Raw genomic sequence first — 72089 nt, 5'->3', positions numbered from 1 at the left:
CTTCTGCTCCCAAATATTGAACGAAGGGCCAAATAGGCCTCTGGTCACCCGAAACCGCGCGAGACTAATGTTTTGGTGGTAGGAAATTACTGTCCTGACTCTGGCCCATGTAGCCTATCGGCCCGATGTCCAAAGGTCTAAACCGGGGTAGGTTTGTAACTTCACTAAGACGCTAGAGAAGCATTCATACGCCGTGGGCGCCTACCCATGCGCTCGGCCGAAATCTATCCCGCCCACATTTGGGACACCTGACATGACTGTCCTACCCCCAACCCGCAATATGTCCGAAATTTTAGATGGGGGGAAAGTTTGTAACTTTCCCCAAAATTCAAACAAGCGCGTCTCAAACCGAAACATTGTTCCCCCTTAGTTCCCCGCCTCCCTCCGTTTCCTCATTCATACTCCGTGGGCGCGAAAACACCCTCTCCACCAGCCGCGAAACCCCAGTCTCCTCCGTCCTCCACCCCATAGCGGCCAATCCACCGCCGCTCTCCTCCATCACGTCGGAGCCGGTACCCTGACGTCGTCGTCCAACGCAACCGCAACCGCAACGCCCTCAAGGACTTAGCAGCTGAAGCCGAGGCAGAGCTGCCTCCACGACGCCGACGCCGACATGCGCCGTACCAGAACCACTCCAACCACGCCGTCCTGTGCCTCACTGCTGCGGCTCCACTGTCGCAACCGTCCACCGCGCCGGAGCTGTTCCCGCTACACTGTCGTTCGCCGCCTCGGATCTGCTTCCCCGCTGCCGACAGACGGCCACTGCACCACACTCAACAACTTGGCCATGGGTTCGTCCAAGGCTGCACCGTCCTCCACAACTTCTAGTTTCCGGTGAACAATAAGAAGATCGTCGGAAAACATAAGGAGGACACAGCACTACTAGCAAAAAGAGGTACTCCTCTTCCCATATTCGTGCAAATCTTACGTCTCTGCTCACACCGTATTCATCCCACGAAAGAAACTAGTTGAGTGCTTCTTACTGCATCTTCTTCGTGATACTAAATGCACAAGGTTTCCTCCCTTTTACTATTTCACCTTTGCTAGAGGTCAGTAGCCCGCCTGGATTTCAATTCAGGGTCAGTCGAACCGCAATTAAAAGAAGCAGCACCCACTTAGGCGCGCGGAGCACCTAGTCCACCTGCTCCCCGAGGAAGCGGGGTGTGGGGCGCAGGAGCTGCTTGCGCCCGATCTGGAGGTCGGCGGGGCTTGAATGGATGGCCGGGGGGCGGTTCCAAGCACGGCGGTGCGGTGAGGTCGAGGGGAGGGCGCAGGCAGGGGAGGAATACTGGGTCGGTGGTCGCTAGCGTTTCGAGGAAGATCGTCAACACTGACTGGCTGGAGGTAGATGAAGGTGATCTGCCTGTTCTTTGTACATCGGACGGTGCAGAAAAAATGGACTGGCCTATTTGCTTTTAGTCGACTGTTATTTTCATAGAATCATGTAGTAATTTAGTGTGCCATGCATGTTGTAGAGCTATCATATGTCTCCCGTCATTTATTTCTCACCGACCTGCTATCTGATACCTTTACACTATACTAATTGTGCACACACTTCACCCATACTCACACTATTGTTTTTTATGCATTGGTATTTCAGACTCCGACGCAGTGTTGATGAATGCAGAAAAGAAAAGACAGAAGTTGCTCCAGTGTAATTCGAAGATAAGCACTAAGCGTTCCAGCGCTCTAACGGGTGCAGTGTCAGCAGTTGGAGACAGTAAACATAGCTCTGCAGTTGATGATCTTAATTGCCACACACAACCATCCCAAGTGCTTGCTTTAACTTCGCGCTGTCAAATGTGGTTGCATGTTGCATATGGTGTCTAGCTTGTATTGCTTCCAATTTGGTTAAATTGCATCTGCTTACTTTACACATTATACCTTTGATAATGACATGCCTTCCTGTTTGTGATACATACTACATATGTCTATTAACCATGTTCGTACATCAAGCTAATGCTCTTTTGTATCCCTCGTCAATCACATATGATGAGACAGTCACTCGGGTGGGTTACTGTGAGACCCCATACTCGTTTAAAGAGTGCAGTGTCATCCTCACCACATGATTCTCAAGAAACAGCAAGGCTAAATGAAGATAGTCAACGTAGCTCTCTAGTTGATCACCGCAATTCCCCCACACCACCATCACAGGTGCTTGCTCTTACTTGGCAGTGTGATATGTGGTTGCATGTTGCATATGGTGTCTAGCTTGTAATGCTTCTAAATAGGGTAAATTGCATCTGCTTAGTTTACACACTATACCTGTGAATATGACATGCCTTCCTATTTTCAGTACACACTACATCTATGTGTTAACCTTGTTCTTACATGAAACTACCTCTCTTCTGTATCCTGCATCAATCACTTACGATGAGTCACCTTTATTCGTTGCATATTGCATATTATTTCTAGCTTGTTGCCATGTATTGCTTCTAATTTGGTCAAATACATTTGTTAGGGCACCCTTTTAATTTGGCAGAGTGATATTGGTTTCATCTTTCATATGGTTTCTAGCTTGCATCGATTCTAACAAGTTCAAGCACCTTGTGCTTAGTTTACACTTTATACATCATACATGTCAATATGTCACGTCGTCCTATTTTTCATACATATTCCATCCTCCTATCATGCGGCTGCCTTACATGAAAGTAGTGTTCGTCAGTATCGTGCATCAATGAGTTCTCAAGAGCAAATTTTATTCCTTTTTCTTGTGGGTTTGACTTGACAATGCAAAATCAAGAAAGAGGAAGGAAAAGAGTAAGGAAGGCGATGATGGTGGTCTTTTGCAGCAACATAAACGGAGCATCTGTACCAATTCTCCTTGTAATGATAGTGCATTACAAGGTCCAAGTCTCTGCTCCCCCACTCCACCATCCAAGGTGCTTGCTCTAACTTGGCAGCGTGATATCTGGTTGCATGTTGCATATGGTGTCTAGCTCGTATTGCTCCTAATTAGTGTAAACTACATCTGCTTAGCTTACACATGATACATGTGAATATGACACGCTTTCCTGTTTTTGGTACATACTATATCTTATGATAAGGCACCTTTAAGTCGCCACTGTGATATTGGTTGTGTCTTGCATATGATTTCTAGCATGTACTGCTTCTAATTTGTTGAAACGCCATATAGTTTGAACTTGGCAGAGTGATATTGGTTGCATCTTTCATATGGTGTCTAGCTTGCAGTGCTTCTAATTTGTTGAAATGCCTTCTTCTTAGTTACCACATCATAGGTGTGAATATGTCACAACATCCTGTTTTTCATACATATTCCATCCTCGTATCATGTGTTTGCCTTTCATCCAAGTAGTGTTCATCAGTATCATGCATGAATGAGTTCTGAAGAGCGGATTTTATTCCTTTTTATTATCGGTTTGACTTCACAATGCAAAATCATTACAACTGAAGGAAATTAGTCTAGCAGTGGATGATGGTGGTCCTTCGGAGCAACTCAAACTGGGGGTCTCTACAGATTCTACTCTGCCATCCTCCCAACAAGATTCGCAAGACAACACAAGGCTGGACAGTCAACGTAGCTGTGTAGATGATGAGCACATCTCCCCTACTCCACCATCACATGTGCTTTCTCTAACTTGACACTATTATATGTGGTTGCATGTTGCGTATGATGTCTAGCTTGTATTGCTTCTAACTTGAATTGCATCTGCTTACTTTACACATAATGCCTGTGAATATGACACGTGTTCCTGTTTCTAGAACATACGTGTACATGATGAGCACATCTCCCCTACTCCACCATCATAGGTGCTTGCTCTTACTTGGAACTGTTATACGTGGTTGTGTTTTCCGTATGATGTCTAGTTTGTATTGCTTCTGATTATGTTGAATTGCATCTGCGTAGCTTACAACTTATACCTGCAACGATCACTTACCCATAAGACACATTTAACTTGGGACTGTGATGTAGGTTGCTTCTTGCATTGTCTTCTAGCTTGTACTGCTTCTAATTTCTTGAAATGGCACTTACGACGAGACACTTTTTACCTGATAGAGTGATATTGGTTGCATGTTCATATGGTTCCTAGCTTTCATTTCTTCTAACTTTGTTGAAATGCCTTCCGCTTACTGTTTTTTCATACATATTCCATCCTCCTATCGTACGTGTGAATATGAAACGCTGTCTTTTTTTGTATATATTCCATCCTCCTATCCTGCGCGTGCCTTACATCAAAGTAGTGTTCGTTTGTATCATGCATCAACCAGTTATGCAGAGCTAATTTTATTCATCTTGTGGTTTTGACTTCATAAGGCAATATCAGAAAATAGGAAGGAAAAGAGTAAGTTAGGGGATGTTGGTGGTCCTCCGCACCGACGCAAACAAAGACTCTCTAGATTTGCCACTGCTACTGCTAATGAAGTTGAAGTCCCAAGTCTACATGATGAGTTCATCTCCCGTACTCCACCAACGCAGGTGCTTGCTCTAAGTTGACAGTGTGATAATTGGTTTCATGTTGCATATGTTGTCTAGCCTGTATTTCTTCTATTTTGATTAAATTGCACCTGCTGAGTTTATACGTTATACATGTGCATATGACATGGCTTTCTGTGTCTAGAATACACTGCATCTATCTATCATACCATGTTCTTACATCAAAGTATTGTTGTTGTGTATCCCGCATCAGTCACTCATGATTGGACGCTTTTAACATGGCAGTTTGATAGTGGTTGCATCTTGCATTGATTTCTACGTTGTACTGCTTCTGATTTTTTGAATTGCCACTTATGACAAGACACTTTTAACTTGGCAGAGTAATATTGGTTGCATCTTTCATATGGTGTCTAGCTTGCATTACTTCTATTTTCTTGAAAATCCTTCTGCTTAGTTTGCACATCGTAGCTGTGAATATGTCATGATGTCCTGTTTTTCTTACATATTCCATCCTCATACGGTTGTCTTACATCAAAGTATTGCTTGTTTGTATCATGCATCAATGAGTTCTGAAGAGTGGTTTTATTCTTTTGTGTTGTGGGTATAGCTTGACATGGCAAAGTCAAAAAAGAGCAAGGAAAATAATATAGTAGGGAGTGCTGTTACTCGTCGGGTGAAACGGAAAAGGTTCTGCCGTCGAGATTCTGCTGGTACTTATAGTGCAGTAGAAGGTCCAAGTCCACCAGCTAAATCTACAAACACAGTATCACCTGCTCCACCAGCTGCAGCATCCGCTTCAACTGTACCAGTGTCTCAACCAGTAACTCGTTTGTTTGCTCTGGAACTGGCCAGTTCCCAAGCTACCTTCACACCTAACACTACTTCCGAAGCACTGCTGACACAACAGGACTTGGCAAGATCAGATGAACCTCATGAGCATCAACACCAAGACGGTACCTGACCGAGTCAAGTTGCAGTTGCATGCTCCTTTATATGTACTCTCATAGTTTGATGTACACTAACACTTTCCATATTTGTTGTTGAACTAGCACCACGGCGCAAGCGAAAACAGACATCAGGGATAATGCTTGACAGATTAACAAAATCTAAAGGAGGAAGAATGGAGATCCATTTTGAGGCAGGTTTAAAAAGGCCACATGATGCTACAGAGTCTGCCAAGTTAGTATCAGAGGCAGCCGTTGCCGTTAGGTGTCATGCACGTATCCTCCCAACGTGGATCCAGTACAGGAATGAGAAAGACAATACCTAGTTTAACACCTTCCTTAACCATTTGTCCGTAAGTAATGTTATTCATCACAATTAGTAATATTGTCTTGCTCTGTCCCATACTTTCTAGCTTCCTCCTAATAAGACTCACATTCTTTTTTCAACAGATGAGGTTCAAGTTGGATCCGAAAGATGATGCAACTAGACAAGCATGCACTCATGTTTTTCAGTCTGCTCTGCGACAGTATCGGTACCACCTTAGAAAATCTCACTTTGAAGGCAAGGCTAACAATGAAATCGCCCAAACATCTCCAGTGGAATATATTACAGATGAAGACTAGACAGCCCTCGTTAAACACTGGTCTGATCCAAAGTATCAGGTAGGCTATATGTATTTGATCAGACCACATATTGAACTTGTGTTTATGTATGTGCCTTACAAGTGTATCTTCTTCGAGGCTAATTGTTTGAAGAACAAAACCAACCGTTCTAAAGTAAAATTCCAACAAACCACAGGATCTCGTAGCTATATTGCACACTACGAGGCTCTTGTAAATAGCTGCTACTTCCTTCTTTTTTTGTGCCATATTATCGTATCTATATTGACTTGTTCCAAATACAGAGGAAATCCCGTGCAGACGAAAAAGAACCTGAACCGAATGCAGTGCAAATCTTCAGGGATTGCCACACCAGCAAGATGAAGGGCATGAGCACACCAGTTCAAGCCGCTGTTGTAAGTCCTTACTCCTCCTGCCTTGAACTGATTGGTACTGTGATGTGTTCATTTAACTACTTGGTTTGCAGCCAATGTCAGTTACTCTGTTCACTTTTATTCACAGTTGTCTTAACGTATCATTTCACCTTACATGGTTTAAAAGAGATGAAGGATATTCTTTTGGTCTTGATCTGTAATCTAGTTGTTATGTTCACGTGCGCACACAATGATAAAATAGCTTGTTTGTTTTATATGTGTTTGCCCATGATATGAATGATGTCATACTATGTTCATCCTACTTTAAACCATGTCTCTTTATCCTTAGATGTCAATGAATGTGAGGAAATAGACAATACAGTAGGCATGCTACATGGACATATGTTCCGAAAGTGATTTTATTATGTAGTTGACACTACAATACATGCTAATGTATTACAGTAGTTCACCAAAATAAGTTATGTATAAACGTTTAACCTACTTTGTTTGTTTTTGTCTCATTAGTAACTTATCTGGTACACTAATTGACAAGTTCAAACTTTCAGGAAGCTATGTAACAAATGATTGAACAGCCACAACCACCTGAAGGTGACGAGGCTACTACAGGCACAATGTCACCTCTTGCTGTAGTGCGTCAGTATCTCTCCACTAACAATGCAAAAAGCACATTCCTGCGTAATTCTGGGTTGGTTGTCAAGGTAACCTCGTCCAAATCGCCTACTGAACAAAATCTTCCTGCTAGACAGAGTGATATATCTGTGCTCCAGACACAAGTCCAATCCCTAATGGACGTTGTTTCGGAAACAAGAATAGTGGTTGAGAAATGTCGTCAAGATATGAATGGTTTTGAAACCAGACTATCAGACATTCGCTTCGTTGTTCAAGAGCAATGGCGGAAAAAAGGTGGAGATCGTGCTACTCCATTAGATTCTACAGCCTGAAACATTAGCACTCAGGTCAACTTATATGTGCTTCTATACATCTGATGGTGCTTTTATCTGGAAGGACTGTAAAGTTTATGCCAATAGGCCTTTTGTTGTATGGTTGGAATTTATTTTGTTGTGATACAACAATTATGATGCTGCCTCAGGCTGCAGTAATTACGATGCTATTTTTGTATAGTGTAGGTTTATCTTAGTAATGTATTCGGCCGAAACCTTCATAGGAGCCCAACATGCCAACATGGGCCCATTCCAATTGGGCTAAAAACGATTACGGGCCGAAATTGGCATGTAGCCCACTAAAAATATCTGGGCCTAAATCAGCATAAGCTTTCATATTTTTCAGGTAGGCCTGTGCCCATAGTGGGCCTTTCACAGGCCTAAACATAATTTGGGCCCTCAGTAAAAATAGGCCATTTACAGGTGTAAATATCTCGAGCCCATAAAATACATGGGCCTTTAATAGACCGAAAGTGAGATTGGGCCCTGATTGTGCCAAATAACCCACTGGACTTTAATAGGCCGAAATTCGGACGGGCCGTAAATGCGCCGACCTAATACACGGGCCTTTAATAGGCCGGAACTTCGGTCGGGCTAGATTATTGTCATTTTTATATGGGCCGTTAATGGGCCCGATATGACGTTGGGCCACATACGGCCCATGGTTTACGTCCGGCGTTAACAGGCCGAAAATGACAACAGGCCGAAAATGACAATGGGCCGAAAGTGGCCCAAAGCTATAGTGGGCCTCTAACATGCCGAATGTCAGACATGGCCCAATATGACCCAAATCCTTCACGGTCGTTTATGGGCCGAAATTTTTTATGGCCTGTAAATGGGCCCAAATGAAGCCGGACCTTTAATAGGCCGAAAATACACCGGGTCGTAATTTGGCCCAATTACTTAGCGGACTGTTAACGGGCCAAAAGTGACCATGGGCCGCGTTGATGACAAGTTTAGGACAGGCCGTTGATGGGCCAATTTGACAGAGAATGTTGGGCCTTTAGCTAGGCCGACCCATTATGGTCGGCAGAATCTAGTGGGCCTTTAGCTGGGCCGACCCATTGTGGTCCGCAAAATCTTGTGGGCCTTTAGCTGGGCCAGCCCATTATGGTCTGCAAAATCATGTGGGCCTTTAGCTGGGCCAGCCCATTATGGTCCACTAAATTTTGTGGGCCTTTAGCTGGGCCGGCCCATTATGGTCCGCTAAATCTTATGGGCCTTCGGTTGGGCCGGTGCATTTAATCTTTGTGGGCCACTTTTGGGCCGGTCCACGTGTCAACATATCATAGGCCCATCTCGACCGTTGGATGAGTGACACCTGTGCCAACGCGGAGCTGACGCGTGGATCCGTCAGCCAATGAGAATTTTACACGTGGAAAATCGGCATTGGTCGTGGCTGTTAACGGGTTATCAGATCCAAAATCCGACCCGATAGCTTAACGGCGTTCCATTACGGTGGATGCCATGTGTCGGTCACCCTTGACGAAAGCACTTCTGTGACGCGCGATTTATCGTCATGGAAGTGGACACTTCCGTGATGATAATTTTGGCAATGTCATGGAACACTTCTACGACAGCACAGGTATGACTATCTTGATTCTGTCATAAATTTGTCATGGATGTACATGCATGACATAAAACGCGACCTACTGTGACAAACACGTATCATCACGGAAGTGTATTTTTTGTAGTGTATGTATATCTGGCAGCGTCAGCACTGGGGCTATAGTCAAACGTTTCTTCAACTCCTGAAAACTTGCCTCGCAATCTTCTGTCCATTTAAACTTGGTATCCTTCTTCAATAACTCCGTCATTGGCTTCGCAATTTTGGAAAAATTCTCAATGAATCTTTGATAGTATCCGGCGAGTCCAAGAAAACTGCGGATCTCGCTAACTAAAGTGGGTGCCAACCATTCAGTGACTGACTGAACCTTGCTAGGATCTACTTCTATACCTTCTCCTGATATAACATGTCCAAGGAATCCGACTTCCTTCAACCAAAACTCGCATTTGCTGAACTTGGCATACAACTGATGTTCCCTGAGTTTCTCGAGAACTAAACGCAAATGCTCCTTGTGCTCCTCTTCATTCTTTGAGTATACCATAATATCATCAATGAACACCACAACAAACTTGTCCAAATATTCCATGAACACCTTGCTCATCATGCTCATGAAATAGGCAGGGGCGTTGGTCAGTCCAAACGACATGACCGTATACTCGTATAATCCGTACCGCGTGGTGAACGTTGTCTTTGGTATATCCTTCTCTCGAATCTTCAACTGATAGTATCCCGATCGCAAATAGACATTTGAAAACACTTTAGCTCCTTGCAGCTGATCAAACAGATCATTGATCATCGGCAGTGGGTACTTGTTCTTGATCGTCACTTCATTCAAGGCCCGATAATCAACAACCATTCTTAGGGATTTATCCTTCTTCTCAACCAAAAGCACTGGGGCTCCCCAAGGTGATGAAATCCTTCAAATGTATCCTTTCTCCAACAACTCCTTGATCTGTTTCTTAATTTCCTCCAGATCATTCGCGGGCATCCGATAGGGTCTCTTGGATATTGGCCCTGTACCTGGCAATAGTTCTATCAAAAACTCAATGTCTCGATCCGGTGGCATGCCTGGTAACTCCTCTGGAAAAAAATCCGGGTAATCCTTCACTACAGGCACTTCCTCCTGAACAACTCCCGTGAGGGTATTCACTTGGCTCCTCCTAGGCACATGCCTAGATACATGCTTAATCCTTTTTCCCTCCGGGGTGGTGAGATAAATCGACTTACTAGCACAGTCAATACTTCCCCCATATTTTGACATCCAGTCCATGCCTAATATCACATCCAATCCTTGTGACTCCAAGATAATTAGGTCGGACGGAAAAACATGGGTGCCAATGGTTAGGGGTATCTGGTCGCACCATCGACTAGCCATATACTCTGCTCCAGGTGAACTTACTAAGAGAGGGGTCCTAAGGGTTTGGGTTGGTAGTTTAAACTTATCCACAAATCCCCTTGATATGTATGAATGCGATGCACCAGTATCAAATAGAACGAGAGCGGTAAATGCCTTAACCAAAAACTTACCTATTACCGCGTCCGGCTGCTCTTCAACCTCCTCCACGTTAACGTGGTTCACTTGTCCTTTGTTGAATGGATTGGGCTTCTTCCCAGCGCTCCCATTTCCGTTTCCGTTCTTTCCTTCAGGGCACTCCGTGGCATAGTGTCCAATCTTCCCGCACTTGAAACAAGTAATGTGACTTAGATCTCTTTTGGCGGGTGTGGCTGGATTGGGGCGGTTCTGATTGTTATTGACTCCGTTCCCATTCCCATTCTTAGTACCATTGTGATTATGCGATCCTCCTCCGGTGTGGTTATGACCTCCATGGTTATGAACAAGTCCTCCCGAGTTCGGGGTTAGGCGAGGCTTCTGCTGAGATCCTGAGTTATACCTCCCTTGTCCATACTTCCTCTTACGGCTCTCAATCTGCTGCTGCTTTCCTTCAATCATAAGAGCCTTATCTACCAACTCCTGGTAGTTGGTGAATGTTGCCACCATCAACTGCATACTCATCTCATCATTCAGCCCTTCCATAAAATTCTCCTACTTCGCGGCATCTGTGGCCACATCGTCAGGGGCATAGCGGGATAGCTTGCTAAACTCATCCAGGTACTGAGCCACAGTACGGTTCCCCTGGCGTAAGTTGCGAAACTCACGCTTCTTCATACTCATAGCTCCAGTGGAGACACGGGCTGTGCGGAAAGCTTGCTGAAACTGGTCCCATGTCACTTTGGCTATAGGGTAGGTGACAGTGTAATTCTCCCACCATGATGCTGCTGGTCCATCCAACTAATGTGCGGCAAAACGCACCTTCTCAGCATCGGTGCATCCTGCAGTGGTTAACTCCCTTCCAATCCTGCGGAGCCAATCATCTGTAACTATAGGCTCGGTGCTACTGGAAAACTCCGGCGGCTGCAACCTCAAAAATCGGGCTAAGTTGTCAACTGGTGGTGGTGGTGGATTGTTGTTGTTGTTGCCCTGGTTCTGAACTAACAATTGCATCAAGGTGTTCTGTTGCTGGATCAACTGAGTGAGCTCCGGCGGGAAGGCAAATCCGGGGTCACGTCTCGGAGGCATCTGATGGGTTTAGATGGAAGAGATTAGAATAGAATGAGGTCTAATGAGAAGGCACTACCCATATGCACATGAGACAAACACAATCATTTCACTCAATCAATCAAGCAAGGCATACAATCGATCTAACTATCGCAAAAGTGCTCGGACTACTCTATTTATATGGTGGAATACTACTAATCATTGGGTGGTCATCTAGAAATTTTGATCGGTGGACGACTCCATGATATCTGCTCCAGCTTCGTCTTCATAGTCATCATCACTCGTGTCGGAGCCGGTGTCGTAGATGATGATGTAGTCCTCCGGGCAAATCTCCCTGGGTTCTTCATCTTGTTCTACTAGAGTGGGGTCTCCCATAAATATCCCGATCTTCTTAATCAGGTCATCATTCTTCTCCAGTAGTGTTGTAATTTCCTCCTCATATCCATCGAGTGTAGACTTAAGTTCTTCTTCTAGCTCGATGATCCTTGTCTTCGCCTTCTTCAAATCTATCATGTCTGCGCACATCTGATTCTCCTGGCGTCGAATGTGTTGGTTTAGCTCCTGGATGAAAGCTGCAATTGATCTATCCTTCCTGGTGTTGATCATCTGATAGATAGTGTCCTTAAGATCCTTGTGATATACTTCTCCAATGCGTCCCATGGTGATGTGAGCTGCCATACTCTTTCCTAAACTCCAGGTTGGTGCGTCGAAGGAAAACTCTATAGGTTTAGTGACTGGAGTGAAGGTCCTTCCTGGAACTTGAACTTGAATCATCCATCGCTCCTCTTCTGGTAAAGTGGCGTTGTATGTCCCGGTGAAGCTTGGTATTCCTATATTCAAGTACCTAGTGACTTCCTTCAAGTGTCGTCCAAAAGGTGCTTCTTCATCCGGTTGCGCAAACTTGTTCTTCATCTCCGCCATCCTAAAGAGTAGAAAATGGAGAGGAGTCAGAAATGAGAAGAGAATAGTGATCTAGGGCTTTAGCTTAGTGGACGTGCCCGACACTCAGCGTGTGCTCTGATACCATCTTTGTAGCGACCCGACCTCAAACGGTCAAGTCTCTATGCTTCAGGGTCATCCCTAGATCGGTAATGCTGACACACACAGTACTCGAAGGATTTATAACAGAGTAGCAATCACACACTTATTACATCGGATGTCTCAAAAGAGAACTTATTACAATAAATATGGCTTAAGGCCATCTAATACGATAACAGGGGAAGGCTTGGAAGATAAAGTGAGTCCATCAACTCCAACGGCATAGCTGAGCTGCACGGCAATGACCTAACGAACCTTACTCCTCATCTGAAAAGTCTGCAACATAATACGTTGCAGCCAGAAAATGGGTCAGCACGTGGAATATGCTGGCAAAGTAACACAGTAGAGCAAGAACAGAATAATGCTATCACTACATGCATATTTGGCTGGTGGAAAGCTCTATGGTTACAGTTTTGCGAAAAGCCAATTTTTTCCTACAACAAAGGAATATATTTTAAATTTACTATCATGGTAGTTGAAACATCATTGAGAAGGTTCCTCCAACTCAATCCCAATTAAAGTGATTAACAACCCATCAATATTAATTAAGAGTGATGAGATACTTAAGATACTTCAAGTACTAGATACTCAAGATTGTCCATAACCGGGGACACGGCTAACCATGATTAGTTTATACACTCTACAGAGGTTTGCGCACTTTTCCCCACAAGACTCGATCGCCTCCGTTAGTTTTCTCGCACTGCATGATGTTTGAGAAACGGATGACCGAGACACAGTCTTTCAGAAACATTAACTCTCTACTTCGGGTAGACCATACCAAACCTACAAACCCACTACCTGCTGATCTACCTCTTCAAGAGCTTCACATAACTTACTCAACTATGCTAGAGCCCATAATAGCTTGTGGCTGCACACAAAAGTTTCGAGCATGAATAATCTCAGCTCCCTTTGAGCCTGGGTGGCGGTCCATAGGAAGATCACACAGGTACTCCAGGATTTCCAAAAATACAGGCAACACTGGGTACTCCAGGTTCCTCAATCCACCCAGATGTAAATTTAAGTTGCCACCTTAAGTTGAACCATTAATTAACAATCTCACATCTGTCATGGATTTCACTCACCCAAACCACGTCTACGAGCATAGCATAGCAATATAAGCAAAGCGTAGAAGTAACTCCTAGGGGTTGAATGTAACAGGGTAATAGGTTCTACCTCATCAACTACTTCCCAACCCACAAGTTAATGTCATACTAATCATGCAATGTTTGAGGATTGTAACTAATGCATAAAAACTGGGTGATAAAAGGGTATGATCAAACCGCGTAACCTAGAGACTCTAAATAACACGCTTCACACTCCGGGAATTCTATTGCAAACAAACAATAGCATACATAAGCAACTAACAAAGATGCACAGGTAAAACTCAAATAAGAATATCTAACCGGAAAGTTCAACTTAAGAACTCCGGTTTGCAAAAAGAATCAAATCGAATGGAGCAATGAAACTCAGACGGCGAAAGAAACAAGATCCGTTTACTAATCTGGACCTTGGTCAAATTTTACAGTAGCAAAAACTTGTGCAAGTTGGTTAAGCGGAAAGAGGGTCTCGAGACGAAGATCTAGGCGCTTGAATCGCCTGATTCCGACTAACGAGCGAAAAGAAAACTAAAACGAAAATAGGATCAGAAATCGCGATCAGAAATAATCGTGGATTAATCCGATAAAAGAAAACTGACGAACGGGCTAACGAACGAGTGTTCGTTATCTGTAACTAACGGGCAAAAAATGTTCATTAAAACAAACGTCCGCTAAAAAGAAAAACCGGAAAGAAAAACCGGCGAACCGAAAAAAAACGACTAGGGTTTTCTAACGAAAACCGAACTGGTTTTCTAAAAAAATCGAATGGCGCTAACCTCCGGCGAGGTCCGGCACGGCGGGGCTCCAGCGAGGGGCGGCGTGGCGCAGGGCGGCGGCGGCTCGCGGCGAGGGCGGCACGGCAAGGCGGTGGCGGCGCGGGGGCTCGGCGGCTTTGGCAGCGGGGCGGCTCGCGGCGGGGTGGGGCTCCAGGGCGGCGGGGTGGCAGGGTGGCTGCGGCTTTAAAGGGGGGCGGGGTGGTGCCTTGGGGGAGGGGGCACAGCAGGGATGAGGAGTCCGAGCCGGACTCCTATCGACGGCGGCGCGGGGCGAGGTGGGACGGCGGCTGGGCTTCGGCCCAGTCGGCCTAGGCACGCTCTTTTTTTAAAAACAATTCCGCCAAAACTCAAAAAATCCTAGGAAATAAAATAAAATTCTAAAAATGCCAAAACAAATTTTCACCGTTTAAATAAAATACTTAGAACAAGATGAACATTTTCTTGGCCCTAAAATGCAATTTTGAAAAACGTGCAATTTTTCTAATTGCAAATAAAATCCGAATAAAATCAAATAAATGTTTTTAATATTTTTCCTCGAATATTTCAGTTATTTTGGAGAATTCATATTATCTCCTCTCGTATATTTTAATCATGAAATATTTTCAGAGAGAAAAATAATTAAAACCAAAATCCTCATTTCATTATTTGATAAAAATCAAATAAGGAAACCGGGAAATCCCCAACTCTCTCCGTGGGTCCTTGAGTTGCTTAGGATTTTCGAGGATTGCGGAACAAAAATGCAATAAAATATGATATGCTCGAATGACCTATGTATAACATTCCAAATTGAAAATTTGGGATGTTACGAGAAGGTTGCGACGGTGGAATTAGGTTTTCGTGGTACTCCTGGATGTTTGGGGGTACGTGGATATATATAGGAGGAAGAAGTAGGTCGGTGGATGCTACCTCTTGAGCACTGCGTTGGATTTCCCCGAAGAGGAAGGGATGATGCAGCAAAGTAGCGTAAGTATTTCCCTCAGTTTTTGAGAACCAAGGTATCAATCCAGTAGGAGGCTATGCTCGAGTCCCTCGTACCTACACAAAAACAATAGCTCAACGCAACCAACGCGCTTAGGGTTTGTCAATCCCTTCACGGTCACTTACGAAAGTGAGATCTGATAGAGATGATAAATAATATTTTTGGTATTTTTGGTATAGAGATGCAAAGTAAATGAAGTAAAAGCAAAGTAAAAGCAAAGCAATAATAAAGTGATGGAGATTGATATGATGAGAAAGAGACCTGGGGCCCATAGGTTTCACTAGTGGCTTCTCTCAAGAGCATAAGTATTCTATGGTGGGTGAACAAATTACTGTTGAGCAATTGACAGAATTGAGCATAGTTATGAGAATATCTAGGTATGATCATGTATATAGGCATCACGTCCGAGACAAGTAGACCGAAACAATTTTGCATCTACTACTATTACTCCACTCATCGACCGCTATCCAGCATACATCTAGAGTATTAAGTTAAAAACAGAATAACGCCTTAAGCAAGATGACATGATGTAGAGGGATAGTTTCATGCAATATGATAAAAAAACATCTTGTTATCCTAGATGGCAACAATACAATACGTGCCTTGCTGCCCCTTCTGTCACTGGGAAAGGACACCGCAAGATTGAACCCAAAGCTAAGCACTTCTCCCATGGCAAGAACAACCAATCTAGTAGGGCAAACCAAACTGATAATTCGAAGAGACTTGCAAAGATAACCAATCATACATAAAAGAATTCAGAGAAGATTCAAATATTATTCATAGATAGACTGGATCATAAACCCACAATTCATGGGTCTCAACAAACACACCGCAAAAAGAAGATTACATCGAATAGATCTCCACAAGAGAGGGGGAGAACATTGTATTGAGATCCAAAAAGAGAGAAGAAGCCATCTAGCTACTAGCTATGGACCCGTAGGTCTGAAGTAAACTACTCACACTTCATCGGAGGGGCTTGGATGATGATGTAGAAGCCCTCCATGATCGATGCCCCCTCCGGCGGAGCTCCGGAACAAGCCCCAAGATGGGATCTCATGGATACAGAAAGTTGCGGCGGTGGAATTAGGTTTTTGGCTCCGTCCCGATCGTTTGGGGGTACGTTGATATATATATGAGGAAGAAGTACGTTGGTGGAGCTTCGAGGGGCCCACGAGGCAGGGGGCGCGCCCCCTACCCTCGTGACCACCTCGTGGCTTTCTTGATGAAGGGTCCAAGTCTCCTGGATCTTATCTGATGAGAAAATCACGTTTCCGAAGGTTTCATTCCGTTTGGACTCCGTTTGATATTCCTTTTCTTCGAAACCCTAAAACAGGCAAAAAATAGCAATTCCGGGCTGGGCCTCTGGTTAATAGGTTAGTCCTAAAAATAATATAAAAGTGGAAAATAAATCCCAATAATGTCTAAAATAGTAGATAATATAGCATGGAGCAATCAAAAATTATAGATACGTTGGAGACGTATCAGTGGAGCAACGAGGGGCCCACGAGGGTGGAGGGCGCGCCGAGGGGGCACGCCCCCTGCCTCGTGGCCGCCTCGTTGATTTCTTGACGTCCACTCCAAGTCTCCTAGATCATGTTCGTTGAGAAAATCATGTTCCCGAAGGTTTCATTCCATTTGGACTCCGTTTGATATTCCTTTTCGGCGAAACACTGAAATCGGCAAAAAACTGCAATTTGGCCTGGGCCTCCGATTAATAGGTTAGTCCCAAAAATAATATAAAAGTGTAAAAATAAGCCCATTAACATCCAAAATAGATAATATAATAGCATGGAGCAATCAAAAACTATAGATACGTTGGAGACGTATCAATGCATCATTCCTTCCTCTTTGGGGAAATACCAACGTAGCTTCAAGCGACATCAAAAGGAATTTCTGGCGCCGTTGCCGGGGAGGATCAAGTCAAGACAGTCTCCCGGCCACGCACCAATTTCTAGCGCCGTTGCTGGGGAGGATCTTCAACATATACCAGGTTCCTACTCACAAATCTCATCTCTTTGCAATTTACATTATTTGCCATTTGCCTCTCATTTTCCTCTCCCCCACTTCACAAAAATTTGTCGTTTTATTCGCCCCTCTTTTTCCGTTCGCCGTTTTCTTGTTGGATCTGTTTTTGTATGCAATTTTGTTTGCCATTATATTATTATGGATTGTTCTTCCTCTATTGCTTGCACTCCCGAGAACGAGGTCCTCAACTTTAAACAAAGGGGAGGAGAAAATTTAAAAGATGCTTGGTATAGGATTTGCAATGCTCATAATAGATCTACGCGTAAGCAATCCACCATTGTTCTTCGTCGTTGTTTTTATGTGGGCACCACCATTTGGTATAGATTCGTCCTTGATACGATTACCGGTGGAAATTTCTTGATGTGTCCTTCTCTTGATGCTTTTAATGCTATGGGAAATTTAGTGGGCTCACCACCTCTCATGATTAATGAAACAACTTTGACTCTTGAGCATGTTATGCAAAGGCTAGATGCTATTGAAAAGAAAATGCTCATCGAAGATCATATGGAAATTATAGATAAAAAGATGCATAATTTTGCCACCAATATTGGGTCAAAAGCGGGAGATACTTTTAAGTTGTTAAAAGAAAGGGGTACCGTAATCCATGAAAGAATAGAAGAAAGCCCGTCTCAGATCAATAAATTAGAAGAAATTTTTCGTAATCTAAGCATGGCTTTTGCTTCCGCTAAAACTATCGAAAAACTCCTATAAAGATTGGCAAAGCTACCAAGAACAAGGGTGCCACTTCTAGTAATAGTAATAAATAAGATCTTAAGATGATTGGTATTCACCTGGATTTTGTTGAAGTGATAAGAGATCCCTTTTGCAAGAATGAAATCTTTGAATTTATTCCTAGGAGTGTTGTTATTGAAGATCTTTATGTTAAATCTTTGAAGGATTCTAAGTGTTTGATTGAAGAGTTGGACGAAGATGACAAAACTTAGATCCTTGCTTTATGCCTAGCTAAGGGCATAAAACTATAGCACTTGTTGGGAGGCAACCCAATGAATAAAATTTATTTTTGCTAATTTTTTCCAGTTTTTGAGTGTTAGCACAATTATTCTACTGTTATGATTGTGTTTTTTATGTTTTAATATTAGTGTTTGTGCCAAGTAAAGCCTTTAGGATCTTCTTGGGTGATAGTTGTTTGATCTTGTTGAAGAAAAACAGAAACTTTTGTGCTCACGAAAATAATTCTCATTTTTACCACAGAGCGATAATATACCCATACCACTCGCAGTAGATCAATATACAAATTGCTCAGGCCGTCCTAAATTTTCAGAATTGTTGAAGTTACAGAAGTACTCGAAATAGTCAGATTGCTACATATTGTTCTATTTTGACAGATTCTGTTTTCTTTGTACTGTGTGCTTATTTTGATGGCTCTATAGTTTTCTTTGATGAGTTTTTGCCATAGAAAAGTTGGAATACAGTAGATATAATTCAAGAAAAAAATATGAATTGGTTTGATACAACACTTATAGTAGTGATTTATTATTCTCTTATACTAACGGATCTCACGAAGGTTTTGTTGAGTTGTGTGTGATTGAAGTTTTCAAGTTTTGGGTTATCTTACGATGGATGAAGGAATAAGGAGTAGAAGAGCCTAAGCTTGGGGATGCCCCGGCATCCCAAGCTATTATCCAAAACTGAGCAACCAACTAGGCTTGGGGACGCCCCCAAGTGGCATCCCCTCTTTCTTCTAACGACCATCGGTATTTTACTAGAAGCTATATTTTTATTCGTCACATTCTATGTGTTTTGCTTGGAGTGTCTTGTATGATATGAGTCTTTGCTTGTTTTATTTTGTGTTTTAAGTCTTGATACCTTGATGGACACCTATTTGAGAGAGCCAAAATTATGTCATGACTTGTTAGAATTGCTCTCTTTGCTTCACCTAAATCTTTTATGAGCTATGGACTTGCTCTAGTGCTTCACTTATATCTTTTTGAGCACGGTGTGCATTAGTATTTTTGAAGAAATGCTCTCTTGCTTCACTTAGATTTATTTGAGGGTTAGTAATTTTTTTAAGAAATTCTCTCTTGCTTCACTTAAATTAATTTGAGAGAAAGAAATATTATGCTCATGATCCTCACTTATATTTGTTTGAGCTTATGAAAAGCAACACATGAAAATTAGTCCCAAAGTGATAGATATCCAAGAAGGATATAATAAAAACTTTCATGAAGATCATTGGACAAAATAAACTTGATTCTCAGTAATAGTTCTTAGATATGATGATGTGATATATGAGTCATCTTGATGAGTAATTATGCTTTACTAAGAATATTGGTGTTAAGGTTTGTGATTCCCTATGCAAGCACGAAAGTCAATAGTCATGCAATGAAATTATATCCTACTTGTGGTGCATTATTTGGTGTTAGTTATACTTAATGCTTGCTTATGCCATTATTCATTTCTTGGTTGGTCGCTTCTCAATCTTTTGCTAGCCTTCATTTTGCACTAAGTATGATCACTACTTGTGCATCGAAAAACCTTTAACCCCGTTTTGCCACATGAGTCCACTATATCTACCTATATGCAGTATTCTTTTGCCGTTCTAAGCAAATTTGCATGTGCCATCTCTATTTTTCGAAAATAAACTTCTTTTGTGTGTTCGTTTCGCTCGTGGAGCGGTGAGGGGTGGCTAATATTTTCCATGCTAGATGTGTTATTCTCACGATGAGTGTTTATTCACTTGTCATTGCACGAGAGTAAGGCAAATATATTAGGGATGCCCAGTCCCAAAATGAAAAATGAATTTACTTTATGTTGTCAAATAATAAATTCCTTGGAAAGTGTTGGTATGGAGGGCACCCGTGGATATGGTTAGCCATGGAAAGTGAAAGTATGGTGGAAAAAGGAATAACCTTTATTTTCTGTTTGGGAACCGCCTATGATATATCTAGCATGGAAAGTGTTGGGAACTCTAAGTCGTTTTTGTTGGTGGGATGGATACACCTCCCAAAATGTTTTTATCTCTAAGTTTTTCGCTTTGAGCTCTGGCACCTCTACAAATCCCAACTTCCCTCTGCGAAGGGCCTTTCTTTTACTTTATGCAATTTTTATTTTTGAATTTGAGTCTCCATCTCTCTTATAAAAGCACCAACTAGTAGGCAATATGATTGCACTTGAGTATTGGGTGTAGCTAATATGCGAGTGTGTTTCATGAATGGATCAATGGTTGAGCATGATGGGCTAGGGATAGCTTATTTTAGCATTGATATTTTGAAAGACATGGTTACTTGTTGATATGCTTGAGTATTTAAATTGTCATGTCAAAACTAGACTATTGCTTTGAACAACATAAAAGTCCAAATGTCCATGCTATAAAGAAAAGAATATGATATGACATGTTAGGCAGCATTCCACATCAAAAATTCTGTTTTTATCACTTCCCTACTCGAGGACGAGTAGGAGTTAAGCTTGGGGATGCTGATACATCTCCAACATATCTATATTTTTTGATTGTTCCATGCTGTTATATTATCAATCTTGGATGTTTTATAATCATTTTATAGTCATTTCATATCATTTTTTGGTATAACCTATTGACATAGTGCCAAGTGCTAGTTGTTGTGTTTTCCATGCTTTTTACATCGCCGAAAGTCAATATCAAACGGAGTCCAAATGCCACAAAACTTTACGGAGATTTTTTATGGGCCAGGAGGAACACAAGGGCCCTGGCTACGCCTGGGGGGTGCCCCGAGGGGAGCACAACCCACTAGGGCGCGCCTGGGTCTCCAGGCGCGCCCTAGTGGGTTGTGCCCACCTCGGGTTCCCCCGGGACCGCCTCTTTGCTCTATAAATACCCCAATATCCCGAAAACCCTAGGGGAGTCGACAAATATTGATCTAGCCGCCACAGTCCAGAACCACCAGATCCAATCTAGACACCATCTCGGATGGGGTTCACCACCTCCATTGGTGCCTCTCTAATGATGCGTGAGTAGTTATTTGTAGACCTTCGGGTTCGTAGTTAGTAGCCAGATGGCTTCCTCTCTCTTGTTTGATTCTCAATAAAGTGTTCTCTTGGAGATCCATATGATGTAACTCTTTTTGCGGTGTGTTTGTTGGGATCGGATGAACTTTGAATTTATGATCAGATCTATCTTTTTATATCCATGAAAGTTATTTGAGTTTCTTTGATCTCTTATATGCATGATTGCTTATAGCCTCATATTTCTTCTCTGATATTTGAGTTTTGTTTGGCCAACTTGATCTATTTATCTTGCAATGGGAAGAGGTGCTTTGTAGTGGGTTCAATCTTACGGTGCTTGATCCCAGTGATAGAAGGGGAACCGACACGTATGTATTGTTGCTACTAAGGATAAAACGATGGGGGTCTATCTCTACATAGATAGATCTTGTCTACATCATGTCATCGTTCTTATTGCATTACTCCATTTCTCCATGAACTTAATACACTTGATGCATGCTCGATAGCGGTCGAAGTGTGGAGTAATAGTAGTAGATGCAGGCAGGAGTCGGTTTGCTAATCTTGGACGTGATGCCTATGTAATGATCATTGCATGGATATCGTCATGAGTATTTGAAGTTCTATCAATTGCCCAGCAGTAATTTGTTCACCCAGCATTTGCTATTTTTCTTGAGAGAAGCCACCAGTGAAACCTACGGCCCCCGGGTCTCTTTCTCATATTATTTGCCTTTGCGATATATTTTCCTTTGCATTTATTTTCAGATCTATTGAACCAAAAATACAAAAATACCTTGCTGCAATTCATTCTTATTTATTTTATTTAGCATTCAATCTATCAATCTACTACAAATTTACCTCACGTCCGTTTTCCTATATTGAGGCGCCGTACCCCGGAAGGGATTGACAACCCCTTTAACACGTCGGGTTGTGAGAAGTTGTTATTTGTGTGCAGGTGTTGTTTACGTTGTGTTGCTTGGTTCTCCTACTTGTTCAATAACCTTGGTTTCACATCTGAGGGAAATACCTACCTCCGTTGTGCTGCATCACCCCTTCCTCTTTGGGGAAATACCGATGTAGCTTCAAGCGACATCAACGATCACCGCCCACAACTCTTTTTGTTCTACTCGTGCTTATCATCTACGCATAGACCTGGCTCGGATGCCACTGTTGGGTAACGTAGCATGCAATTTCAAAAAACTTCCTACGCTCACGCAAGATCTATCTAGTTGATGCATAGCAACAAGATGGGGAGAGTGTGTCCACGTACCCTAGTAGACCGAAAATGGAAGCGCTTGACAACGCGGTTGATGTAATCGAACTTCTTCTCGCTTCGATCGATCAAGCACCGAACGTACGACACCTTCGAGTTCTACACACGTTCAACTCGATGACATCCCTTGAACTCTTGATCTAGCAAAGTGTCGAGGGAGAGTTCCGTCAGCACAATGGCGTGGTGACAGTGATGGTGAATTGATCCGCGCAGGGCTTCGCCTAAGCACTACGACAATATGACCGGAGGCGTAAACTGTGGAGGGGGCGCCGCACACGGCTAACAGTTGTTGATGTGTCTTCTAGGCGCCCTCTCCCCACATATATATAGGTGGGAGGGGAGGGGAGCTGCCTTGGGCGCCCCGAGTAGGAGGAATCCTACTTGGGGGCCCTATTCCAATTTGCCCCCCCCCCTTCCTTTTTATCGGAAGGGGGAAAAGGGAAGAGAGGGAGGAGGAAGGAAGGGGGGCGAACCCCCTCCTCCTTCTCCTATTCTCCTTCCTTAGGGGGTGATGCCACCCCTTGTGGGATGTTGTGCTCCCCTCCTATGGCCCATAAGGCCCATTAATCCCCGGGGGGTTCCGGTAACCCCCTGGTACACTCCGAATCACATCCGGTGCCCGAATACTATCGTCCTATATATCAATCTTTAACTATCGACCATTTCGAGACTCCTCGTCATGTTTGTGATCTCATATGGAACTCCGAACAACATTCAGTCACCAAATCACATAACTCATATAATACAAAATCGTCATTGAACGTTCAACGTGCGGACCCTACGGGTTCGAGAACTATGTAGACATGACCGAGACACCTCTCTGGTCAATAACCAACAACAGAACTTGTATGCTCATATTGGTTCCCACATATTCTACGAAGATCTTTATCGGTCGTACCATAATGACAACATACGTTTTTCCCTTTGTCATTGGTATGTTACTTGCCCGAGATTCGATCGTCGGTATCTTCATACTCGTTACCGGCAAGTCTCTTTACTCGTTCCATAATACATCATCCCGCAACTAACTCATTAGTCATATTGCTTGCAAGGCTTATTATGATGTGCATTACCGAGAGGGCGCAGAGATACCTCTCTGATACTCGGATTGACAAATCCTAATCTCGATCTATGCCAACCCAACAAACACCTTCGGAGATACCTGTAGAGCATCTTTATAACCACACAGTTACATTGTGACGTTTGATAGCACACAAGGTATTCCTCCGGTATCCGGAAGTTGCATAATCTCATAGTCAAGGGAATATGTATATGACATGAAGAAAGCAATAGCAATAAAACTGAATGATCATAATGCTAAGCTAATGGATGGGTCTTGTCCATCACATCATTCTCCTGATGATGTGATCCCGTTCATCAAATGACAACACATGTCTATGGTTAGGAAACTTAACCATCTTTGATTAACGAGCTAGTCTAGTAGAGGCTTACTAGGGACACGGTGTTTTGTCCATGTATCGACACATGTATCAAGTTTCCGGTTAATACAATTCCAGCATGAATAATAAACATTTATCATGATATAAGGAAATATAAAATAACAACTTTATTATTTCCTCTAGGGCGTATTTCCTTCAACGCGTGCCTTCGTCTACGACGTGTCCCCGAGTTTGGCAAACCCGGCATGACACCACGTCCACACCATCTCCTTCCGGCGCACCACTACCTCGACACCACTGCGCCCATGACTAACTCGGTGCCTCCTTGCGCACACGGCTACACGGCGCCTCCTTGCGTACATGGCTACACGACGCCTCCCTCGACACCGGCTACCCTGAATCGACATCGACCACGACATTCTTCGCATGACTACCTCAACCATAGCTGCACCACCCTACGCTCTCGGCTACCTTGACATCTGCAGAAAGGGCCATCATCCACTTGAGCAACTCGTTGGCTTCCTCTACAGTCAACGCGTCTAGGATGCGACACCATCCACGATGTTGTTGGGGAACGTAGTAATTGCAAAAAAATTCCTACGCACACACAGGATCATGGTGATGTATAGCAACGACAGGGGCGAGTGTGTCTACGTACCCTCATAGACTGAATGCGGAAGCGTTAGAACAACGCGGTTGATGTAGTCGTACGTCTTCACGATCAGACCGATCCAAGTACCGAACGCACAGCACCTCCGAGTTCTGCACACGTTCAACTCGATGACGTCCTGCGAGCTCCGATCTAGCAAAGCTTCACAGGAGAGTTTCGTCAGCATGATGGCGTGGTGACAGTGATGATGATGCTACCGACGCAGGGCTTCGCCTAAGCACCGCTACGATATGATCGAGGTGGATTATGGTGGAGGGGGCGCCGCACATGGCTAAGAGATCAATGATCAATTGTTGTCTCTATGGGGTGCCCCTGCCCCCGTATATAAAGGAGCAAGGGTAGGAGGCGGACGGCCAGGGAGAGGCGCGCCAAGAGGGGGAGTCCTACTCCCACTAGGAGTAGGACTCCTCCTTTTCCTAGTAGGAGTAGGAGGGGGGAAGGAAAGGGAGAGGAGGAGAAGGAAAGAGGGGGCCGGCCCCCCTTGCCCTAAACCAATTTGGTTTGGGCCTTGGAAGGGCGCCCCACACTCCCATTGCTGCCCTCTATTTCCACTAAGGCCCATGTAGGCCCCTTAAGTCCCCCGGGGGGTTCCGGTAACCCCCGGTACTCCGGCATATGTCCGAAACCTTCCGGAACCTTTCTGGTGTCCGAACATAGTCGTCTAATATATCGATCTTTACGTCTCAACCATTTCGAGACTCCTCATCATGTCCGTGATCATATCCGGGACTCCAAACTACCTTTGGTACATCAAAACACAAAAAATCATAATACCGATCGTCACCGAACTTAAGCGTGCGGACCCTACGGGTTCGAGAACTATGTAGACATGACCGAGGCACATCTTCGGTCAATAACCAATAGCGGAACCTGGATGCTCATATTGGCTCCCACATATTCTACGAAGATCTTTATCGGTGAAATCGCATAACAACATACGTTGTTCCCTTTGTCATCGGTATGTTACTTGCCCGAGATTCGATCGTCGGTATCTCAATACCTAGTTCAATCTCGTTACTGGCAAGTCTCTTTACTCGTTCCGTAATACATCATCCCGCAACTAACTCATTAGTTACAATGCTTGCAAGGCTTATAGTGATGTGCATTACCGAGTGGGCCCAGAGATACCTCTCCGACAATCGGAGTGACAAATCCTAATCTTGAAATATGCCAACTCAACAAGTACCTTTGGAGACACCTATAGAGAACCTTTATAATCACCCAGTTACGTTGTGACGTTTGGTAGCACACAAAGTGTTCCTCCGGTAAACGGGAGTTGCATAATCTCATAGTCATAGGAACATGTATAAGTCATGAAGAAAGCAATAGCAACATACTAAACGATCAAGTGCTAAGCTAACGGAATGGTCAAGTCAATCACATCATTCTCCTAATGATGTGATCCCGTTAATCAAATGACAACTCATGTCTATGGCTAGGAAACATAACCATCTTTGATCAACGAGCTAGTCAAGTAGAGGCATACTAGTGACACTCTGTTTGTCTATGTATTCACACATGTATTATGTTTCCGGTTAATACAATTCTAGCATGAATAATAAACATTTACCATGATATAAGGAAATAAATAATAACTTTATTATTGCCTCTAGGGCATATTTCCTTTAGTCTCCCACTTGCACCAGAGTCAATAATCTAGATTACACAGTAATGATTCTAACACCCTTGGTGTTGATCATGTTTTGCTCGTGGAAGAGGCTTAGTCAACGGGTCTGCAACATTCAGATCCGTATGTATCTTGCAAATCTCTATGTCTCCCACCTGGACTTGATCCCGGATGGAGTTGAAGCATCTCTTGATGTGCTTGGTTCTCTTGTGAAATCTGGATTCCTTTGCCAAGGCAATTGCACCAGTATTGTCACAAAACTTTTTCATTTGACCCGATGCACTAGGTATGACACCTAGATCGGATATGAACTCCTTCATCCAGACTCCTTCATTTGTTGCTTTTGAAGCAGCAATGTACTCTGCTTCACATGTAGATCCCGCCACGATGCTCTGTTTAGAACTGCTCCAACTGACAGCTCCACCATTCAATATAAACACGTATCCGGTTTGTGATTTAGAATCGTCTGGATCAGTGTCAAAGCTTGCATCAACGTAACCATTTACAATGAGCTCTTTGTCACCTCCATAAACGAGAAACATATCCTTAGTCCTTTTCAGGTACTTCAGGATGTTCTTGACCGTTGTCCAGTGATCCACTCCTGGATTACTTTGGTACCTCCCTGCTAAACTAATAGCAGGGCACACATCAGGTCTGGTACACAAGATTGCATGCATGATAGAGCCTATGGCAGAAGCATAGGGAACATATTTCATTTTCTCTCTATCTTCTGCAGTGGTCGGGCATTGAGTCTTACTCAACTTCACACCTTGTAATACTGGCAAGAACCCTTTCTATGTCTAATCCATTTTGAACTTCTTCAAAACTTTGTCAAGGTATGTGCTTTGTGAAAGTCCAATTAAGCGTCTTGATCTATCTATATAGATCTTGATGCCCAATATGTAAGCAGCTTCACCGAGGTCCTTCATTGATAAAATCTTATTCAAGTATCCTTTTATGCTATCCAGAAATTCTATATCATTTCCAATCAACAATATGTCATCCACATATAATATTAGAAATTCTACAGAGCTCCCACTCACTTTCTTGTAAATACAGGCTTCTCCAAAAGTCTGCATAAAACCATATGCTTTGATCACACTATCAAAGCGTTTATTCCAACTCCGAGAAGCTTGCACCAGTCCATAAATGGATCGCTGGAGCTTGCACACTTCGTTAGTACCTTTTGGATCGATAAAGCCTTCAGGTTGCATCATATACAACTCTTCTTCCAGAAATCCATTCAGGAATGCAGTCTTTACATCCATTTGCCAAATTTCATAATCATAAAATGCGACAATGGCTAACATGATTCGGATGGACTTAAGCATCGCTATGGGTGAGAAGGTCTCATCGTAGTCAACTCCTTGAACTTGTCTAAAACCTTTCGCAACAAGTCGAGCTTTGTAGACAGTCACATTACCATTAGCGTCTGTCTTGTTCTTGAAGATCCATTTATTCTCGATGGCTTGACGATCATCCGGCATGTCAACCAAAGTCCACACTTTGTTCTCATACATGGGTCCCATCTCAGATTTCATGGCCTCAAGCCATTTTGCGGAATCTGGGCTCATCATCGCGTCCTCATAGTTCGTAGGTTCGTCATGGTCTAGCAAGATGACCTCCAGAACAGGATTACTGTACCACTCTGATGCGGATCTTACTATGGTTGACCTACGAGGTTCAGTAGTAACTTGATCTGAAGTTTCATGATCATCATCATTAGCTTCCTCACTAATTGGTGTAGGTGTCAGAGGAACCGGTTTCTGTGATGAACTACTTTCCAATAGGGGAGCAGGTACAGTTACCTCATAAAGTTCTACTTTCCTCCCACTCATTTCTTTCGAGAGAAACTCCTTCTCTAGAAATGATCCATTCTTAGCAACAAATGGCTTGCCTTCGGATCTGTGATAGAAGGTGTACCCAACAGTTTCCTTTGGGTATCCTATCAAGACACATTTCTCCGATTTGGGTTCGAGCTTATCAGGTTGAAGCTTTTTCACATAAGCATCGCGGCCCCAAACTTTAAGAAACAACAACTTTGGTTTCTTGCCAAACCATAGTTCATAAGGCGTCGTCTCAACGGATTTTCATGGTGCCCTATTTAACGTGAATGCAACCGTCTCTAAAGCATAACCCCAAAACGATAGCGGTAAATCAGTAAGAGACATCATTGATCGCACCATATCTAGTAAGGTACGATTACGATGTTCGGACATACCATTACGCTGTGGTGTTACAGGTAGCGTGAGTTGCGAAACTATTCCGTATTGTTTCAAATGTATACCAAACTCGTAACTCAAATATTCTCCTCCACGATCAGATCGTAGAAACTTTATTTTCTGGTTACGACGATTTTCCACTTCACTCTGAAATTCTTTGAACTTTTCAAATGTTTCATACTTATGTTTCATCAAGTAGATATACCCATATCTGCTCAAATCATCTGTGAAGGTGAGAAAATAACGATACCCGCTGCGAGCCTAAACATTCATTGGACCACACACATCAGTATGTATGATTTCCAACAAATCTGTTGCTCGCTCCATAGTTCCGGAGAACGGCGTTTTAGTCATCTTGCCCATGAGGCATGGTTTGCAAGTACCAAGTGATTCATAATCAAGTGATTCCAAAAGTCCATCAGAATGGAGTTTCTTCATGCGCTTTACACCAATATGACCTAAACGGCAGTGCCACAAATAAGTTGCACTATCATTATCAACTCTGCATATTTTGGCTTCAATATTATGAATATGTGTATCACTACTATCGAGATTCATCAAGAATAGACCACTCTTCAAGGGTGCATGACCATAAAATATATTACTCATATAAATAGGACAACCATTATTCTTAGATTTAAATGAATAACCGTCTCGCGTCAAACAAGATCCACATATAATGTTCGTGCTCAACGCTGGCACCAAATAACAATTATTCAGGTCTAAAACTAATCCTGAAGGTAGATGTAGAGGTAGTGTGCCGACGGTGATCACATCGACTTTGGAACCATTTCCCACGTGCATCGTCACCTCGTCCTTAGCCAGTCTTCGCTTAATACATAGTCCCTGTTTCGAGTTGCAAATATTAGCAACAGAACCAGTATCAAGTACCCAGGTGCTACTGCGAGCTCTAGTAAGGTACACATCAATAACATGTATATCACATATACCTTTGTTCACCTTGCCATCCTTCTTATCCGCCAAATACTTGGGGCAGTTCCGCTTCCAGTGACCAGTCCCTTTGCAGTAGAAGCACTCAGTCTCAGGTTTAGGTCCAGATTTGGGTTTCTTCTCTTGAGCAACAACTTGCTTGCCGTTCTTCTTGAAGTTCCCCTTCTTCTTCCCTTTACCCTTTTTCTTGAAACTGGTGGTTTTGTTAACCATCAACACTTGATGCTCCTTTTTGATTTCTACCTCCGCAGCCTTTAGCATCGCGAAGAGCTCGGGAATTGTCTTATCCATCCCTTGCATATTATAGTTCATCACGAAGCTCTTGTAGCTTGGTGGCAGTGATTGGAGAATTCTGTCAATAACACTATCATCCGGAAGATTAACTGCTAGTTGAATCAAGCGATTGCAGTACCCAGACATTCTGAGTATATGCTCACTGACAGAACTATTCTCCTCCATCTTGCAGCCGTAGAACTTATTGGAGACTTCATATCTCTCAATCCAGGTATTTGCTTGAAATATTAACTTCAACTGCTGGAACATCTCATATGCTCCATGACGTTCAAAACGTCGTTGAAGTCCCGGTTCTAAGCCGTAAAGCATGGCACATTGAACTATCAAGTAGTCATCAACACGTGACTGCCAGGCATTCACAATGTTTGCAGTTGCCGGCGTGGGTGGTACACCTAGCGGTGCTTCCAGAATGTAATTCTTTTGTGCAGCAATGAGGATAATCCTGAGGTTACGGACCTAGTCCGTGTAATTGCTACCATCATCTTTCAACTTTGCTTTCTCAAGGAACGCATTCAAATTCAGCGGAACAACAGTACGGGCCATCTATCTACAATAATATAGACAAGCAAAATACTATCAGGTACTAAGTTCATGATAAATTTAAATTCAGTTAATCATATTACTTAAGAACTCCCACTTAGATAGACATCCCTCTAATCATCTAAGTGATCACGTGATCCATATCAACTAAACCATAACCGATCATCACGTGAAATGGAGTAGTTTTCAATGGTGAACATCACTATGTTGATCATATCTACTATATGATTCACGCTCGACCTTTCGGTCTCAGTGTTCCGAGTTCATATCTGCATATGCTAGGCTCGTCAAGTTTAACCCAAGTATTCTGCGTGTGTAAAACTTTCTTACACCCGTTGTAGATGAACGTTGAGCTTATCACACCCGATCATCACATGGTGTCTCGGCACGATGAACTTTGGCAATGGTGCATACTCAGGGAGAACACTTTTACCTTGAAATTTAGTGAGAGATCATCTTATAATGCTACCGTCAAACAAAGCAGAATAAGATGCATAAAGGATAAACATCACATGCAATCAATATAAGTGATATGATATGGCCATCATCACCTTGTGCCTTTGATCTCCATCTCCAAAGCACCGTCATGATCACAATCGTCACCGGTGCGACACCTTGATCTCCATCATAGCATCGTTGTCGTCTTGCCAACTATTGCTTCTACGACTATCGCTGCCGCTTAGTGATAAAGTAAAGCAATTACATGGCGATTGCATTGCATACAATAAAGAGACAACCATATGACTCCTGCCAATTGCCGATAACTCCGTTACAAAACATGATCATCTCATACAATAAATATAGCATCATGTATTGACCATATCACATCACAACATGCCCTGCAAAAATAAGTTAGATGTCCTCTACTTTGTTATTGCAAGTTTTATGTGGCTGCTACGGGCTGAGCAAGAGCTGTTCTTACCTACGCATCAAAACCACAACGATAGTTTGTCAAATTAGTGTTGTTTTAACCTTCACAAGGACCAGGCGTAGCCACACTGGTTCAACTAAAGTTGGAGGAACTGACACCCGCCAGCCACCTATGTGCAAAGCACGTCGGTAGAACCAGTCTTGCGTAAGCGTACGCGTAATGTCGGTCCAGGCCGCTTCATCCAACAATACCGCCGAACCAAAGTATGACATGCTGGTAAGCAGTATGACTTGTATCGTCCACAACTAACTTGTGTTCTACTCGTGCATATAACATCTACGCAATAACCTGGCTCGGATGCCACTGTTGGGGAACGTAGTAATTTCAAAAAAATTCCTACGCACACACAGGATCATGGTGATGTATAGCAACGAGAGGGGAGATAGTGTCTACGTACCCGCATAGACCTAATGCGGAAGCGTTAGCACAACGCGGTTGATGTAGTCATACGTCTTCACGATCCGACCGATCCAAGTACCGAACGCACGGCACCTCCGAGTTCTGCACATGTTCAACTCGATGACGTCCCGCGAGCTCCGATCCGGCAAAGCTTCACAGGAGAGTTTCGTCAGCACTACGGCGTGGTGACGGTGATGATGATGCTACCAACGCAGGGCTTCGCCTAAGCACCGCTACGATATGATCGAGGTAGATTATGGTGGAGGGGGGCACCGCACACGGCTAAGAGATCAATGATCAATTGTTGTCTCTATGGGGTGCCCCCTGCCCCCGTATATAAAGGAGCAAGGGGAGGAGGCGGCCGGCCAGGGAGAGGCGCGCCAAGAGGGGGAGTCCTACTCCCACTAGGAGTAGGACTCGTCCTTTTCCTAGTAGGAGTAGGAGAGGGGGAAGGAAAGGGAGAGGAGGAGAATAAAAGAGGGGGCCGGCCCCCTTGCCCTAAACCAATTCGGTTTGGGCCTTGGGGGGCGCCCCACACTCCCCTTGCTGCCCTCTATTTCCACTAAGGCCCATGTAGGCCCATTAAGTCCCCCGGGGGGTTCCGGTAACCCCCGGTACTCCGGTATATGTCCGAAACCTTCCGGAACGTTTTTGGTGTCCGAACATAGTCGTCCAATATATCGATCTTTACGTCTCGGCCATTTTGAGACTCCTAGTCATGTCCGTGATCATATCCGGGACTCCGAACTACCTTCGGTACATCAAAACACAAAAACTCATAATACCGATCGTCACCGAACTTTAAGCGTGCGGACCCTACGGGTTCGAGAACTATGTAGACATGACTGATACATGTCTTCGGTCAATAACCAATAGTGGAACCTGGATGCTCATATTGGCTCCCACATATTCTACGAAGATCTTTATCGGTCAAACCGCATAACAACATACGATGTTCCCTTTGTCATCAGTATGTTACTTGCCCGAGATTCGATCATCGGTATCTCAATACCTAGTTCAATATCGTTACTGGCAAGTCTCTTTACTCGTTCCGTAATACATCATCCCGCAACTAACTCATTAGTTACAATGCTTGCAAGGCTTATTGTGATGTGCATTACCGAGTGGGCCCAGAGATACCTCTCCGACAATCGGAGTGACAAATCCTAATCTCGAAATATGCCAACTCAACAAGTACCTTCGGAGACACCTATAGAGCATGTTTATAATCACCCAGTTACGTTGTGACGTTTGGTAGCACACAAAGTGTTCCTCCGGTAAACGGGAGTTGCATAATCTCATAGTCATAGGAACATGTATAAGTCATGAAGAAAGAAATAGCAACATACTAAACGATCAAGTGCTAAGCTAACAGAATGAGTCAAGTCAATCACATCATTCTCCTAATGATGTGATCCCGTTAATCAAATGACAACTCATATTTATGGCTAGGAAACATAACCATCTTTGATCAACGAGCTAGTCAAGTATAGGCATACTAGTGACACTCTGTTTGTCTATGTATTCACACATGTATTATGTTTCCGGTTAATACAATTCTAGCATGAATAATAAACATTTATCATGATATAAGGAAATAAATAATAACTTTATTATTGCCTCTAGGGCATATTTCCTTCAGACGCTCCCGCTATGACTGCGAGGGGATGTTAGCCCGTCGGCTGCTATTTTCTCCAGTCTGGCCGTCTGTGACGCTTCTGTTATTCGCGGCGCTTCCGCTACAACTGCGGGGGGATGTTAGAGATATTTGGGATACATGTATTTGGTAGTCTAGGATTTGTAATATGTCTCCTACTCTATCTCTAGGAGAGGCGTCTTGCCCTCCAAATCTTGTACACAATATATACTCGCCCTCGAGGCTTAATAATACATCCATCATATTCCGCCAATCCCTTTATCCCTTCCAACACTTATTTTAGTAACTGTAATCAATGAATTGCAAGCTGCAAGAGATATTGCATTGCCGTAGGAAAATTCCTCATAAGTATAATTTTGACTTGTCTATTACATGAAACTCTACGTATATGATGCTCAAGTCACTTCTCCGAGACAAAGATACTTTTTTAGAATTTCATGAATGCAAATTACGGATCACAGCTAATCACTCCTGTGACCTGGCATGTTGCTTCAATATTGACTAAGTTTTTTGGAGATGTTTTATGATGCAATAATTTCTTTATGTGGTCATTATTCCACATCTCCTTTAATGGTGCATAGTATTGTAGACATTGCAACCCATGTGAACACATAGGAAAGCGATGAATGATAAGTTGTTGCTCGCATGAAACTTAAGTATTTAAAATATTTGCATTTATCCTGGATCTAGGGCTAATCTTGATCATTTTACTAGTTGGGTCTCTACATTTAGATTATTCTGCTTATTTCACTGATGTTCGTGATAAGCTTTATGAAGTTTACGTTAAGTACGGACAAATGTATTTTGGCGTTCGGGTGCAACTGCCTCCACCGACACCAATTGTATGAAAAAAAGAGCGTGGAACAAGGTATTTCATTCTTCCTCCTTTGCCTTGAGCTCCTCGACGGGAGCATCAACAACTTTACCACGTGTGCCTGCAGGTGGTGGGGAGTTAGCGAAGTACCTCAACAGCGACAGAGTCAGCTTCAATGAAGATGATGAGGACTTCAACATGGAACAATGGTGGCATGAACACAAGCTTACATATCTGGTGCTTTCCATATTAGCACGAGATGTGTTATCAGTACCCATCTCATCGACATCGTTAGAGTCTGCTTTCAACATAGCTGGAAGAGTACTTGAGGAAAGAAGAATCAGTCTCACCCCGGATATGGTAAAAACACTAATGGCCGTGAAATATGAGGAACCAGTGAGAAGGAGAGCATAATACACCGCATACAACAAAGAACTGGAAGCCACATTGAAAGATCTTTCCATCAAAGAAGAGGAAGAATACTTGTAGTCATTATACTTTTTTCATTTTCTTTTGCAATTTCCTTTCCCTTTTGTATAATCTAGAGCGTGGTTTTGTACTTTTCTTTCTTTCTCAGGGATGGAAGGTTTAATGAGGCAACCACTAATAAAGCTCAAGATTTATCCCACATGACACTTTGCCTCATTTTTTATTTTCCTGTATTTTTTTTATTTTTCTTCTTCTGAATTTTACTTCATTTTTTGAGGTATTTAGTCAAAACGTTCCTTGGCGGGCGACGCAGGCCGAACGTGCCGTTGGGCTAGCACGGCACGGCCCTTGTAGCCAATCTGGCCAGATCCCGTTGCCTTCGCATCGGTTGCTCAGACCTCACCTCTCCCGTTTCCATCAGCTGCTCAGACCTCCCCTCCCCGTTTGGCCGCCGCCCCTCGCCTCCTCCTCCTCTGCCGACTTGCCAAGGTACTCCACTCGCCCTCTCGTTTCTTCCCCAACTCCTCTTGTCCTCGACAAAGCTGTGTACTTTCCTCTCGTATTCTCAGATCCGCATTACGGGCTCCAGGCTCTTGGTTGCAGGGCTGATGGCACTCGAATCCAAGTCCTCGTCGAGGTGTACCACGGAGACGGCGAAGGGAACGCACGTCTTGGAGATCGTCGGGTACAGCCTCAAGAAGGGCCTGGGAATCGGCAAGTTCGTCCAGTCGGCCATCGTCACCGTCGGCGGCTACGACTGGACCATCCGCTTCTACCCTGACGGAGCCAACATATCATACGCCGATTGCGTTTGCGTGTCGGTTTCGCGCGACCTCACGGGCAAGAGCAAGGGGGTGGCGCGGGCATCCTGTGATCTGCGACTGGTTAACAAGGATACTGGGTTGCCAAAGAGTATTTGGTATCCGTCTCAACCAACCCCGTCAGTGTTCGACTACAATAATCGTGTTTTCCCAGAGTGTGGAGGGTCTATTGAAAGGAGTGAGCTGGAGCTGGAAGCATCAGGGTACATCAAGGATGATAGCTTGACAATTGAATGTGTACTCACAGTCATCAAACAATCGCAGGTGACAAAAACAACCGGGAGCTCTGAAATCAAGGTGTCATCGTCGAACTTATCAGATCATTTCGGCAAGCTGTTGTTAGAGGGGAAGGGGTCCGACGTGACATTCAGTGTTGGCGGAGAGACTTTTGCCGCACACAAGATCATACTTGCGGCGCGATCACCTGTCTTTGAGGCGGAGATGTATGGAGGGATGAAGGAAGGAAAGGCAGAGTCCATTACAGTTGAAGACATGCAGCCTGCTGCTTTCAAGGCCTTACTGCATTTTGTATATACCGACTCATTGCCTGATGTGGGTGATTTTGGTGGTGATGATTACGTTGAGATGATCCGGCATTTACTTGTGGCTGCCGATAGATATGCCATGGATAGGCTGAAGTTGATATGTCAAAACATCCTCGGAAAAAACCTTGCCATGGAGACTCTGGCAACTACATTGGCTTTAGCTGATCACCATAACTGTGACAGGCTTAAGGAAGCGTGCATTGAGTTTATTGCCTCTAAGGATGAGATGGATGCTTTGATGGCAACACAAGGTTACAGTAATCTCAAAAGAACTTGCCCTTCCGTCTTAATAGACGTGTTCGAGAAGGCAAGTAGGTTGCGCAGAGCATAGGTGAGCAGCTCATTCTAAGCGGAGTCGATTGACAACATTATGTACTTCTTAAATCGTATGAAAAGCTAGCTAGTTAGTTTCCTAGAGCAGCTCGTGCTAACCTGAACCGGTGGGTGGTAAGTCTAGTTTATTACAATATGTGCACCTTTTGTCAAACTACTGGATTCCAGAATTGTTGAACGTCAGGGTGTTGAACTGTTCTGGCCTCATCTATGAATGAATATCAGATAACAGCATAAGTAGCTACTACTTTTCTGCTATTGTTGTGTTAATTATGTTAGCTTCAAAACTGAAAATTGGGGCAGCAGATGAGCAAATATCATCTGGCGCATAGTTACCGAGCGACATATGCATCGTCTGTTAAACTTTTACCCTTTCGGATTCCTATTTCAGAAAACTTATACAATCTCAAAGCTACAACAATTTGGTGAACGCATTTTTTGACGTATCATGCACTGAAGCCTGTAAGTAGTTGAAATATTTTAGGGATTCCTATTTGTTATGCCTAAAAAGTTCAAGGTTATTTATGTTATCTGCTCGATAAACAGCTTAATTTCAGTTATGTGTCATACTGAGATGAACTTCATGCACTAGTACCTAGGTTTTATATGTCGACATATTTTTCATGTTGCATATCTAATAGTGTACGTAATTAACGGGTTATAGATTGCTGCCTTATAATTACAGAGAGTAATTCAGAATAGCTCGCTTTTTTTTGAGACAAAGAATAGCTCGCTTATAGCGAGCTGTAGGTCGCGATCGCCTGAAGCGACCTATAAGTGGGCCGGTCCAGTTATTTCTTTGTTGCATTCTTTCATTCACTACGATGATTTATTGTTTTTTTATTTTAATAACTTTTATTTATATTTTTGAAATTAAAAATAACATTGTTACTTAAAAAATCGAGCATTTGGAAAATGTTAACACAGTGTACTTTTTTGTTAGCATAACTTAAAAAAAATATTGATAGCTTTCAAAAAACAATGTCTTGTGACATTTAAGAATTGTTTATACGTTTCAAAAATATCATTTTTTAAATGTTTACACAATGTAAAAGAATGTTCGTGTAATTCAAGAAAATCTTAAACATGCATACTTTTTTCCGGATATATAAGAAAAAGTGTACTATGCATACGAAAAACTAGACATCAAAACACATATTTGAAGAAAAAAATTAATCATGATATGGAAAATGCAAAACTTGTACAAAAATGTTTTAGATGTATACAAAAAGTGTACAATGCGTATGAAAACAATAGACATCAAAACATATATTGGAAAAAAAATGTTAATACTATATTTCAAAACGTTAAACATGTGTAAAAATATTTCTGATGTATACAAAAAGGTATAATGTGTAGGAAAACAATAGACATCAAAACATATATTGGAAAAAAATGTTAATACTGTATTTCAAAATGTTAAACGTGTGTAAAATTGTTTTTGATGTATACAAAAGGTACAATGTGTAGGAAAACAATAGATATCAACATATTTATTTGAAAAAATGTTAACAATGTATCTGAAAATTGTTAAATGTGTGTAAAACATGTTTAAGATGTATACAAAAATATATAATGTGTATGAAAACAATAGACATGAAAGCATATATTTCAACAAAACAATATATATTTGAAAGAAAAAAATGCTAATAATATATTTGAAAAATGTTAAACTTGTATTAAAAAATATTCTTGACTTACATGAAAATCTTACAATGTGTAAGAAAAAATACACATGTGTTGGAATAAAAAGGAAATGAGAAAAAAAAAGCAAAAAATCCAAGAAGTGAAAACAGAAACTGAAGTATAATGAAGAAAAAAAGAAAAACCGATGAAAACATATGGGAAAAACAAAGAAAACTAAAGTATAACAAAGAGAAAAAAAACATAGAAAACTGATGAAAAAACAAAGAAAAAACAAAAGAAACGAAAAGACAAACAAACACATCAGTATTCAATATGATGAACAAATGAATGCACAACCGAGAAAACCCGCTACTCGGCCGGCCGATCACCTAACCCACATATACATATACATATACCGAACACATTGTATATGATTATTCATATTATGTTATTCAGAATTAATTTCTATGCAATACAACATATACGCTTGTGTGTTGACCATCTAGTGTATAATTCTCGAGTTTCATGTTGATTAACATTTATCTTCACTTCGTACTCTCTCTCCGGTCCTTTTACTCCGCGTATAAAATTTGTGTCGAATCAAACTTTTCAAAGTTTGACCAAATTTATATTAAAAAATATCAACATCTACAGTACCGAATATATAAAATATGAAACTGCATTCCATAATGAATCAAATGATGTTGATTTGGTTTTGTGAATCCCGATACTTCAAATATCAACATCTACAATACTAAATATACAAAATATGAAACTGCATTCCATAATAAATCAAATGGTGTTGATTTGGTATTTTGAACACCAATACTTCTTTTTACATGTCTGGTCAAAGTAGAGATACTTTGACTTCAGACAAAACTTATATGCAGACTAAAAAAGACTAGTATCATATATTAGTCTCTTGAAATCACAATGAACTTTTCACTTCACTTTATTGGTCTAAAAGCATCTTCAGCCACGTATCTCTAATTTGATCCCTTAAACGCCTGCGGACGCGCCCGGTGAGTGACCGGGCGTGTCCTTTTTGAGCCCCTATTTGTCCATCCGTGCAACAACAATTCTTATTTTCTTCCTCATACGTCCGGTCATTTATGTCCGGTCACTTGCACGTGATTGATGAAGATGAAGAGAGAGAAATAAAAAAATGAATAAAGAAAGGGAAAAGATGGTCTGGGTGGGGTCGCGTCCTACATGGCAGAATGCCCCGACGCGTCCGCGAGCCCTCATATCCTCCCCATTTTTAGATGGATATGAGGGTTCGCGGACGCCCGAGCGTATAGAGATGATATGTGGGGTCCGGTTGGGTCATGTTTATCCTTCTGTCTCATGTCCGGTCACACATCCGCGGACGTAAGAGGGATGGTTTGAGGTGTCCGGTCACGCATCCGCGGACGTACGAGGGATGGTTTGAGGTGTCCGGCTGTACACGCGAGCTGGTCACAAAGGACTCTTAGCTAGGGGGTGACGAAGCAGCTGTCATTCAAGCCCATCAGAAAATTTACCACGTACTACAACCGAACTGAATCTTCCCTTTTCAGTTACAAGATCTGAACCATTTTACCCCTTTTGAAAGTTCATGTTAAATCCAGAGAGCTGGTCCCAAATTGCCAATCCACGGAGGAAGTATAGTTGAATTGAACACTTCTTCTTTCTACTAATATACAATGCCCAACATACATCATACAGTACATAGTAGATTAGTAGTACAATAGATGACACACACTAACTGAAAAAAAGGGAAGAATCATGAGAACTACGATCATGATCTTCCTCTACACGCACAGTACACACCAGTGATCATACGAATGAAATGAGACCGAATTACATGCACCTATCTCATCATGGATGATATATATTGAGTCTTAGCTTATGGAGGACCTCCTCCGCTTGGGCTTGACCACATTCATGGCGCCGCCCCTACTGTCACGGATGCTCGACGTGTCCTTGGACCACCCGCCGCCGGCCCTGAACGGGTTCAGCCGGCTCAGCGTGCGTGACATCGACCCGAAGAAGCTCGCTTTCTTCCCCGGCACTGTCGCCGTCGCCGCCGTCCTCGAGCCGCTCCCCTTGCTCTGCTGCACGCCGGACGACATGTGCGCCCGCATCCGGGCCAGCTCCGACCGCAGTGCCTCGTTCTCCCGCGCCAGCGCCGCGTCCGCCTTGGCCTGCATGCGCGCCGACCCGGCCTCCGACCGCGCATCGCTATCCTCGTCGTCGTGGCCGACGCCGGCGCTGCGGAGCTTGAGCTGGTCGTAGTAGAGTGCGCTGAGCACGGCCTGGAGCGGCAGGCGCTTGTTCTGGGACGCGTGGATGCGCGCCGTGTAGGAGAGCTTGAGGGTGTCCATGACGCTGCACACCTTCTCCCGCTCGATCTCGTCCAGCTTCGGGTGCGCCTTGAGGTAGATGTCCACGGCGCGGTAGAGGCAGTCGTGGGTGGCGCGGGCGTCCTTGGGCACAGCGCCGGCGACGCCCACGAACTTGGAGATCGGCAGGGACTCGTCCGTCGCGATCTCCGCCGCCACCTCGTCCACCATCTTGGCCACCTTCTGCAGCGCCCCTGCGCCCAGCGCCGCCGCTCCGGACAGCGACGCCCTCCTGTTCCGTCCGGCACCGGACTCGCGCTCCACAAACGCGGCGACCACACGCCGGAGCGATTCGGTGTTAATGACGCGCTCACCAGCGCCATCGAGTGCCAAGGCGAGCAGGTCGCCCGCTGTGGCCTGGTCGAGCACGGCCGCGAGGCGGAGCTCCAGGTCGCGGCACGTCTTGGCGGAGGCCTCGGAGGTGACGGCGTCGTGCAGGAGGCGGCAGAGGAACGCTGCGGGAAGGGGCGCGTCGTTCGCTGAAGGGAGCACGGCGACAACAGACTCGAGGAGGGCGCGGTGGTCGGAAGCTTTGCCGTCGGCCAGCAGGAGCTCCGCGTAGGCGGTGGCCGCGGCGACGAGCACCTCAGGACCGGCGCGTCGGCAGCGCAGCGCCGCAAAGACCCTGTGGAACGACGCTGGCGAGAGAGCTGCGAGCTCCGACGCCCACCACTCCGGCGGCGACCGCGTCGGGAAAAGCACCTCGTTGCAGATCCGCAGGGCCACGGCGTCGGCCGCGCGCCGGGCGACGCCGAGCTCCTCGGCGGCCACGAGGAGCGGGCCCTCACAGGACCGCAGCACGGCGATCGCGTTGAGCAGCGTCCGGAGACCCGCCTGCGCGAGGAACTCCTCAACGCGGCGCGCGAGGCCGCCGTCGGCCGGCTGCATGTCGAGGAACGCGGCGGCGCAGAGGAGGGGGGCGGCGTTGCGAGCGGATATCTCGAAGTTGGCGCCGTAGCAGTAGCGCGTGGCCTTCTCGAAGGCGTCGGCGCCGCCCGGCAGGCCGTCGAGCTCGATCTCGACGGTCGCCGCGGGGTCGGGGCGCGTGGCCATGGCGACGGCCTTGCGGATGTAGCCACACTTGGGCACCATCACCGCCTGCACGGGAAGCATTTAGTTGTGCCCACGTCAGACCATGATCACCGGCGACACTTTTTTCTTGTACACACGTGAGGAGGAGTTGGAGAGATCGACCGGGAGGTGGAAGACGACTAACCTTATGTAGAGGGAAGGCGGCGCCGGCGACCCGGACGATGAGGTCCGTTGGCACGTCCTGCGACGAAACCCTGCTCGAACCAATTCAAAGAAACGAGACATGAGCGTACGAGTGACATGGACGAGCAAGCAATTCGCACTGTGCAAAGACATGGTCACGTACCACTGGCTGGTCCTCTCCATGGAGCTGGATCTGGAAGAAGCTTGCATGGACAGCAAGGCACCGGAGAGCCGTACGTGTCTAGAGCTAGACGAAGGCGTGCGTTCGTGCAATCGAGCTCTGCCCCGGGAGGCAGCATCCAGAACACCACGGGATATATAGAGATTCCAAATAAATTCTCCGTCCAAGTATTTTCTTGTGATGGCGGAGGGCTCCATTTTTGCATGGCTGGTGTTAGGTCAGCGTGTCCATGACAGGTACGTGCATGTGTTTGGGGTTCGGGAATTTGATTGGATTGGATGGCGTCTTGGTTCTCGGCATCGGCATGCATGCGACTTGTGGCCAGTGTTCGCTGTGGCTCTGTTCCCTGGAAGGAGCGGCCCGGAGACAATCCGGACAAGTTGCTGCCCTCCGTCATGTTTGATGGCAACCTATGCATGTTCCGTAGTACTTTACACTGGTTATTTGATCAACACATTTGTGGGTGTAATCTACATCACGTGGTTAAATACTGGCTTTACATTTACAATCACACAATAGTTATTTGTAAAAGCGTGTTCTGAAGTCCTCCAAGCTTCCCAAACTTCAAAGATTCAGCTTCTCAACGTTGCTTCTAGAATCTAGCTTCACGAGTATCGGGCCTTCGGGGTGGCTTCTCACGAGAAGTTTTGGGAGTTGAGAGCTGGGGCATTGCCGAATAGGCCCTAAGTCGCCTACATTTGGAATTTGGGCCATTCGATTTTTTATTGAGTGAAGAAACTGTCGGGGGGGGGGGGGGGGGGGGGGGGAGGAAGAAGCTCGCCAGAGAAGCTCCCCCACTATCTATCTTAGGGGTGTTAGGGCGGTGCAGGTTTGCCGGAGAAAATGTTTCATGGCCGGGGTTAGAGGGATGGCTGGTGGGGGGCGGCAGCACGGCGGTGGGGGAAGGGCGGGGTGGCGAGGCTGGCTCGGGAGCATCGCCGACTGAGGGATGGTGGCGGCTCGGTGGTTCGAAGAAAGAAGACGATGGCTTGAGGTCGAAGACACTCATCTATACGTCTGTTTTTCATCGGATGGCTGAAACTAGTCAGCTGACCCAAATCACATTTTCAGTCGACTGGTTTCTAACTAGTCCCTTACAATCACATTGTTAGTAATGTTATGATATATATTTTTCATTTAAGCGAGCTACAAAAAGTGAACCCGGTGCGACAGGATGCACTCGGTCCACACAAACAAAAGCGTATCAAAGGAATACTATTTCTTAATATAGTACAGGTGTAAACACTTATATATGCGCACATACACTCATTTTTATGAATGGATGCGCACACTCTACTCTTGAGACCGAGTCAACACGTTATCTTGAGATTGATGAAGTCATTACAGACGGCTCGTAGTCGATGGATTTTTTTTCTCCCATTGAATGAACATCGCCGATAAACTTGCAATAAATCCAAGAAAAATGCGAGCACCGATGATCTATAATTTGCACTCTAATGGGCTGGTTCCACCACAGAAAATATAACCATCTGAGAGACAATCGGTTCGCGGCCAAAAAATAGTTAGAAAGGAAAGAACGGCCAAAGACGATGAAGAGCTCATCCGAAGGCCAAAATGCAGATTTTGGAAAGTGGATAAGACGAGAGCCAACTCAGCGAACCAGCTAAAACAGCCGTCGTGATCAGCTTCACCCTCCTCGCCATGGACTGCCCTTTTCATCCCTCAATTGTTGTCGCAGCATTCCAAGAATGCACATACGAACAGAACAAGTCACTGCCGAAGACGTTTCCTTCGCCTACCCAGACCCAGCAGTCCTTCGATACAAGCAACAGCTCGCCGTCGGCGTCCCTCCTCCACTAGCGGCGCTATGACGCTGGCCGAGACACCGACGGACGCCCCCGTACAAGCGGCGCTGCTTCTCCCGGCTGCGGAAGCCGTGGCCCGGGGATGGCCACGTCGGAGGATAGCGTTGGGGGGCCCGTGGAGATCCGGGGCGCCGTACGCTAGACCAGTGCGAGGCGGCCGCGTCAGGGAGAAGGTTCAGTGGTGGGGCCGGCGTATCCGGAGATCCCACGGGATAAGGCGCGAAAGTGGAAAGGGTTGGATTCAGCTGGAGCTTTCTCACCTCGCTGGTTTTCCTTTCAAGCTTCCTTTCTCTCGATTGTTTTTTCGAGAAACACCCCCATATATAGTATTAATCAATTTAAAAAGTGTTTTCCCTAAAAACATTTAAAAATGCTTACAATCGTTCATTACAGTATACGTCGCGCAGGGCGGAATACTATAAATAATAATGGGTCTGTTTAGGACACATTTATGTCACATCTAAGCTCATGTACACTCTGTTCGTGATCTATTTTTTTTGTCTTAGTTTTTTTTTTCTTGTTGCTGCATTATATATTTGTGGGAACTTAGATGTGACATCCTTAAAAAACATCTAGATGTGAATTAGTCAAACTGAATAATAAAACCGCTAGACATATTATCATAACCAAACTTAGCAATCTTATGAGCCGTCGTGTTTGACTGGCTATTGATCTTGAAGATCTTGAAATTATTTGCATGATGCTAAGCGCTTCCCTCTTAAAATCAATAAAAGAGGACCTGTTAAGAATATCATTTGCAAGATAGGAAACCACAAAGAAGCTATTAGATTCTACAATTATAGATTTATTGAGACTGATACCGATATAGAGCCTGACAAGGCACACACAAAACTCCGCTTCATCAATACACATGCCTAGCCTAATAAAATCTCTAAAAGAAATGATGACTTAGCCGTATGATCTCTAGCAGTAACCCTCACGCTGGCAGCACTCATGTTCTCCACAAAGCAGGCATCAACATTGATCTTAATGACCTCAGACGAAAGAGGTTGCCAAGTCCCTAAATTCCTCGTTGAAATATTAACAGCCTCCTAGACATCCCTTCTACCTTTCTTGATCATATCCAATTGTTTACTGGAATAGCAGGCTGTGTATGAGTATGATATTCGTGCATGTATATTGTCTTTTGTATATTAGGCCCACCTCTCTAGTTTGTTGTATAGATTGAGGTAGAGACCCTACCTTATATTTATATATACCGTGCACATTGCACCAAATTAATACATCGTGCAATTCATACATCCAATATGGTATCAACTTTTTAGGTTTTCCTCTCGCTTCCGCCGCCGCCACGCGACCTCTCCGCGCTGCCGCCGCCACCATTACCCAGCCGCCTCGCTCCGCTGCTTTTCCTCTACGCTGCCGCAGCGTCGCTAGCTAGCCAGCGTCCCGCTGACTTTTCTCCACGCCCGCGCTGTGTCGCTAGCTAGCTGGGAATCGATCCCGCTCGCACCGCGCCCAGCACCGCCAATCGCCCGCGTCGCTCCACCCGTTCCCAAACCCGCCGCCCGCTAACCCGCGCACCCGGCACCCAACCCCGCCGCCCGCTAACCCCGCTCGCCAGCTCACGATCGTCCAGCCACCCGCTCGCCAGCTCTCGCGATCGCCCAGACACGCAACTCGTCTGCCCGTGCGATCGTCCCCGCCAGCCCGCGCCGAGTCACCTCGCTTCGTCAGCCTCCCGCTGCACTGCATCTGTGTCATCTGAAGCCGCTGCTGCCGCCGCGCCATGTCGTCAGTTACCTCCTCTGCGTCCACCAACTCCAACCCGTTCGCCGATGCCAACCCTCCCGACGTCAACGACATCCGCAAGCTCAACATCTTCGAGCGGGTGCCGGTTCGTCTCTTTCAGGCGGACTCCTCCTACCACACATGGAAGACGTACTTCTCCCTCGTGCTCCGGGAGTACCATCTCATGGACCACGTGGACGGCACCGTCGACTCCAGCCTCGTCCCCGAGTTTCACGACTGGTCCACCATCGACACCACGATCATCCGCTGGTTTTTCCTCACCATCATGCCTGACCTCTTCCAGACGGTTCTGATGGATGGTGATGATGCCTGCGCCGTGTGGACCAAGCTGAACGGGCTCTTCACCGACAACAAGCTCCAGCGCCGCGTTTTTCTGCAGCAAGAGTTCTTTGGGTGTCATCAGGACAACACCTCCATCGACGACTATTGTCGCCGCCTTAAGACTCTCGCTGACGAGCTTTGTGATATCGGCGCCAAGGTCGATGATGACCTCCTCCTCAGCACGCTCACCGTCGGGCTTAACGAGGACTTCGGTAACGCCGCGGGGAACCTCAGCCTCATCCCCAACTCGTCTTTCGCCAAGTTTGTTGCGTACCTTCGCTTGTAGGAGCGGCGGATGAAGCAGGTGAAGACGCGCGCCATCCACACCGCCCTCACCGCCGGTACCACCCGCGGCGGGCCTCCGACGCCTCCCGCTGCCCCGACATCCCAACATCGTCATCAGGCACCCTTCCCGGTGCCCCAGCAGCCAGGGCTCCTGCCACTGCCGTACGGCCCGCCCGCGCCCCCCGCTCCTCCCGCTAAAAAGCACTGCGGGGGCTAGCGCAGTGGCCGCCACGGCGGTCAGCAGCAGCACTAGCAGCCGCAGCAAGCTGGCCAGCAGCAGCAGCAGTTTTCGGCGCCGCAGCCGCTCTAGGTGCCGCCCCATGAGCCTCCGGCTGCAACCCGTGGACTGGTGTCGTCCATGCGTACACCATGCCAGTTCCACGGGCTCCTGCACCGACGCTTCCCATGCCGCGCCCATCGGCGCACCAGGCGTACTACGCGGCTCCATAGCTGTACAGAGGATACCCACCGCCGCAGATGAGCGGCGCCTACGGTCTCCCTGCGGCCCCGCCGCCGCCCTCGCCGGCCCTGTCGCCGACACCTTGGGATCCGGCGCTCCTCGCTGCGCTGCACGCTGCACCTACACCGAACAACTACACTGGAGGCGGTGATTGGTACATGGACACCGGGGCTATGGCTCACATGTTTGCTCATCCTGGTAATCTTGCCTCCTTCACTCCTGTCACCACCGACCGCCGCATCATTGTCGGTGACGGTTCCTCACTACCTATCACACATGTCGGGCACACTTCTTTTCCTTCTACTTCTATTCCTATTACTTTGTCTAACATTCTTGTGTCACCTCATCTTATTAAGAATCTTGTTTCCGTTCATTGTTTAACTCGTGAAAATCCTGTTACTGTTGAATTTGATGAGCTTGGCTTTTGTGTCAAGGACGCTCGAACCAGGATGGTACTTCGCCGATGTGACAGCCTTGACGAGCTCTATTTGGTGCATCCGCCGTCCACCTCCACCACCGCACTGGTCGCTCTCTCCGCCGGCGTCGATCTCTGGCATGCTCGTTTGGGTCATCCCAACCCCGTCACACTTTGTCATATTCTTAGGAGTTTCAGTTTCAGTTGTAATAAGATAGAGGATCACACCTGTCATGCCTGTTGTGTCGGCAAACATGTCCGCCTTCCGTTTAATAACTCCACCACCATAGCTTCTTCTCCTTTTCAGTTGATTCATAGCAATGTGTGGACCTCTCCGGTTCCTAGTAATTCGGGCTATTTATATTATCTGGTTATTCTTGATGACTATTCTCACTATGTGTGGACATTTCCTTTACGACGAAAGTCGGATGCACTCTCACTTTGTCGGCTTTTTACTCCTATGTTAGCACACAGTTTGGGCGTCCCATCCTTGCTCTTCAGACTGACAATGGAAAAGAGTTCGACAATCTTCCTTTCCGCACTTTTCTGTCGCACCACGGCACCGTTTTTTGTCTCACATGCCTGTACACTTCACAGCAGAATGGTCGAGCCGAACGCGTCCTTCACCTGCGTTCGGAAGCTCCTGTTCCACGCTAATGTGCCGCCTCATTTCTGGCCGGATGCACTCACTACTGCTTCACTTCTCCTCGACCTAGGTTAATTGTTTTTTCGAGAAACACCCCCATATATAGTATTAATCAATTTAAAAAGTGTTTTCCCTAAAAACACTTAAAAGTGCTTACAATTGTTCATTACAACATACGCCACGCAGGGTGAAATACTATAATAAATAAATCCGTCAAACCTATTATCATAACTAAACTTAGCAATCTTATGAGCCGTCGTGTTTGACTGGCTATTGATCTTGAAGATCTCGAAATTATTTGCATAATGCTAAGCGCTTCCCTCTTAATATCAACAAAAGGGGACCTGTTAAGAATATCATTTGCAAGATAGGAAACCACGAAGGAGCTATTAGATTCTACAATTACGGGTTTATTGAGACTGATACCGATATAGAGACTGGCAAGGCACACACAAAACTCCGCTTCATCAACACACGTGCTGTTGGGGAACGTTGCAGAAAACAAAAAATTTCCTACGGTTTCACCAAGATCCATCTATGAGTTCATCTAGCAACGAGTTATCGGATTGCATCTACATACCTTTGTAGATCACGCGCGGAAGCGTTCAAAGAACGGGGATGAGGAAGTCATACTCGACGTGATCCAAATCACCGGAGATCCTAGCGCCGAACGGACGGCACCTCCACGTTCAACACACGTACGGTCAGCGTGACGTCTCCTCCTTCTTGATCCAGCAAGGGGGGGAGGAGAGGTTGATGAAGATCCAGCAGCACGACGGCGTGGTGGTGGATGCAGGGGTCACCGCAGCAGGGCTTCGCCGTTCTACTGCGAGAGGGAGAGGTGTAGCAGGGGAGAGGGAGGCGCCAAGACTCAAGGGTGTGGCTGCCCCTCCCTCCCCCCCTTTATATAGGCTCCCCTAGGGGGGCGCCAGCCCTAGGAGATGGGATCTCCTAGGGGGGCGGCGGCCAAGGGTGGAGTAGCCCCCAAGGCAAGTGGGGCGCCCCCACCCTAGGGTTTCCAACCCTAGGCGCAGGGGGTGGGCCAAGGGGGCGCACCAGCCCACTATGGGCTGGTTCCCCTCCCCACTTCAGCCCATGGGGCCCTCCGGGATGGGTGGCCCCACCCGGTGGACCCCCGGGACCCTTCCGGTGGTCCCGGTACAATACCGGTGACCCCCAAAACTCTCCCGATGGCCGAAACTGCACTTCCTATATATAATTCTTCACCTCTGGACCATTCCGGAACTCCTCGTGACGTCCGGGATCTCATCCGGGACTCCGAACAACTTTCGGGTTACTGCATATTCATATCTCTACAACCCTAGCGTCACCGAACCTTAAGTGTGTAGACCCTACGGGTTCGGGAGACATGTAGACATGACCGAGATGGCTCTCCGGTCAATAACCAACAGCGGGATCTGGATACCCATGTTGGCTCCCACATGCTCCTCGATGATCTCATCGGATGAACCACGATGTCGAGGATTCAAGCAACCCCGTATACAATTCCCTTTGTCAATCGGTATGTTACTTGCCCGAGATTCGATCGTCGGTATCCCAATACCTCGTTCAATCTCGTTACCGGCAAGTCACTTTACTCGTACCGTAATGCATGATCCCGTGACCAGACACTTGGTCACTTTGAGCTCATTATGATGATGCATTACCGAGTGGGCCCAGAGATACCTCTCCGTTATACGGAGTGACAAATCCCAGTCTTGATCCGTGTCAACCCAACAGACACTTTCGGAGATACCCGTAGTATACCTTTATAGTCACCCAGTTACGTTGTGACGTTTAGTACACCCAAAGCACTCCTACGGTATCCGGGAGTTACACGATCTCATGGTATAAGGAAAAGATACTTGACATTGGAAAAACTCTAGCAAACGAACTATACGATCTTGTGCTATGTTTAGGATCGGGTCTTGTCCATCACATCATTCTCCTAATGATGTGATCTCGTTATCAATGACATCCAATGTCCATAGTCAGGAAACCATGACTATCTATTGATCAACGAGCTAGTCAACTAGAGGCTTACTAGGGACATGTTGGTGTCTATGTATTCACACATGTATTACGATTTCCGGATAACACAATTATAGCATGAATAAAAGACAATTATCATGAACAAGGAAATATAATAATAATCCTTTTATTATTGCCTCTAGGGCATATTTCCAACAGTCTCCCACTTGCACTAGAGTCAATAATCTAGTTACATTGTGATGAATCGAACACCCATGGAATTCTGGTGTTGATCATGTTTTGCTCTAGGGAGAGGTTTAGTCAACGGATCTGCTACATTCAGGTCCGTATGTACTTTACAAATATCTATGTCTCCATCTTGAACATTTTCACGAATGGAGTTGAAGCGACGCTTGATGTGCCTGGTCTTCTTGTGAAACCTGGGCTCCTTGGCAAGTGCAATAGCTCCAGTGTTGTCACAGAAGAGTTTGATCGGCCCCGACGCATTGGGTATGACTCCTAGGTCGGTGATGAACTCCTTCACCCAAATTGCTTCATGCGCTGCCTCCGAGGCTGCCATGTACTCCGCTTCACATGTAGATCCCGCCACGACGCTCTGCTTGCAACTGCACCAGCTTACTGCCCCACCATTCAAAATATACACGTATCCGGTTTGTGACTTAGAGTCATCCAGATCTGTGTCGAAGCTAGCGTCGACGTAACCCTTTACGACGAGCTCTTCGTCACCTCCATAAACGAGAAACATTTCCTTAGTCCTTTTCAGGTACTTCAGGATATTCTTGACCGCTGTCCAGTGTTCCTTGCCGGGATTACTTTGGTACCTACCTACCAAACTTACGGCAAGGTTTACATCAGGTCTGGTACACAGCATGGCATACATAATAGAACCTATGGCTGAGGCATAGGGGATGACACTCATCTCTTCTATATCTTCTGCCGTGGTCGGACATTGAGCTGAGTTCAATTTCACACCTTGCAACACAGGCAAGAACCCCTTCTTAGACTGATCCATATTGAACTTCTTCAATATCTTATCAAGGTATGTGCTTTGTGAAAGACCTACGAGGCATCTTGATCTGTCTCTATAGATCTTGATGCCTAATATATAAGCAGCTTCTCCAAGGTCCTTCATTGAAAAACTCTTATTCAAGTAGGCCTTAATGCTGTCCAAAAGCTCTATATCATTTCCTATCAAAAGTATGTCATCCACATATAATATGAGAAATGCTACAGAGCTCCCACTCACTTTTTTATAAACGCAGGCTTCTCCATAAGTCTGCATAAACCCAAACACTTTGATCATCTCATCAAAGCAAATATTCCAACTCCGAGATGCTTGCACCAGCCCATAAATGGATCGCTGGAGCTTGCATACCTTGTCAGCATTCTTAGGATCGACAAAACCTTCCGGCTGCATCATATACAATTCTTCCTTAAGGAAACCATTAAGGAATGCCGTTTTGACGTCCATTTGCCATATCTCATAATCATAGAATGCGGCAATTGCTAACATGATTCAGACGGACTTCAGCTTCGCTACCGGTGAGAAAGTCTCATCGTAGTCAACCCCTTGAACTTGTCGATAACCCTTAGCGACAAGCTGAGCTTTATAGATGGTAACATTACCATCCGCGTATGTCTTCTTTTTAAAGATCCATTTATTTTCTATGGCTCGCCGCTCAACGGGCAAGTCAGTCAAAGTCCATACTTCGTTTTCATACATGGATCCTATCTCGGATTTCATGGCTTCCAGCCATTTGTCGGAATCCGGGCCCGCCATCGCTTCTTCATAGTTCGAAGGTTCACCGTTGTCTAACAACATGATTTCCAAGACAGGGTTGCCGTACCACTCTGGTGCGGAACGTGTCCTTGTGGACCTACGAAGTTCAGTAGCAACTTGATCTGAAGTTTCATGATCATCATTAACTTCCTCTCTAGTCGGTGCAGGCACCTCAGGAACATTTTCTTGAGTTGCGCCATTTTCCGGTTCAAGAGGTAATACTTCATCAAGTTCTACTTTCCTCCCACTTACTTCTTTCGAGAGAAACTCCTTCTCTAGAAAGGATCCATTCTTGGCAACAAAGATCTTGCCTTCGGATCTGAGGTAGAAGGTATACCCAATAGTTTCTTTAGGGTATCCTATGAAGACGCATTTTTCCGACTTGGGTTCGAGCTTTTCAGGTTGAAGTTTCTTGACATAAGCATCGCATCCCCAAACTTTTAGAAACGACAGCTTAGGTTTCTTCCCAAACCATAATTCATACGGTGTCGTCTCAACGGATTTCGACGGAGCCCTATTTAAAGTGAATGCGGCAGTCTCTAAAGCATAGCCCCAAAATGATAGCGGTAAATCGGTAAGAGACATCATAGATCGCACCATATCTAATAGAGTGCGATTACGATGTTCGGACACACCATTACGCTGAGGTGTTCCAGGCGGCGTCAGTTGTGAAACTATTCCACATTTTCTTAAGTGTGTGCCAAACTCGTGACTCAAGTATTCTCCTCCACGATCTGATCGCAAGAACTTGATTTTCCTGTCACGTTGATTCTCAACCTCACTCTGAAATTCCTTGAACTTTTCAAAGGTCTCAGACTTGTGTTTCATTAAATAGACATACCCATATCTACTCAAGTCATCAGTGAGGGTGAGAACATAACGATAGCCACCGCGAGCCTCAACACTCATTGGACCGCACACATCAGTATGTATGATTTCCAATAAGTTGGTTGCTCGCTCCATTGTTCCTGAGAACGGAGTCTTGGTCATTTTACCCATGAGGCATGGTTCGCACGTGTCAAATGATTCGTAATCAAGAGACTCTAAAAGTCCATCTGCATGGAGCTTCTTCATGCGTTTGACACCTATGTGACCAAGGCGGCAGTGCCACAAGTATGTGGGACTATCATTATCAACCTTACATCTTTTGGTACTCACACTATGAATATGTGTAGCATTACGCTCGAGATTCATTAAGAATAAACCATTCACCATCGGAGCATGACCATAAAACATATCTCTCATATAAATAGAACAACCATTATTCTCGGATTTAAATGAGTAGCCATCTCGTATTAAACGAGATCCTGATACAATGTTCATGCTCAAACTTGGCACTAAATAACAATTATTGAGGTTCAAAACTAATCCCGTAGGTAAATGTAGAGGTAGCGTGCCGACGGCGATCACATCGACCTTGGAACCATTCCCGACGCGCATCGTCACCTCGTCCTTCGCCAGTCTCCGCTTATTCCGCAGCTCCTGCTTTGAGTTACAAATGTGAGCAACCGCACCGGTATCAAATACCCAGGAGCTACTACGAGTACTGGTAAGGTACACATCAATTACATGTATATCACATATACCTTTCGTGATGCCGGCCTTCTTGTCCGCTAAGTATTTGGGGCAGTTCCGCTTCCAGTGACCACTTCCCTTGCAATAAAAGCACTCAGTCTCGGGCTTGGGTCCATTCTTTGGCTTCTTCCCGGCAGCTTGCTTACCGGGCGCGGCAACTCCCTTGCCGTCCTTCTTGAAGTTCTTCTTACCCTTGCCCTTTTTGAACTTAGTGGTTTTATTCACCATCAACACTTGATGTTCCTTTTTGACTTCTACCTCTGCTGATTTCAGCATTGCAAATACTTCAGGAATGGTCTTTTCCATCCCCTGCATATTGAAGTTCATCACAAAGCTCTTGTAGCTCGGTGGAAGCGACTGAAGGATTCTGTCAATGACCGCCTCATCCGGGAGATTAACTCCCAGCTGAGTCAAGCGGTTATGTAACCCTGACATAGTGAGTATGTGCTCACTGACAGAACTATTTTCCTCCATCTTACAGCTGAAGAACTTGTCGGAGACTTCATATCTCTCGACCCGGGCATGAGCTTGAAAAACCATTTTCAGCTCTTCGAACATCTCATATGCTCCGTGTCTCTCAAAACGTTTTTGGAGCCCCGGTTCTAAGCTGTAAAGCATGCCGCACTGAACGAGGGAGTAATCATCGGTACGTGTCTGCCAAGCGTTCATAACGTCTTGTTCTGCAGGGAGAACAGGTGCTTCACCTAGCGGTGCTTGTAGGACATAATCTTTCTTGGCAGCTATGAGGATGATCCTCAGGTTCCGGACCCAGTCCGTATAGTTGCTGCCATCGTCTTTCAGCTTGGTTTTCTCTAGGAACGCGTTGAAGTTGAGGACAACGTTGGCCATTTGATCTACAATACATGTTGTAAAGATTTTAGACTAAGTTCATGATAATTAAGTTCATCTAAATCAAATTATTCAATGAACTCCCACTCAGATAGACATCCCTCCAGTCATCTAAGTATAACATGATCCGAGTTAACTAGGCCGTGTCCGATCATCACGTGAGACGGACTAGCCAACATCGGTGAACATCTTCATGTTGATCGTATCTTCTATACGACTCATGCTCGACCTTTCGGTCTTCTGTGTTCCGAGGCCATGTCTGTACATGCTAGGCTCGTCAAGTCAACCTAAGTGTTTGCATGTGTAAATCTGTCTTACACCCGTTGTATGTGAACGTTGGAATCTATCACACCCGATCATCACGTGGTGCTTCGAAACAACGAACTGTCGCAACGGTGCACAGTTAGGGGGAACACTTTCTTGAAATTATTATGAGGGATCATCTTATTTACTACCGTCGTTCTAAGTAAACAAGATGCAAAAACATGATAAACATCACATGCAATCAAATAATAATAGTGACATGATATGGCCAATATCACATAGCTCCTTTGATCTCCATCTTGGGGCTCCATGATCATCTTGTCACCGGCATGACACCATGATCTCCATCATCGTGTCTCCATGAAGTTGCTCGCCAACTATTACTTCTACTACTATGGCTAACACGTTTAGCAATAAAGTAAAGTAATTTACATGGCGTTTCTCAATGACACGCAGGTCATACAAAAAATAAAGACAACTCCTATGGCTCCTGCCGGTTGTCATACTCATCGACATGCAAGTCGTGATTCCTATTACAATAGCATGAACATCTCATACATCACATATATATCATTCATCATTCATCACAACTTTGGCCATATCACATCACAAAACACTTGCTGCAAAAACAAGTTAGACGTCCTCTAATTGTTGTTGCAAGTTTTACGTGGCTGCAATAGGGTTCTAGCAAGAACGTTTTCTTACCTACGTGAAAGCCACAACGTGATTTGTCAACTTCTATTTACCCTTCATAAGGACCCTTTTCATCGAATCCGCTCCAACTAAAGTGGGAGAGACAGACACCCGCCAGCCACCTTATGCAACTAGTGCATGTCAGTCGGTGGAACCGGTCTCACGTAAGCGTACGTGTAAGGTTGGTCCGGGCCGCTTCATCCCACAATACTGCTGAAGCAAAATAAGACTAGTAGCGGCAAGAAAGTTGACAACATCTACGCCCACAACAAATTGTGTTCTACTCGTGCAAAGAGAACTACGCATAGACCTAGCTCATGATGCCACTGTTGGGGAACGTTGCAGAAAACAAAAATTTCCTACGGTTTCACCAAGATCCATCTATGAGTTCATCTAGAAATGAGTGATCGGATTGCATCTACATACCTTTGTAGATCACGCGCGGAAGCGTTCAAAGAACGGGGATGAGGAAGTCGTACTCGACGTGATCCAAATCACCGGAGATCCTAGCGCCGAACGGATGGCACCTCTGCGTTCAACACACGTATGGTCAGCGTGACGTCTCCTCCTTGATCCAGCAAGGGGGGAGGAGAGGTTGATGAAGATCCAGCAGCACGACGGCGTGGTGGTGGATGCAGGGGTCACCGCAGCAGGGCTTCGCCGTTCTACTGCGAGAGGGAGAGGTGTAGCAGGGGAGAGGGAGGCGCCAAGACTCAAGGGTGTGGCTGCCCCTCCCCCCCTTTATATAGTCTCCCCTAGGGGGGCGCCGACCCTAGGAGATGGGATCTCCTAGGGGGGGCGGCGGCCAAGGGTGGAGTAGCCCCCAAGGCAAGTGGGGCGCCCCCCACCCTAGGGTTTCCAACCCTAGGCGCAGGGGGTGGGCCAAGGTGGCGCACCAGCCCACTAAGGGCTGGTTCCCCTCCCCACTTCAGCCCATGGGGCCCTCCGGGATGGGTGGCCCCACCTGGTGGACCCCCGGGACCCTTCCGGTGGTCCCGGTACAATATCGGTGACCCCCGAAACTCTCTCGATGGCCGAAACTGCACTTCCTATATATAATTCTTCACCTCCGGACCATTCCGGAACTCCTCGTGACGTCCGGGATCTCATCCGGGACTCCGAACAACTTTCGGGTTACTGCATATTCATATCTCTACAACCCTAGCGTCACCGAACCTTAAGTGTGTAGACCCTACGGGTTCGGGAGACATGTAGACATGACCGAGATGGCTCTCCGGTCAATAACCAACAACGGGATCTGGATACCCATGTTGGCTCCCACATGCTCCTCGATGATCTCATCGGATGAACCACGATGTCGAGGATTCAAGCAACCCCGTATACAATTCCCTTTGTCAATCGGTGTGTTACTTGCCCGAGATTCGATCGTCGGTATCCCAATACCTCGTTCAATCTCGTTACCGGCAAGTCACTTTACTCGTACCGTAATGCATGATCCCGTGACCAGACACTTGGTCACTTTGAGCTCATTATGATGATGCATTACCGAGTGGGCCCAGAGATACCTCTCCGTTATACGGAGTGACAAATCCCAGTCTTGATCCGTGTCAACCCAACAGATACTTTCGGAGATACCCGTAGTATACCTTTATAGTCACCCAGTTACGTTGTGATGTTTAGTACACCCAAAGCACTCCTACGGTATCCGGGAGTTACACGATCTCATGGTCTAAGGAAAAGATACTTGACATTGGAAAAACTCTAGCAAACGAACTATACAATCTTGTGCTATGTTTAGGATCGGGTCTTGTCCATCACATCATTCTCCTAATGATGTGATCTCATTATCAATGACATCCAATGTCCATAGTCAGGAAACCATGACTATCTATTGATCAACGAGCTAGTCAACTAGAGGCTTACTAGGGACATGTTGGTGTCTATGTATTCACACATGTATTACGATTTCCGGATAACATAATTATAGCATGAATAAAAGACAATTATCATGAACAAGGAAATACAATAATAATCCTTTTATTATTGCCTCTAGGGCATATTTCCAACACGTGCATGGTCCAATAAAATCCCAAGAAGAAATGATAACTTGGCAGTATGATCTCTGGCAGTAACCCCACATTGGCAGCACTCATGCTCTCCACAAAGTAGGCGTCAATGTTAATCTTAATGACCTCAGATGAAGGGGGTTGCCAAGTCCCTAAATTCCTCGCTGAAATATCAGCGGCCTCCTGGACATCCACCACCCCCTTGCCATTCTTACTCATATCCAATTGTTTACTGAAATGATAGGATGTGTAAGATGCCCAATAGCTTTCCAGAAAAAGAGCACGGAAGAGAAAGATTCCTTCCCTTTATCAAAAATAGATAATTCCTTAAATGGCAAGCTCTCTAAAAATGAATAATTCAACTGATCCAAAGAACAAGGAGACTGTCTGGACCTGAGAAATTAAATATATTTTCTTTCGGAATATTCCACACATCCCTCATAGACAAACGACGAGCACGAGCCTTCAGACACATCACTAGTGCATGCTAAATATTTTCTTATTTAACACCACAAATAGAGCAAATAGCACGGTCGGTTTGGTGGTTAGAAACTCTATTAATGTGAACCGCCAAACTATTTGAAGCCGCTCGCCAGGCAAAAATCTTGATATTTTGTGGGGCATTCGCCTTCCAAATAATAACCCAAAGCCTTCTCTCCCCATTCACAACACCATTGGTTTGCCTAAGATCTTTCTTGCAATCCTTGAGATTCAACATCAATTTATACGCACTCCTAACAGAAAACAACCCATTCTTTTCAAAGTGCCATGTAAGAAAATCACCATCCCTCGAGGATTGAATATGTATCTTTAAGATCTCCTCGGTGTCGTGTGGATAGAACAACTGTTTCATCAGACTCACATCCCATGTTCTCGAACTGCTCATGAATCAGTCAAACACCCATTCCTTTCTAAACTTTTAAGGTCAAAATTCCTGGGCATCCAGTTATCTCTCCAAATATCAATATTAGCTCCATCAACCACTCTCCAGATGATACCTTGTTTAAGCAGATCCAACCAATGCAGAATACCTTGCCATGTAACTAAACTCGACTGCGGAAACACGGTGTCTAGAAGATGTCCATGGGGGCAATACTTGGCCTTCACCACCTTTGCAAGACTCCGGGAACACCAACAACCACCATGAATGCAGCCTGCTTAGCAAGGAGAACTTGATTAAATAGTCTAAAATCGCAAAAACCCATACGATCCTCGCCTTCTGGTCTTGTCTTTTTATCCCAAGCAAGCCAGTGTGTTTTCCTCCTATTTTCTTCATCGCCCAGCCAGAAATTCCTAATAAGTTATGCTAGCTATTCACAAATAGATGTTGGAAATTTAAGAATACCCAAGGCATACACCGAAAGATCCTGGACTGCTGATTTAATCTGAATTTCCTTTTCCCCACTCAACGCATATTTTTCAATCAAGTCTGAGAGTCTTTTTAGTGCTTTATCTTTGGTATACTGGAATTTGCCATCCTTCAGTGTTCCTTCACGCACTGATAGTCCAAGATATTTATCCTTGAAACCATCTGCAGCAATCTGAAGGACTACCATGATTGACACTTGATCTTCTAACGTGTAATTCTTTCCAAACAGAAATGAACACTTATCTAAACTCAATAACTACCTAGTCCCCTCCTCATGGACCGTCAAAATATTTTTAATGTTCAACGCTTGATTCGAAGATCCCTTAAAAAATAGAAGGCTATCATCAGCAAACAACAAATGAGATATACCTAGGCCGCTTTCGCTTAAACGAAATTTTGTAGAGCACCTCTTTCACATGCGTCTTGGAGTGACGATGAGAGAGCCTCCGCCACGAATAGGAACAAGTACGGTGATAATGGACCCCCCTGCCCGAGACCTCGAGATGAAACAAAGGAATCTAGAAGTTTTCCATTAAAACGCCTCGAGAAGGTGATATAGCTTATAAGAGCAACTCTAGTAGATTCCGCAAAAACTGTATACGGTTCCCCCTAAAACGGATATGCCGTAATGCGCGACATCGGGCAAAATAGACCCCCTAGCAATTGTTAATGTTTACCAACCTCCCCTGCTAGGGGCATGTGAGTTGTGCTTTATTCAAGGGCTACTAGACTTTTGTAATACATATTTGAGTTCTTTATGACTAATGTGAGTATTTTGGTCTACATGCACTTCCATCATTCATATTTTGCTAGCCTCTTTGGTGTCGTGCATTACCCACTGTCACATTCAGACATGGTGCATACTTGCCAGTGATCCCTGTGAGATGATATGCTCTCTCACACATAAATCTCATTATATCTTTTCAAAACAACCACCATACCTACCTATTATAGCATTTCCATAGCCATTCCGAGATATATTGCCATGCAACTTCGATTGTTACTATCATTACTTGACTTCAACATTCATTGTCATTTTGCTTTGCATGATCATAGAGCTAACATGATATTTGTGGCAGTGCAACCGTTTATCATTGATACATGTTACGCTAGATCATTGCACATCTTTGTACACCGCCAGAGGCATTCATATATAGTCATCATATCGTTTCATATTATGAGTTGTAAGCAAAATAAAAGTGTGATGCATTTCCAGAGTGTGCCCTACTAGTGAGGAAAAAGTAGGAGGCCCATGATTCCTAGAAAAAGAGGGGATGGGGACAATGAGCTCAAGAAAATAGGCCCAAAAAGAGCCCAAAAAATAAGAGAAAAAGAGAGAGGGGGTGCACTACTATCCTTTACCACACTTGTGCTTCAAAGTAGCACCATGTTTACCGTATAGAGAGTTCTCATATTATTCTTTTCATATGCTAGTGGGATTTTTAAATTAGAGAACTTGGCTTGTATATTCTGATGGCGAGCTTCCTCAAAAAGCTCAAGGTCTTCATGAGCAAGCAAGTTGGATGCACACCCACTTAGATTCATTAGGAGAGCTTTCATACACTTATAGCTCTAGTGCATCCATCGTATGGTAATCCCTACTCTTTGCATTAACATCGATCGTAAGGTCTCCCCCTTGCCTAATGATCAAGATGCATTGATGTGAGACTTTCTTATATTTTTGTCCTCTCAATTGAAACCCCATCATCATTCTATTCGCCATCCAAAGTGCTAAGACCATGGCTCACGCTCAATTATTACGTGCAAGTTGAAAGATGAATCGAGAAAAGTATTATTTAATTGCTTGGTTTGGCGTCGGGCACTACAAGGATTCGGGTCTATTGCAACAAAATCGTTCATCGCAATACATGCCGATTTGTGGCGATAAATACCTATTGCCACGAAACAACATTCGTTGACAGCCGTTGCGACTGTATACATGGTAATAGGTTATTGCCACAAAAAAGCAATTGTGGCAATAAAGTGTGCAATTGCAACAGCCATGTGGGAAGTTGCCACATGTTTTCTCGTGGCAACACTCACCTGATGCCACAATTTGCTTTGTGGAGATAGCTTTAATGCAACATGTAATGAATCATGGCGACTGTAGCTTGTGGCGATAGACATTTGTGGCAACAACCTATGCCAACGATGTTCGTTTCGTGGCGCATACTCTTCCGTGGCAATAGTCAATTGTGGCAAGAAATTATGGCAAAAATCCTTGTTTTCGTGGCATTAGGCATTTTGCTACGAACCGCTACACTTGTGGCATTAACTGTTGGGGAACACAGTAATTTCAAAAAAAATTGTACGCATACGCAAGAACATGGTGATGCATAGCAACGAGAGGGGAGAGTATCGTCTATGTACCCTCATAGACCGTAAGCAGAAGCGTTATGACAACGCGATTGATGTAGTCGTACGTCTTCACGATCGACCGATCTAGTACCGAAGATACGGCACCTCCGTGATCTGCACACGTTCGGCTCGGTGACGTCCCACGAACTCATGATCCAATAGAGCTTCGAGGGAGAGCTTTGTCAGCACGACGATGTGATGACGGTGATGATGTTGCTACCGGAACAGGGCTTCGCCTAAGGACCGCTACGATATTACCGAGGTGGATTATGGTGGAGGGGGGCACCGCACACGGCTAAAGATCAATGATCAAATTGTGTGTCTATGGGGTGCCCCACTCCCCCGTATATAAAGGAGTGGAGGATGGGAGGGGCTGGCCCTCTCTATGGCGCGCCCTAGGGGAGTCCTACTCCCACCGGGAGTAGGATTCCCCCCTTACATGTAGTAGGAGTAGGAAAGAAGGAAGGGGAGTAGAGGAGAAAGGAAAGGGGGGCCCTCCCAATTCGAATTGGGCTAGGGGGCACGCCTCCCACCTTTTCCTTCCCTCTCCTCTTTTCCACTAAGGCCCAATAAGGCCCATATACTCCCCGGGGGGTTCCGGTAACCTCCCGGTACTCTGGAAAATGCCCGAACTCATCCGGAACCATTCCGCTGTCGAAACATCGGCTTCCAATATATCAATCTTTATGTCTCGACCATTTCGAGACTCCTCGTCATGTCCGTGATAAAATCCGGGACTCCGAACTACCTTCGGTACATCAAATCCGGGACTCTTTATGTTCCCATTCTTATCCTTTATGTGAGCATCATTGAAATCATCATGCCTAGCTAGGGGCGTTAAATGATAGCGCTTGTTGGGAGGCAACCCAACTTTATTTTCGTTCCTTTCTTTTTGCTCCTGTTTAGTAATAAATAATTTATCTAGCCTCTGTTATGATTGAGTTTTTATGTTTTAATTAGTGTTTGTGCCAAGTAGAACCGTTGGGAAGACTTGGGGAAAGTCTTGTTGATCTTCCTGTAAAAAACAGAAACTTTAGCGCTCACGAGAATTGCTGCCATATTTTACTGGAAAGTGATATTTAGTAAATTCTTTTTGAAGATGATTAATAGATAAATTACTCACGTCCATCAATTTATTTTAGAATTTTTGGGGTTCCAAAAGTTTGCGTTAGTTACAGATTACTACAGACTGTTCTGTTTTTGACAGATTCTGTTTTTCATGTGTTGTTCACTTATTTTGATGAATCTATGGCTAGTAAAAGAGTTTATAAACCATAGATAAGTTGGAATGCATTAGGTTTAACACCAATATAAATAAATAATGAGTTCATTACAGTACCTTGAAGTGGTGTTTTTTTTCTTTCGCTAACGGAGCTTACGAGTTTTCTGTTAAGTTTTGTGTTGTGAAGTTTTCAAGTTTTGGGTAAAGATTCGATGGCTTATGGAACAAGGAGTGGCAAGAGCCTAAGCTTGGGTATGCCCGAGGCACCCCAAGGTAATATTCAAGGACAACCAAGAACCTAAGCTTGGGGATGCCCCAGAAGGCATCCCCTCTTTCGTCTTCGTTCATCGGTAACTTTACTTGGAGCTATATTTTTATTCACCACATGATATGTGTTTTGCTTGGAGCGTCATTTTATTTAGTTTTGCTTGCTGTTTGAATAAAATATCAAGATCTGAAATTCTTAAATGTTAGAGAGTCTTCACATAGTTGCATAATTATTCGACTACTCATAGAGCTTCAATTATATTTTTCGGAGTAGTTTGTCATTTGCTCTAGTGCTTCACTTATATCTTCTTAGAGCATGGTGGTAGTTTTATTTTATAGAAATAATTGATCTCTTATGCTTCACTTATATTATTTTGAGAGTCTTTAGAACAGCATGGTATTTTGCTTTGGTTATGAAACTAGTCCTAATATGATGGGCATCCAAGAGGGATATAATAAAAACTTTCATATAGAGTGCATTAAATACTATGAGAAGTTTGATACTTGATGATTGTTTTGAGATATGGAGGTAATAATATCAAAGTTGTGCTAGTTGAGTAGTTGTGAATTTGAGAAGTGCTTGTGTTGAAGTTGAAAGTCCCGTGGCATGCACGTATGGTAAACGTTATGTAACAAATTTGAAACATGGGGTGTTCTTTGATTGTCTTCCTTATGAGTGGCGGTCGGGGACGAGCGATGGTCTTTTCCTAACAATCTATCCCCTAGGAGCATGCGCATAGTGCCGAGGTTTTTGATGACTTGTAGATTTTTGCAATAAGTATGTGAGTTCTTTATGACTAATGTTGAGTCCATGGATTATACACACTCTCACCCTTTCATCATTGCTAGCCTCTTTGGTACCGTGCATTGCCCTTTCTCACATTGAGAGTTGGTGCAAACTTCACCGGTGCATCGAAACCCCGTGATATGATACGTTCTTTCACACATAAACCTCCTTATATCTTCCTCAAAACAGCCACCATACCTACCTATTATGGCATTTCCATAGCCATTCCGAGATATATTGCCATGCAACTTTCCACCATTCCGTTTATCATGACACATTCATCATTGTCATATTGCTTAGCATGATCATGTAGTTGACATAGTATTTGTGGCAAAGCCACCATTCATAATTCTTTCATACATGTCACTCTTGGTTCATTGCATATCCCGGTACACCGCCAGAGGCATTCATATCGAGTCATCTTTTTTTTCTAGCATCGAGTTGTAATCATTGAGTTGTAAATAAATAGAAGTGTGATGATCATCATTTTCTAGAGCATTGTCCCAAGTGAGGAAAAAAGAGAAAGGCCATAAAAAAGGAGAAGGCCCAAAAAAGGGGAGAAAGGCCATAAAAAATAGAAGGCCCAAAAAAATGAGAGAAAAAGAGAGAAGGGACAATGCTACTATCCTTTGCCACACTTGTGCTTCAAAGTAGCACCATAATCCTCATGATAGAGAGTCTCTTGTTTTGTCACTTTCATATACTAGTGGGAATTTTTCATTATAGAACTTGGCTTGTATATTCCAACAATGGGCCTCCTCAAGTGCCCTAGGTCTTCGTGAGCAAGCAAGTTGGATGCACACCCACTTAGTTTCTTTTGTTGAGCTTTCATACATTTATAGCTCTAGTGCATCCGTTGCATGGCAATCCCTACTCCTTGCATTGACATCAATTGATGGGCATCTCCCTAGCCCATTGATTAGCCGCGTCGATGTGAGACTTTCTCCTTTTTGTCTTCTCCACATAACCCCCATCATCATATTCTATTCCACCCATAGTGCTATGCCCATGGCTCGCGCTCATGTATTGCGTGAAGGTTTATGAGTTTGAGATTACTAAAGTATGAAACAATTGCTTGGCTTCTCATCGGGGTTGTGCATGATGAGAGCATTCTTGTGTGACGAAAATGGAGCATGACCAAACTATATGATTTTGTAGGGATGAACTTTCTTTGGCCATGTTATTTTGAGAAGACATGATTGCTTAGTTAGTATGCTTGAAGTATTATTGTTTCTATGTCAATATTAAACTTTTGTCTTGAATCTTATGGATCTGAACATGTATGCCAAAATAAAGAAGAATTACTTAGAGAAATATGTTAGGTAGCATTCCACATCAAAAATTATGTTTTTATCATTTACCTACTCGAGGACGAGCATGAATTAAGCTTGGGGATGCTGATACGTCTCCAACGTATCTATAATTTTTGATTGTTCCATGCTATTATATTATCAACCTTGGATGTTTTATATGCATTTATATGCTATTTTATATGATTTTGGGGGCTAACCTATTAACCTAGAGCCCAGTGCCAGTTTCTGTTCTTTTCCTTGTTTTAGAGTATCGCAGAAAAGGAAAATCAAACGGAGTCCAATTGACCTGAAACTTCACGGGACTTATTTTTGGAAGGAAAGCAACCTGGGAGACTTGGAGTCCATGTAAGGGAAGCAACGAGGAAGCCACGAGGCAGGGGGCGCGCCCACCCCCTGGGCGCGCCCTCCACCTCGTGGCTCCCCTGACGTACTTCTTCCGCCTATATATCTCCATATACCCTAAAACGATCGGGAGCACAATAGATTGGGAGTTCCGCCGCCAGAAGCCTCCGTAGCCACCGAAAGCCAATCTAGACCCGTTCTGGCACCCTGTCGGAGGGGGCATCCCTCTCCGGTGGCCATCTTCACCATCCCGGTGCTCTCCATGACGAGGAGGGAGTAGTTGTCCCTCGGGGCTGAGGGTATGTACCAGTAGCTATGTGTTTGATCTCTCTCTCTCTCTCTCGTGTTCTTGAGGTGATACGATCTTGATGTATCGCGAGCTTTGATATTATATTTGGATCCTATGATGTTTCTTCCCCCCTCTACTCTCTTGTAATGGATTGAGTTTTCCCTTTGAAGTTATCTTATCGGATTGAGTCTTTAAAGATTTGAGAACACTTGATGTATGTCTTGCCGTGCGTATCTGTGGTGACAATGGGATACCACGTGATTCACTTGATGTATGTTTTGGTGATCAACTTGCGGGTTCCGCCCATGAACCTATGCATAGGGTTTGGCACATGTTTTCGTCGTGATTCTCCGGTAGGAACTTTGGGGCACTCTTTGAGGTTCTATGTGTTGGTTGAATAGATGAATCTGAGATTGTGTGATGCATATCGTATAATCATACCCAAGGATACTTGAGGTGACATTGGAGTACCTAGGTGACATTAGGGTTTTGGTTGATTTGTGTCTTAAGGTGTTATTCTAGTACGAACTCTAGGTCTGTTTGTGACACTTATAGGAATAGCCCAACGGATTGATTGGAAAGAATGACTTTGAGGTGGTTTCGTACCCTACCATAATCTCTTCGTTTGTTCTCCGTTATTAGTGACTTTGGAGTGACTCTTTGTTGCATGTTGAGGGATAGTTATGTGATCCAATTATGTTATTATTGTTGAGAGGACTTGCACTAGTGAAAGTATGAACCCTAGGCCTTGTTTCAACACATTGCAATACCGTTTACGCTCTCTTTTATCATTCGTTACCTTGCTGTTTTTATATTTTCAGATTACAAAAACTATTATCTACTATCCATATACCACTTGTATCACCATCTCTTCGCCGAACTAGTGCACCTATACAATTTACCATTGTATTGGGTGTGTTGGGGACACAAGAGACTCTTTGTTATTTGGTTGCAGGGTTGCTTGAGAGAGACCATCTTCATCCTACGCCTCCTACGGATTGATAAACCTTAGGCCATCCACTTGAGGGAAATTTGCTACTGTCCTACAAACCTCTGCACTTGGAGGCCCAACAACGTCTACAAGAAGAAGGTTGTGTAGTAGACATCATCAAGCAACCAACAGGGAAGCCACGAGGTAGGGGGCACGCCTACCCCCCCAGGCGCGACCTCCACCCTCGTGGGCCCCTTGTTGCTCCACCGACGTACTCCTTCCTCCTATATATACCTACGTACCCCCAAACGATCAGATACGGAGCCAAAACCCTAATTCCACCGCCGTAACTTTCTGTATCCACGAGATCCCATCTTGGGGCCTGTTCCGGAGCTCCTCCGGAGGGGGCATCGATCACGGAGGGCTTCTACATCAACACTATAGCCTCTCCAATGAAGTGTGAGTAGTTTACCTCAGACCTTCGGGTCCATAGTTATTAGCTAGATGGCTTCTTCTCTCTTTTTGGATCTCAATACAAAGTTCTCCCCCTCTCTTATGGAGATCTATTCGATGTAATCTTCTTTTGCGATGTGTTTGTTGAGACCGATGAATTGTGGGTTTATGATCAAGTTTATCTATGAACAATATTTGAATCTTCTTTGAATTCTTTTATGTATGATTGGTTATCTTTGCAAGTCTCTTCGAATTATCAGTTTGGTTTGGCCTACTAGATTGATCTTTCTTGCAATGGGAGAAGTGCTTAGCTTTGGGTTCAATCTTGCGGTGTCGTTTCCAAGTGACAGTAGCGGCAGCAAGGCACGTATTGTATTGTTGCCATCGAGGATAACAAGATGGTTTTTTATCATATTGCATGAATTTATCCCTCTACATCATGTCATCTTGCTTAAGGCGTTACTATGTTCTTATGAACTTAATACTCTAGATGCATGCTGGATAGCGGTCGATGTGTGGAGTAATAGTAGTAGATGCAGGCAGGAGTCGGTCTACTTGTCTCGTACGTGATGCCTATATACATGATCATACCTAGATATTCTCATAACTATGATCAATTCTGTCAATTGCCCAACGGTAATTTGTTCACCCACCGTAGAATACTTATGCTCTTGAGAGAAGCCACTAGTGAAACCTATGCCCCCCGGGTCTATCTTCCATCATATTAATCTTCCAACACTTAGTTATTTCCGTTGCCTTTTACTTTGCCTTTTATTTTACTTTGCATCTTTATCATAAAAATACCAAAAATATTATCTTATCATATCTATCAGATCTCACTCTCGTAAGTGACCATGTAGGGATTTACAACCCCTTATCGCGTTGGTTGCGAGTATTTATTTGTTTTGTGTAGGTGCCTCCTACTGGATTGATACCTTGGTTCTCAAAAACTGAGGGAAATATTTACGCTACTTTGCTACATCACCCTTTCCTCTTCAAGGGAAAACCAATGCAGTGCTCAAGAGGTAGCAAGAAGGATTTTTGGCGCCGTTGCCGGGGAGGTCTACGCAAAAGTCAACATACCAAGTACCCATCACAAACCCATATCTCCCGCATTACATTATTTGCCATTTGCCTCTCGTTTTCCTCTCCCCCACTTCACCCTTGCCATTTTGTTCGCCCTCTCTCTCTCTCTATCCTCCCTCTCTTTCTCTATTTGCCTCCTTTTGCCCGTTCCTCATTTGCTTGTGTGTTGGATTGCTTGCTTGTCACGATGGCTTTACCTAGATTTGGTGATCTTCACCTTAAAAGGTTAGAAGAGATCGAAAGCAACGTCAGGAGTTTTATGGTTTTACAATTTGAGCATAATAGCTTCTTTAGAAATGAGCTTAAAGAACAAAAAAGTTTTATGGGTTATATGAATAAAGAGCTCGATGATATGTCTAAAGAATTTTATGGTTTAAGATCCCAAATTGCTTGTCTTGAGAAGTTGACAGCTGAAATATCGGATAACCAGGCTACCTTAGTTAATAAGATGGTCGCTAAACCGGAGAACTTTGAAAATAAAGATGAAGATCTAAAAGTTATTGATGTGTCCCCTATTAAATCTTTGTTTTGCAATATGAATCTTGATAATGATGGGACTGAATATGATCCACCTTTACATAGACGACGTTCCAAAAATTCGGAGTCTTTAGATCTTGATGCTAAAATTGTTAAAAGTGGGATTGAAGAAGTCAAAACTTTAAATAGTAATGAACCTACTATATTGGATTTCAAGAATTTAATTATGATAGCCGCTCTTTGATAGATTGTATTTCCTTGTTGCAATATGTGCTAAATTCTCCCCATGCTTATAGTCAAAATAAAGCTTTTACCAAACATATCGTTGATGCTTTGATGCAATCTTATGAAGAAAAACTTGAGTTGGAAGTTTCTATCCCTAGAAAACTTTATGATGAGTGGGAACCAACTATTAAAATTAAAATTAAAGATCATGAATGCTATGCTTTGTGTGATTTGGGTGCTAGTGTTTCCATGATTCCAAAGACTTTGTGTGATTTGTTAGGTTTCTGTGATTTTGATGATTGCTCTTTAAACTTGCACCTTGCGGATTCCACTATTAAGAAACCTATGGGAAGAATTAATGATGTTCTTATTGTTGCAAATAGGAACTATGTCCCCGTAGATTTTATTGTTCTTGACATAGATTGCAATCCTTCATGACCTATTATTCTTGGTAGACCTTTCCTTAGAATGATTGGTGCAATTATTGATATGAAGGAAGGAAATATTAGATTCCAATTTCCAATAAGGAAAGGCATGGAACACTTTCCTAGAAAGAAAAATTAAATTACCTTATGAATCTATTATGAGAGCCACTTATGGATTGCCTACCAAAGATGGCAATACCTAGATCTATCCTTGCTTTTTATGCCTAGCTAGGGGCGTTCAACGATAGCGCTTCTTGGGAGACAACCCAATTTTATTTTTATTCCTTGCTTTTTTTTCTCCTGTTTAGTAATAAATAATTTATCTAGTCTCTGTTTTGGTTGTGTTTTTTATGTTTAATTAGTGTTTGTGCCAAGTAGAACCGTTGGGAAGACTTGGGGAAAGTCTTGTTAATCTTGCTGTAAAAAGCAGAAATTTTAGCTCTCAAGAGAACTGATGCCAATTTGATTTGGAAAGTGCTATTTAGTTAATTATTTTTGAAGATGATTAATAGACAAATTACTCACGTCCAGCAATTTATTTTACAATTTTTGGGGTTCCAGATCTTGCGCTAGCTACAGATTACTACAGACTGTTCTATTTTTGACAGATTCTGTTTTTCGTGTGTTGTTTACTTATTTTGATGAATCTATGGCTAGTAAAATAGTTTATAAACCATAGAGAAGTTGGAATACAGTAGGTTTAACACCAATATAAATAAATAATGAGTTCATTACAGTACCTTGAAGTGGTGTTTTGTTTTCCTTCCACCATTGCTAGCCTCTCTAAATACCGCGCACTTTTCGCCGGTATCATACACCCACCATATACCTTCCTCAAAATAGTCACCATACCTACCTATCATGGCATTTCCATAGCCATTCCGAGATATATTGCCATGCAACTTACCATCGTTCCGATTATTATGACACACTCCATCATTGTCATATTGCTTTGCATGATCATGTAGTTGACATCGTATTTGTGGCAAAGCCACCGTTCATAATTCTTTCATACATGTCACTCTTGATTCATTGCATATCCCAGTACACCGCTGGAAGCATTCACATAGAGTCATATTCTGTTCTAAGTATTGAGTTGTAATTGTTGAGTTGTAAGTAAATAAAAGTGTGATGATCATCATTTTTAGAGCATTGTCCCAAGTGAGGAAAGGATGATGGAGACTATGATTCCCCCACAAGTGGGGATGAGACTCTGGGCGAAAAAAGAGAGGCCAAAGAAGCCCAAAAAAAGGGGCCATAAAAAAATGAGAGAAAAAGTGAGAAGGGACAATGCTACTATCCTTTTACCACACTTGTGCTTCAAAGTAGCACCATGATCTTCATGATAGAGAGTCTCCTATGATATCACTTTCATATACTAGTGGGAATTTTTCATTATAGAACTTGGCTTGCATATTCCAATGATGGGCTTCCTCAAGGCTCAAAATGCCCTAGGTCTTCATGAGCAAGCGAGTTGGATGCACACCCACTTAGTTTCTTTTGTTGAGCTTTCATAGCTCTAGTGCATCCATTGCATGGAAATCCCTACTCACTCACATTGATATCTATTGATGTGCATCTCCATAGCCCGGTTGATATGCCTAGTTGATGTGAGACTATCTTCTCCCTTTTGTCTTCTCCACAACCACCATTCTATTCCACATATAGTGCTATGTCCATGGCTCACGCTCATGTATTGCATGAAGATCGAAAAAGTTTGAGAATGTCAAAAGTATGAAACAATTGCTTGCCTTGTCATCGGGGTTATGCATGATTTAAATACTTTGTGTGGTGAAGATAGAGCATAGCCAGACTATATGATTTTGTAGGGATAACTTTCTTTGGCTATGTTATTTTGAGAAGACATATTTGCTTAGTTAGTATGCTTGAAGTATTATTTTTTTATGTAAATATTAAACTTTTGTCTTGAATCTTTCGGATCTGAATATTCATACCACAATTAAGAAGAATTACATTGAAATTATGCCTAGTAGCATTCCGCATCAAAAATTCTGTTTTTATCATTGACCTACTCGAGGACGAGCAGGAATTAAGCTTGGGGATGCTTGATACGTCTCCGACGTATCTATAATTTTTGATTGCTCCATGCTATAGTATCTTCTGTTTTGGACATTATTGGGCTTTATTATTCACTTTTATATTATTTTTGGGACTAACCTATTAACCGGAGGCCCAACCCAGAATTGCTGTTTTTTGCCTATTTCAGAGTTTCGTAGAAAAAGAATATCAAACGGAGTCCAAACAGAATGAAACATTCGGGAACGTGATTTTTGGAATGAACAAGATCCAAGAGACTTGGACCCTACGTTAAGCAACCAACAGGGAAGCCACGAGGTAGGGGGTGCGCCTACCCCCCAGGCGCGCCCTCCACCCTCGTGGGCCCCCTATTGCTCCACCGGCGTACTCCTTCCTCCTATATATACCTACGTACCCCCAAACAATCAGATACGGAGCCAAAACCCTAATTCCACCACCGTAACTTTCTGTATCCACGAGATCCCATCTTGGGGCCTGTTCCGGAGCTCCGCCGGAGGGGGCATCGATCACGAAGGGCTTCTACATCAACACCATAGCCTCTCCAATGAAGTGCGAGTAGTTTACCTCAGACCTTCGGGTCCATAGTTATTAGCTAGATGGCTTCTTCTCTCTTTTTGGATCTCAATACAAAGTTCTCCCCCTCTCTTGTGGAGATCTATTCGATGTAATCTTCTTTTGAGGTGTGTTTGTTGAGACCGATGAATTGTGGGTTTATGATCAAGTTTATCTATGAACAATATTTGAATCTTCTCTGAATTCTTTTATGTATGATTGGTTATCTTTGCAAGTCTCTTCGAATTATCAGTTTGGTTTGGCCTACTAGATTGATCTTTCTTGCAATGGGAGAAGTGCTTAGCTTTGGGTTCAATCTTGCGGTGTCCTTTCCCAGTGACAGTAGCGGCAGCAAGGCACGTATTGTATTGTTGCCATCGAGGATAACAAGATGTTTTTTTTATCATATTGCATGAATTTATCCCTCTACATCATGTCATCTTGCTTAAGGAGTTACTCTGTTCTTATGAACTTAATACTCTAGATGCATGCTGGATAGCGGTCGATGTGTGGAGTAATAGTAGTAGATGCAGGCAGGAGTCGGTCTACTTGTCTCGGACGTGATGCCTATATACATGATCATACCTAGATATTCTCATAACTATGCTCAGTTCTATCAATTGTTCAACAATAATTTGTTCACCCACCGTAGAATACTTATGCTCTTGAAAGAAGCCACTAGTGAAATCTATGGCCCCCAGGTCTATCTTCCATCATATTAATCTTTCAACACTTAGTTATTTCCGTTGCCTTTTACTTTGCATCTTTATCATAAAAATACCAAAAATATTATCTTATCATATCTATCAGATCTCACTCTCGTAAGTGACTGTGTAGGGATTGACAACCCCCTATCGCGTTGGTTGCGAGGATTTATTTGTTTTGTGTAGGTGCGAGGGACTCGCACGTAGCCTCGTACTGGATTGATACCTTGGTTCTCAAAAACTGAGGGAAATACTTGCGCTACTTTGCTGCATCACCCTTTCCTCTTCAAGGGAAAACCAACACAGTGCTCAAGAGGTAGCATTAATACAATTATAGCATGAATAATAAACATTTATCATGATATAAAAAAAATATAAATAATAACTTTATTATTGCCTCTAGGGCATATTTCCTTCATTAACTTATGGCAACAAATATTCCAGTCATTGTAACAAGAAATTGCAACATGCTAGTTTTAGTGGTGATAAATAAGTATACAACGGGTGAAATGTTTGTAGCGAAAAACTATTGCGACAATTTAAACTTTTCGTGGTGCTAACATGTGGCAACTGAAAGTGGGTTGTTGTAATAGCCTATTGCAGTCGTAAAAAAATACATGCATTCAATTACAATATTCAAAACCATATGCATAATATGTAGATTCATAAAATTCATAATTCTCATAGCAAATATCCATCAAATGAAACTCAAATGTAACTTAGCCATCCTAATTAAGTGCCAAGACAAAACTGTTTGTGATC

At 44.1% G+C, this 72089-nt stretch overlaps 2 protein-coding genes across 2 annotated transcripts; one reads left to right on the top strand and one right to left on the bottom strand.

Annotated features, from left to right (window-relative positions):
• The first annotated feature begins 34608 nt into the window (after positions 1-34608).
• On the top strand, positions 34609-36406 carry LOC123083856 (BTB/POZ and MATH domain-containing protein 2). The gene is made up of 3 exons (XM_044505746.1): positions 34609-34625; positions 34744-34947; positions 35048-36406. The coding sequence occupies exons 1-3, from the start codon at positions 34609-34611 to the stop codon at positions 36153-36155; spliced, it is 1329 nt and encodes a 442-aa protein (XP_044361681.1). The 3' UTR covers positions 36156-36406.
• A 3027-nt stretch (positions 36407-39433) lies between these two features.
• On the bottom strand, positions 39434-41833 carry LOC123086450 (root phototropism protein 2). The gene is made up of 3 exons (XM_044508213.1): positions 41546-41833; positions 41384-41453; positions 39434-41265 (listed from the first exon to the last, which is right to left on the bottom strand). The coding sequence occupies exons 1-3, from the start codon at positions 41758-41760 to the stop codon at positions 39667-39669; spliced, it is 1884 nt and encodes a 627-aa protein (XP_044364148.1). The 5' UTR covers positions 41761-41833; the 3' UTR covers positions 39434-39666.
• Between the last annotated feature and the right edge of the window lie 30256 nt (positions 41834-72089).

Source organism: Triticum aestivum, chromosome 4A (genome assembly GCF_018294505.1).
Source record: "Triticum aestivum cultivar Chinese Spring chromosome 4A, IWGSC CS RefSeq v2.1, whole genome shotgun sequence".
In the NCBI taxonomy this organism is placed as follows: domain Eukaryota; kingdom Viridiplantae; phylum Streptophyta; class Magnoliopsida; order Poales; family Poaceae; genus Triticum; species Triticum aestivum.
Note: the sequence above shows the minus strand (reverse complement) of the source record. Positions and strands in the feature narration are given on the sequence as shown.

What these genes read in the sequence shown, in the direction of transcription:
- LOC123083856 (XM_044505746.1), top strand. An exon ending in TCCTCTGCCGACTTGCCAAG is followed by an intron (nt 34,948 to 35,047) that starts GTACTCCACTCG and finishes TACGGGCTCCAG; the next exon opens with GCTCTTGGTTGCAGGGCTGA.
- LOC123086450 (XM_044508213.1), bottom strand. Translation starts at nt 41,760, where the DNA reads ATGGAGCCCTCCGCCATCACAAGAAAATACTTGGACGGAGAATTTATT. An exon ending in ATGGAGAGGACCAGCCAGTG is followed by an intron (nt 41,454 to 41,545) that starts GTACGTGACCAT and finishes TGGTTCGAGCAG; the next exon opens with GGTTTCGTCGCAGGACGTGC. An exon ending in CCGCCTTCCCTCTACATAAG is followed by an intron (nt 41,266 to 41,383) that starts GTTAGTCGTCTT and finishes CTTCCCGTGCAG; the next exon opens with GCGGTGATGGTGCCCAAGTG.